Source organism: Cupressus sempervirens, chromosome 6 (assembly GCF_028749045.1).
Source record: "Cupressus sempervirens isolate cs-2001-9-10 chromosome 6, ASM2874904v1, whole genome shotgun sequence".
Classification (NCBI taxonomy): domain Eukaryota; kingdom Viridiplantae; phylum Streptophyta; class Pinopsida; order Cupressales; family Cupressaceae; genus Cupressus; species Cupressus sempervirens.
Genome location: NC_143123.1, coordinates 513,528,089 through 513,600,177, shown reverse-complemented (window position 1 = coordinate 513,600,177; position 72,089 = coordinate 513,528,089).

Genomic DNA, 72,089 nt, shown 5'->3' with positions numbered 1-72,089 from the left:
TTCCTTCGTATACTTAATATATTTTGAAAAAAATTACTAGAATTTGACAACCCACTAACTTTAGAAATTAGATCGATGTTGACAATAAATCTACAGTTATATAGAATTAACTTACCATTCTCCCACCTCTCCACAAATTGTTGAGTAATCTCTTTGTTTGTTTCATGGAACTTCTCCAAAAACTTCACAACACCACCTTTCTTTAAAATTCTCTAGGCATTTTTATGCTCCTTCCACTAACAATCCTATGGCTCAAGAAAATTTAGATCAATCCCCATGGTTTGTTTTGTTATGTGGATATTAAAATCTTGCAATGCCAAACTTTGTATACATCCCACTTTACTTATACAATCCTCTTTACAATCTGAGTGAGTCTTGAACCCCGCACAATACCAAAGCACTATGTTATTCCTTGTGAACAAAGTACTAGTGTTAATAAAATAATTACCTGTTTCCTTCATTCTGATTAATAATGACCCCTGCTCAGGAGTTTAATCTGTCATGATTAATAATATTAATGAGCTCATCCTCTATATTTTCCATGTCTTTCTACTTTATAATATCATTGCTCCTCATGGCCAAACTATCTAGCCTATCTGCAGCTTTATTTGCTTCTCTAAATTCATGAGAAACATAGATTTCTTCAAAAGTTTGGATTTCAATTTTAATTTTGTGTATAATATGACTAATCATAATACTAGGATTCTACTTCCCTTTTATAGATTTAACTATATTTTTAGAATCTCTGACAAGAAAAACATGATTACAACTGATTTCCCTTGCCATACTGATAATAGTAAGATTTTCCATTGCTTCTACACAATGACTGGTTTGAGTACCCAAAGGCATAGCAATTGCACAAAGACAACTCCCATACTCATTTCTTAAAATTTTACCACAGTCAACAATTCATGGGTTCTCTTTGGCAACACCATCAAAGTTAGCTTTGACTTAGCCATGGGGGGGAGAAGTCCAAACCACATCTTCCCTATTTTTATTGGAGTCTTTCTTAAACTCAAAAATATCCCAGCTCTCAAGGCTTTCCTTATCTCTCACCTTACAATTGTTGTTTTCATCATTAGAGATATGAATATTTTCATTAATGAAAAAAAATTTCTTTCCACATTATCTTTATCCTTCCTATGCTTATCCCTAAAAATATAGTTATTTCTCTCTTTCCAGGTGTGCCAAATGATATGGGGGGCTATGAAGTTCCAAAGCTTTTGAAAAGTAGAGTGTTCATAGGGCTTCACCATTGCTCAAAGAAATCTTGAATGGAGTTAGGAAAGATCCAAGATAGGTCCATTTTAGAAAGGATCGAATTCCAAATTTCCTTTGTGCATTGACATTTCAACCTAATATGATTAGCACTTTCCACCTCCTGTTGACACATGTAACATCTATTAGGGATATTCATTCGCTTCCTTACCAGATTATTAGTAGTCAAGATTTTATTCTGAAGAAAAAGCCAATAAAAGGTATTATTATTTGGAGTAAGGTCTTTAACCCAAGCCTTAGCCCAAAAGGGTTTTCTCTTAGTTTTAAAACTTTCCTTATAGGAAAAATGCACACTATAGTTTCCATATAGGTTAAGTTTCTAGATAAACCTATCCTCCACATTCTTTGTTAAGAACCAAATTGATTAAGATTATTTGATATTAGATTCAGATCCTGATTGATGAAAATCAGGTTCACCCAAGTATCATTCCTCCAGTAGTTGGCCACTTTCCTCCCAAAACTGATAACATAAGTCTTTTGATGAATAGAAAGGTTAGGATAATCCTTCATTGGTTTCTCCATCAGCCATTGATCATCCCAAAAATCAATCTTTAGACCATTACCAAAAACCCAACCACTACCAATTTTTCTTGATTTCTACTCTTCTAAATACTATTCCAAATGACTGAACCATTAATTATCTCTTTAGAATATAAGAAATAATATAAAATATTAAAATTTGAAAGATATTTGTCTTTAAGAGTACTACTCCATTATTTTTTTGATTCAAACACTCTCCATATTTGTTTAGCAAGAAGAGCTTTATTACTTAGCCGTATAGATCTTAGCCCAAGCCCACCATAATTCTTTGGTTTATAAAAATCTTCTCATTTGACCAAGTGAAATATATTCTTCTTCTCAACCCCTGTCTAAAGAAAGTTTCTTTCAATCTTTTTGATAGCATCATTAATTTTTTCCTGTATAGAGAAAATACTCAAGGCATAGATATGAAGATTTTTCAAAGTCGCTTTAAGGACTTGGATCTTACTAGCTTGGCTTAGAAGAGCCCCTTTCCATCCTACAAAGTAAGATTTGAATCTATGAATTATTTTGTTCTAGAAGGAGTCATCTAACTTTATACCCAAGGGAAGATCAATGTAAATATTAGGGAAAGCTCCAATATTGCAATAAAGAATCACACCAATCTCATCTTTCCTATAAATAAGAGTATTCATGAAAAAAATAGAGCTCTTAGACCAATTAATAAGTTGACCAGAGGCTTTAGTATAACTAGTAAGCACTTCCTTAAATATTCTTGCTTCTTTTATTGATGATCTACCCATTAGGATAGTGTCATCAACAAATTTCTCACAAGAGCAAGCTTTAGGCCTAGAGGAGGGATTAAGACCCTTTATCCTATTAGTTTCAATATAATAACTTATAAGTCTCCCCAAATATTCAACCATAATAGCAAAAAGGATAGGTGAAATTGGGTCACCTTGTCTAATTCCTCTAGAAGGTTTAAATTTTTTTGAAGATGAATCATTCACTAGAATGGCCATTGAAGAAGTTGTGATTAGTTGTCTAATCAGGTTGACCACTTTATTACTAAAACCCATAGAGCTGAGAACCCCAAAAAGAAAATTCTAATAAACCCTATCATAAGCTTTAGATAGATCTAATTTCCTTAGGAAACCTTCTTTATGCGACATTTGGAGGGAATGAATATTTTCATGCACACTAATAATATAATCCAATATTTTCCTTCCTAGGACAAACCCATTTTGTTGCTTTGAAATAATGGATGGAAGAATAGCTAACAATATTGAAGTGAGCACCTTTCAGGTAATTTTGTATAAAGAGTTGCGTAGACTTATTGATCTAAAACCATCCACTTTGTCAGCTTAGGGAATTTTAGGAATTAAAGCAATGGAAGTTACATTGAGTTTAGTTAGAAGAGTTTAGGACCCAAAAAAATATTTGAAAAAATAAGTCACATCACCTTCCACAATGTACCAAAACTTTTGAAAAAAGAACATCGGAAAGCCATCCAAACCTGGAGACCTTTCCCCTTCAAAAGAAAACACCACCGCTTGAATTTCCTTAACTGAGGGAATGACTGTAAGATTATTTTTGTGATAATCATTTATACCTTTTAGAATTACTTCAAGAACACTCTCCTACATTTGAAGATCCATTTTTTCATGTTGAAGAAGTTCTAGAAAATAATCAATCATAAATTTTTTGATTTTATCATCCTTATTCTAGGTACCATCCTCAATTTTTATGGTGTTGATTTTTGAGGCCACTCTGTGCTTGGAAGAAGTCATGTGGAATAATTTGGCATTTCTATCACCAACTTGAAGATGTAAAACCCTTGACCTTTTTCTCCAATAGGTTTCCTCTTTAGAAATAAAATTATGGACTTTAGTAAGATATTTGTCTTCTTCTATATTTAGCTACTTCATAAATCTATTTTTTTGGATAGCTTCTTGAATCATAGACAACCTTGAGAAAATCTCTTCCTTTGCTTTAAAAATGTCTCCAAAAACCTTTTTTATTCCAAATCTTGACTTTGGTTTTGACATTACTAAGTTTTTTAGCAGCTTTGAACATAGCAGTTCCTTCAACCTATTTATTCCACCATTCCCTTATTCTATTATCAAGGTCTTTATGAAAGAGCCACCTTATTTCAAACCTAAAAGGATGGTTGACTTTACCCAAGATAGCCTCAACATAGAAGCAGAAAGGTGAATGATCTGATCCCATGTTGGGAAGCGATGATAACTTACAAGAGTAGCTCGACAACTAGTCCAAAGAGATTAAATCTCTACAAAGTCTAACTTGAATTTGATCTTTTCCAACCCTTATAAGTTACACCAGGTAAACTAAGAACCAATTAGATCCATGTCCAACAGAGCATTACTATTTATAAAGTCTATCAAGTCAAGTCCACTATCTAGATCCAGAGTCATCCCCCTTATTTTTTCATTATCTTTGATAGGGGTGTTAAAATCCCCTATAACCATCCATCTATCTATTAAATGGTAAGCTCTAAAGTTTTCAATTTTGTTGCAAAAATATTTCCTACTCGATCTAGAATTGGGGGCATAAATATTAGTCGCAATCCATTCAAATCTATCTATGATGAAAGTGAGCCTAATAGAAATCATTTTATTATTATTAAAAAGAGGGTTTCCTACCACATTATTTTGATTCCAAATGATAGTAGTACCACCAATAGCTCCTTCAGAATCACTACCTTCCACTCCACCATTCTTAAATTTTTTAATTCTCTCTACCTTTTCGTTTGATATTTTTGTTTCTTGAATCATGAAAATATCAAGTTTGTGGTCTCGAACCATGTTTCTTATTATTTCTTGTTTGTGAGGAATATTTAATCCTCTAATATTCCAAGAGATGATTTTCATAACTTCAATGATTGGTAGACCTCCTGGATGGTTTTTTGTCTTCCATTCGCAATTTCTTATTGGCATTCCTGGTCTCACTATTTTTTTCCTGATGGTCTTCCATGACCTGGTTTATTTAGATGAACATAAGATTTTCCAACATCTTCTTTCACCTTTTGTCTTGTGTTGGCCCCACCTTTTGATGTACCAAATATTTCTTCATTGTTGGTCCCTTTATTTCTCTCTCCATTCTTCTTAGAGAATAAATGAGTCCATTCATTTAGTGTTTCTTCATCAGGATTTGGAATCTCCTCCAACCAAGCCATAACATGTGATTCATTCATTTCTACCATAGCTTGGGATTTCCTCCCATTCTCATTAGATGAGTTATGGGTTTCATGGCTTTGAAGTTTACTCTTCTTCTAGTTAACGTTACTATTAGGTCCATTAAGATCATCTATATCTTTTGAATTAATATTGACCTCACTTTCCTCAATTATTATTTTTATGGGGCTATTTTCCTTGACTTCCCCTTCCTCATGATATTCTTCATTCTCTTGATTCACTTATTCTAATGTCAAATTTCTCCCTTGTGTTAATTCTTCTTCTGTCATTTTTTCCATTGCTTTGAAATCTTCCTTAGATTATTTTTTCTGCCATATTTTGTCCTGTTCCTTTCCCTTTTATTAAAAGTTTTTCCTCAGCCAATCTTTGAGGACACTATTTTTTCCAAATACTTTCTTTTTCGCAATATAGGAAAATGTGATGGTTTCATAATCTACTTCTTTCGCCCATTTTCTAAGCTTCAAATGAAAGAAAATAACTTGAGGCAATTCTGAGTCTTCTTCTATATTGACACATATTCTAGCATAAACTCTTCTCGATCTAGAGGCCATCATAAGGTCAATAGATAAAAGTTCCCCAAATGAGCTAGCCACCCCTTTAAAAGTGTCCCCAACCCAATATTCTAATGGGAGGCCTGGGAGTCTAACCCATATAAGGACAAAATGAAAGATGGATTCATTCATATCCATGTTAGTAGACCATTTAACTAAAGAAAGAGAAACTTTTCTCATCATCCAAGGTCTCCCACATAGAAAATTTGATAAATCTTCCTCATTTGTAAACTCAAAGGAGAAGAATCCCTTAGTCATAACCGCTATCTCAACTTGACCCTTAAGAGACCACTTTCTCTTAGTAAAGCTTCTAACAACATCAATATTTGGTCTAGATCCAACAAAAGTACCCACTAGGGTTAGTTTCATGACTTTAATCGAAGGATCTATCAATGAATTAGGAATTTTAATGGCATAGTAAGAGCAATCTTGCATCTCCCAAAAATATTTATATTTTCAATCTTTTCTATTTTGATAAGGACTAGTAGATAAGGAGGTTATTATTCCTAGGTACTTGTTATTTTGAGTAAGTTTGTCATACAAGCTCAAAATGTTTTGATTTTCTACATGAAGGTTTATTTTAGAATTATAAGCCAACCAAAAAAATATTATTACTCCAAATTTACTATCAGAGAAGTTATTGAGGATTTTCGGCAGAAAAAGTTGGAGAAAAATATTTGAACTCAATTTTGAAGGCCTTAGAGGCCTCAGATGAGGTCCAAAAACTTAGCAAAAGGATGCTTGTCTAGTTTCAAGCCTGTAGATCAGGAACTAGCGTTTCTAAGAAGTGGTTATAATAGCCAATTGGAGCAACGGTTTGAGAATTATGACCTTCCAAAGTTGGGCTACCGATAATTTCTAAAATAAATGTCAAAGATGTATTTGACCAACTCTATATTTATTGTTAGGGTCTCTTTGCCCTAGGTGTTAAGTTTGAATGTCTAGAACCTTCCTAGGTGGCACAAAATTGCCTATTTAAGAAAGGCCCAAACATTTTCTAGGAAAGCTTTGGGTGGTAGTTCATAGCTTAGTCTTGAAAATTACTATAATGAAGGCATTCATGTGGGTTAAGATATTGTACTTGTGAATTCTATAATTCTGCATTTGTGGTGATAATAAGAAGGCCATATTTTGTTCTTGTATTTGCTGTTGCTTATTTGTTCTTGTTATAGGTTTATGGTATTAAGGGGAGCACCCTTTAACAAGTGGTATTAGATCTAGAGTTCTTGAGTGTGTGGATAGATCGCCAACTGTAAGGTAGTTCACACTAGGTTTGGGCTAAGCATGTAGACATATCACTGATTGTGAGGCAATTTACCCCAGGGTTTCAAAGAAAATGTCTCCACAAAGAGAGCATGGCAGAAGACCTATAGATGTTACACTTGAAGGTTTTAGAGACCTCCAAAGACAAATGCAAGCATTAGAAGAATACATGCACAGAGGAATAAATCTTGCTATAAAAGATGAAAGCGAGGATGGGGACAAAGAAGAAGAAAATGTCGAAGCAGAGGCAATTGTAAACCTAGAGGAAGAGAGGCTTTTTAAGGCCATCTCCAAGATTGGAAAAAGACCTAAGTTTGAGGTTCCTACATTTTTGGGAAATCTTAACCCAAAGGAGTTGATTGATTGGATCAATGAATTGGAGGAGTACTTTGAGTATGAAGATATTGAGGATTTTGATAGGGTCAAGTTTGTAAAAGAAAAATTGAAGGGACATGCAAAGATCTAGTGGCAATAGGCTCAGTTGGAGTGAAATAGAAAGGGAAAGGAAAAAATTACTAGATGGGATTGGATGATAGCTAAAATGAAGTGACAATTCATTCTTGTGGATTATAAGCTTGATCTATTGAAGAAAATGCAAGGGTTCAAGCAAGTGGGAAAATCTATTCAAGAGTACACTGTAGAGTTCTACTGAGTTCTCATTAGAAATGACCATGAAGAAGCTGATAAGGAGAATGTGGCCTATTATCTTAATGGGTTAAGGCCAAGTATTTAGAATGAGCTAAGTCTAGTTTGAATAAAAAATATTGAGGAGGCATACCAGTTTTCCCTAAGAGTTGAGGAGAAACTGAGCAAGATGTTTGAAAATAAGAATAGTGGAAGATCTAGAAGATGATCTTATGGTGCTATAATGATGATTAGAAGAACAAGGATGAGGCTAGAACTAGTAGTCAAAATAAAAAGGGAAACAATTCCAATTATTTCCATGATCAGAATAATAAAGATCAGAGAGGAAGAGGCAAAGGACAAGGATTTGGAAGAGGAGGCTTCTGTGGGAAATGTTTTCACTATGGAGAAGAAGATCATAGAGCATTTGAATGCTCCCAGCTCCAAGGACAGACATATTGAAGAACAAAATGCCAGGACAAAGTTGCACATATTGATGAAGATGCTAGATCATCAAATTATGAAGATGATGAAAGAGGAGAAGTCCTAGTGAATAAAAGAGTCATGCTAAGTGGTGAGAATGAATCTAATCAATGAAGGAGCTTGTTTCACACAAGGTGTAGATGTGAAGATAAGTGTTGTGATGTGATCATTGATGGTGGAAGTATTGAAAATATGGTGTTAGATATAATGGTCACAAAGCTGTAGCTAAAGAGGCAAAAACACCCATGTCCATACTGTATTTCCTGGGTGCAAGATGACCATAAGGTCATGGTCAATGATTAGTGCTTAGTAAAGTTCAAGATTGGAAGCTACTAGGATGAGGTACTATGTGATATCATACCTATGGACATATGTTATATATTGTTGGGTAGGCCATGGTAGTTTGATAGACATGTTGTACATGATGGGCAAGAAAATACCTACACTTTGACCAAGGATGGAGTGAAGCATAATTTGAAGCCATTGAAGGAGAGAGAAGAAAAGGTATGTAGTGCTACCAGGATATGTTTTTTTGATGGAAAAGAGTTTATTAAAGGTATGAAGTGTGAGCATATGTGTTTTGTTATAATTCCAAAAGATAGTAAAGAAGAAGTAGAGGAGGTGCCTATAGAAGTTGCATATATGTTGGGAGAGTTTTTAAGTATTGTACCAGATAATGTACCTAATGGATTGCCCCTAATGAGGAAGATAAATCACTAGATGGATTCAGTTCCAAGAGCCAATTTTCTAAAGAAGGCAGTGCACAGAATGACACCAACATAAAGTGAAGAGTTAAACAAACAAGTTCATGAGTTGTTGTAGAATGGGTTGATTCGAAAGGGTATAAGTCCATGTGTTGTACCAACCATATTAACACCAAAGAAGAGTGAAGAATGAAGGATGTGCACAAATTCTCATGCTATCAACAAGATCACAATCAAGTACATATTTCTATTACCAAGGATGGATGATATTATGGACTGTTTGAGAGGGGCTAAGTATTTCACAAAGATAGATCTAAAGAGTTTGTACCATCAAATCCATACTAGAGAAGGTGATGAGTGGAAGACTACTTTCAAGATAAGGGAAGGACTGTACAAGTGGTTAGTCATGCCTTTTGGGCTAACCAATGCACCGATCACTTTCACGAGACTCATGAATGAGGTATTGAAGAAGTTTCTGGGTAAGTTTATCATTGTTTATCTAGATGATATTTTGATCTTTAGTAAGACATTGGAGGAGCATTTGATTCATATTCAGAAGTTGTTTGATAAGTTGAGGGAAGAAAAGTTGCTGATAAACTTGAAGAAGTGCAGTTTTGTAAAGAAGTTGGTGTACCTGGGATTTGTAGTCTTAGCAAAAGGTCTGAAAATGGACCAAGAGAAAGTGAAGGCTATCCTTGAATGGCCTACTCCAAAGAATGAGACAAAGGTAATATCTTTTCATGGATCCCTTGACTGAGATAATGAGAGGGGATAGGAAAGAAGTTAATGGACTGTAGGAGTAGATAAGAGTTTTAATATGTTGAAACAAAAAGTTACTAAGCAACTTGTTTTAGCACTTCCTAGTTTTAACAAGGTGTTTCAAATAGACTGTGATGCTAGTGGTACTACAATAGGAGTTGTTTTGAGCTAAGAAGGTAGATTTGTTGCTTATTTTAGTGAGAAGTTGAATGATGCAATTTTTTAAATTTTTATTTTGTTTATAATCAAGAATTTTATGCTATAGTTCAAGCATTGAAGAAGTGGAGACACTATCTTCTTCCTAAGGAGTTTGTTTTGTATATTGATCATCAAGCTTTGCAATATTTAAATAGTTAGGGAAAATTGAACCAAAGACATTTGAAGTAGGTTGAGTTTTTGTAGAGTTATAGAATTTTTTTAAAACATAGGAGTGGGAAGTCTAATAGAGTTGCAGAAGCTCTTAGTAGAAGACAACTTTTGCTGAACAAAATGCAAAAAAAGGTGGTTGGGTTTAAGGAACTTAGCATTTTGTATTCAGATGATCCCAATTTTGGTGAAGTGTGGAAAACTTGTACAAAACTTGTTACACTTGATAGGACAAATTGGTTGGATTTCATGATCCAGGTTAGTATGTTGTTCAAAGAAAGCCAGTTGTGCATTCCCAAAAGTTCAATAAGAATCTCATCAAGGAGAAGCATAGTGGATGTTTGGTTGGACATTTTGGCAAAGATAAAACCATAGCTTTGGTTGATAAGAATTATTACTTGCCACACTTGTAGCAAGATGTGAAGAAGTTTGTATAGAGTTGTAGAGTATGCTAGATGGTGAAAAGAGTGAAGAAGAATATGGGGTTGTATCAGCCATTACCTGTACTAGATAAGCTATGGGAGGATGTCAGCATGGATTTTGTTCTTAGATTACCAAGGAATTAGTAAGGGAATGATTCTATTTTTGTGGTGATTGATAGGTTTTCAAAGATGGCACATTTTATTCTTTGCAAGAAGACTAGTGATGTTGTTCATGTGGCAGAGTTGTTTTTCAGAGAAGTGGTGAGACTACATGGTTTGCCAAAGAGTATAGTTTCAGATCAAGATACCAAAATTTTTGGGTATTTTTGGTATATATTGTGGAAGAAATTAAAGATGGAGTTGAAGTTTAGTTCATCACATCATCAACAAATGGATGGACAGATAAAAGTTATGAATCATAGTTTGGGAAATTTACTGAGATGTTTGGTTAGAGACAAGCCAAAGGGCTGGGATATAATTTTACTAGATGCATAATTGTCATATAATAATTCTATCAATAGGATTACTAGTAAATCACCATTCTAGATTATATATGAGAGTAGTCCCATAAATGCTTCTAAATTGAGGCAATTGGATAAAGGAGAGATAATCAGTGCTGAAGTAGAAGAATTTGCTAAACATTTGAAGAACATCCATGAGGAGGTGAGGAAGCACATCGTAAAGATGAATACACAGTACAAGGCTAAGGAAGATGTGAAAAGGAAGCATAAGGAATTTTAGATTGGAAATGAAGTCATGGTTCATTTGTAAAAGGAGCATTTTTAAGTGGGGGCATATATTAAGCTGAAGATGAAGATGTTTGGATAGTGGAAGATAATGAAAAGGCATGATTCTAAAAATGCTTATGAAGTAGAGTTGCCTGTTGAATTGAATATTTCACCAGTATTTAATATTTTAGATTTGATAGATTATTATGAAGGAGGTGATGGAGATGACGTTGCAGAAGCGCAGTGGAGTATTCTAACAACTAGTTCAGATACAAAGGCGATTAAGGAGATACTAGACAATTGTGTTGGAAAAAGTACAAGGAACAAAACTTATGAGGAATACCTAGTCAAATGGAAAGGGATGGGAATAGAGGATTCATCATGGCTAGAAAGGGAGGAGATTAACTATCTTGGTTTTTCTTTTAACACATGAGACGTGATGGAGTCACTTCTCAAATTACCCCAGATGTTTGATGTAGGAGCATCTTGGGTGTAAGAGAAATCTTGCATCACCCAAAAATATTTTTATTTTTATTCTTCTCTATTTTAATAAGAACTAGTAGACATGGAAGTTATTATTTCTAGGAACTTGCTATTTTCATTAAAATTTTTCATACAAGCTCAGAAAGTTCTAGTTTTCTACATGAAGGTTCATTTTAGGATTATATGCCTACTATAGAAATCTGATTACTCTAGCTTATATCAAAGAAGTTATTGCAGATTTTGGGTGGAAAATATTGGAGAAAAATCTTTGAACTTAGTTTTGAAGGCCTTAGAGGCCCTGGATGAGGTCCAAAAACTTGATGGAAGGGCACGTGTGCAATAGTGAGCTTGTAGATTAGAAGTTGACATTTCTAAAAAGTGGTTATAATAGCCAATTGGAGCAACGGTTTGAGAGTTATGGCCTACCAAAGTTGGGCTTCCCAAAATTTCTAAAATAAATGTCAAAGATGTATTTGGCTGACTCTATATGTGTTGTTATGGTCTGTTGACCCTAGGTATTAAGTTTGAATGTCTAGAAACTTCCCGAGGGGCATAAAATTGCTTATATAAGAAAGGCCCAAGCATTGTCTAGGACATCTCTGGGTGGTAGTTCGCAACTTAGTCTTGTAGATTACTGTAATGAAGGGACCCATGTGGGTTAGCATATTGTACTTGTGAATTTTGTAATTCCACATTTGTAGTGATAATAAGAAGTCCATATTTTGTTCTTGCATTTGCTATTGTTTCTTTGATTTTGTTATGAGTTTATGGTATTAAGGGGAGCGCCCTTTATCAAGAAGAGTTAGAGATATTGTTAACTATAGGAAAGGATGATTTACCTGAAGGTTTGACCCCAAAAAATGACTCCACTTGGTACCACCTAGGTTAATCTTTGGATTCTCTAACAACAGGTTCTTCACAGGATTTTTCAGCCCCAAGGAGTTAATCAAAATATTCCTTGTCAAAACCCCTAGTTTTCCCTACTAGTTTGAGTTGATGCTAATTACATGCTCCATGGACCCTAGGAGGTTGCCAGGATCCCCATGGCCATAGGACTAGGATCAAAGCCAACCCTGTGCCCACAAAAACTAGACTCACCAAAATCGCCTCTTCCTCACCCCACTCCTCTTCTGCTCCTACCTATTTCCTTTGATTTTTGTGAATGTTAAATGAAATTTTCTATTTTCTATTTTTATTTTAAATTTTAAATTTTAGAATGTCATTTATAAATTTAGTTTTTATTTCTATTTGTTAATTGTTGTGAATGCCAAATTACATTTTGTATTTTTATTTAGCTTTTATAAATTTTGTGAATTCCAAATGACAATTTCTATTTTAAATTAGCTTTTACAAATATAATTTATTTCTAACTTATATCTTTTCTTTTTTACTGATAGTGAAACTATTTTAGCATATTCTCATGCTTGCATTCTTATTTGTCCTCTCATTATATAGAATGCCTCTTAGTGTAAATACATATTTTTAATAAATAATATGTCACAACATATTTGGTTCACTTAATTTAATATCAATTATATTAATGGTTTAATAATAGATAGCTATTGGAAATTTCCAATAATTTGATCTTATTGTGTATATTTTATTGATTCAGCCAAGAATAGGCCATTGGAAAAATAATTTCTCATTAGCTCTGTATGAAAGTAATTATAATGCTTTATATTTTAGACTTAATTATCAATCCTATTGACTTTTAGAATGACTATAAATAGTGTTATAATAGATGTGACATGGTTGTAAAATAGATTAAGATAGAGTGTGCAAGTAGAGGAAGAGAAAAGGAAGGAATCTGCTCGATCAGGTTGTTCCAATCATAGGATAGTTAGGTCTTTGATAATTAATATTTTGGGGTTGTCAAACAAATGTGGGACCCCTAATTTTTGAAACATCAACACCCAAAGGTAACCTAATTATTTACTCTTACTAGTATAATGTAATATCCCTAATTAGATATTTTCCCAAAGTCCTTAACATAATCTCAAAAAAGTATTCATGCAATGATTTTTTAGATTTCGCCACCAAAACTACAATAGATAGATAAAATAAATCTCAAAATATTATTGCAATAAATATTTTTAAACTTTATTAAATTTAATAAATAGTAAATTATAATTTACATAATAATATATTTTCTAAATAAAATTATTATAATTAGATTTAATATGTTTAATATTCAACAAATTTTATTTTATTTTTGCTCGGTAAAAGGCCGAGGCCCTATAGATTATATTATTGAATTAATTAAGTTACAAAGTCTTTTTTTAAATGGGCATTGGTAGGAAATAACGGAGGAAGAAAATCTCTAGTCTTTTTGGGGACCATCGTCCTTAATATATTACAAATTGAAAGGGGCATACCCTAGTAAGATTTTAGTTACATATTTGAAATTACAAGAGCCCCTTATATAATTGGGATTTTTAATAAGGCATTCCTTCCTTTACAATATTGAACAAATGAAGAAGGATAAGATATCCTCTCTACTAGTCTAGTGTGCCCTCTTTAAACTTCCTTCAATGTGACCTTGTACTTTAGCTATAATCTGCTACTTAAAACTTGAAGGAAACATTAGATAATAAAGATTAATCATTTCTTACATGCCTACAATTTGAAAAGTTAGGTTAGAATGTGACACTGATAGAGAGAAAAATAGCTAAAAAATAGGTTGAATAGTGTTAAACAAAGGGGTATAGAACTAGGAGAGAAGTCAAACCAAAACAAATGATAGAGGTAAAGTGAGTCATTAAGGTATTACAAAACATGCAAAGGGAAAAAGAGCCAACTCTAAAGAACTTAGTAAAGCATTACAACTTATATTTGCCATTAAGATTTTATAGTGAAGGAATACCAATCCCTCATCCTATTTTTTATTTAGATTGCTATGTTTGAAATTCAACTTAGATTTTAAAAAAATATTGCATTTCTAGGGCCAACATTAGAAAGCTATTAAAGTTTAAGTTTCCAAATCCCTGTTAGGGTTACTCTCAATACGTTTTGATTAAAAACCTACAAATTTATTGAATTTAGGTCATCATCAATCAATAAAATGCCTAAACCATATAGCCAAAAACTATTGTTTCATTGTGATTGCCCCTAGAGAATTGATGGATATAGAACTGCCAAAAAACTATACACCCTGCTCTATATCCTTCTAGTTTAAATTTCCAGGGACTGTTAACAAAATGATTTATGATTATGAGGAATGAGATGTCAACAGATTTTGGATATGAGATACAATTTTTTTAGAGTAAAGTATTATAGAATTGATTGCCCCTAAATTACTTTATTAATGTACTAGAAAGATTAGCTCTCCTCAGTTGGGATGCTCACCACCAAATACTAAATAGTGATCCTCAAAATCACCATAAAATTTAGATTTTTTTTGAAAAAGAGCCATAACTGAGAATAAAAGGCTACTTTCATCACTAAGTGATAAACATATCATATATGAGATAGATACCAACACTACCAAGAGCCAAAACAACAAAAGAGAGGACACAAGAGAAAGCACCCATGCTGACAACCCAATCTAAATACAAAACCCTCAATGTAAAGCTAAAGGATCCCAAAGCAACCCTATTAACATATATAGACTAGCCAAAAGCTCAAACCAAATAGACAAAAGGATAATACCATTGATATACAAGTTAAAAACATCAAGAGAGGCCTAAAGAGGACACAAAATTAAGCAATTTCCTCAGGTTTCCAAAATACCATAAAGTCATCTACTTCATCTCAATTTGCTACCATGCCCCCTGGAGCTAGAACCCATGCTGTATTTTCTCTGTTGGACTTGAATAGGTTCAAAAAGGAGAAGTCCAGCTTGCTAGGATCCTCGAAGAATACTTTGGGCTCTATGTAGGAGTCAAAATGTGAAGGTAATGGAGCAACCATCCTTTGTTCTATGCCTCTATTATTCCCCTCCGATGTAACATAAAGTGGATACTAGCCTCCATCTTAGGCCAATTGCAGTTAAAAATATTGACATCTTTGAGGTGCAGATTAGGACGCCTAACCACATCTAAGTTTTCTAGGCTCCCAGTGGGATAAGCCATATAAGTTTCTACCCAGGTAATTTCTAGACACTCATTGACACCCAAAAAAATTTCTTATGTTCCTCCTAACCAGGTAGGGTCAAAGATGTTATAGCAAAGACACATAATTTCCTAGTGACCAATGTGTGCCCTAAATAAACATGCAATGAAGGACCCTATAACATCACTATTAATATGACACAAAAAACAATAACAAAAAGCCCTTCCCCAAGAGCTCTGCTAATGGCTACCCTTGTCATGTCATCAATAGGATTGAGAATCTTGTTCCAATGTTTAGGCTTAACTAAACCCATGAATAGTATGTTTGTTGCCTTAGTCACATGAAAAAATGTGATGGTCGACTCCATAGAACTAATAGTGAAAAAAAGAGCTAAATTACTGTTGAGATGAGTGAACAAGGTACCAAAAAAGGCCTACTTAAAGCAATCCACAACAAAAAGGGATGACGCTTCTAGATGGAGATCATGAAAATCACCTCAACATTGCAAATCTTGCTAAATCATGATGGCGTGGAAGAAAGGACAATAGAAAAATGCTAAAAGGGATTCCCTTACTTATTCCATTTATTTTAACTAATCATATTTTACTAAATGAGATGACAATAGAGATATTAGCAAACTAGTTGCATACTTATGATGATTGAAGAAGGAAAACTAAGATTAGGACCCCATTATAGTGATATCTTCACCATCTGCCTCCCTTGTTGGCCAAATAGTTTGCTATTTTATTTCCCTCTCTATATTTGTGTACAAATATTTTTTTCTTCAAATTTTTTAATGCTATTAAGAAATGTCTCTAATTTTGAATTAACGATTGAATTTGGTGTTTGCCTCTTTCTAATAGCTTTGATTATGATTTGAGAGTCCCCTTCAATAAGTTTCTTAATTCCTAATTTTAAGCTTTGAAAAAGCTCTTCTTGAAGTGCTTCTAATTCTACCATATTAGTTGTTTCTATCCCAATGGGTTTTTCTCTCTTGAGTATCCATTTCATTTCTAAACTAATGACACATCCTATCCTAGCTACTCCTAGGTTTCCTCTTGATGCTTCATCGAAGTTTAGTTTATTCCATCCATTTGGAGGCAAAACCCATGTACATTCCTTATGAGCTTGATAGTTTTTCTTAGGATAAATTAAAGGTTGATAAATTAAATTGTCTAATTCTCTTTCATATTAGTATCCCAATCTGAAAAGGATCCCTCTACTTTAACAACTTTTCTTAGGTGACTATTCATAACTTCTGTTATGCATTTTCTACTTTGTTAAGTAGGAAGTAGATACTAAGATTAAGATTATAAAAATATGCCTATTCCTTTCTTTCCAGATTTCCCAATGAAGGATTGATGGGGAAATATGCCATAATTTATCATAAATTGAACTGCAAATTTTAGTAGGCCAATTCATTAAGTGTTGATCTAGATTCTGATGTTGTGCTGAAGACCAATTTAACATCTTACTGAGCCATCTCCAACATGCTTGAGCAAAAGGAAAAAGATATAGGATGTGTTTTGAAGTTTTTGAGTTTTCTTTACATAATGAGCATCTAGATGGTCCCTCAAAACCCATCTTCCTAAATTTGTCTGCCATCTAGAATTGCTAACCATAGAAATAATCTAGCTTTTGGTAAACATGATGAATCCCAACATAGCTTTAAAGGGATACATGCCCTTTCCCAACTTTGTCATGAGGTTATAATTTCATATCCACTCTTTAACTTATACTTCCCATATTTACAGGCCCCCATATTAGCCTACTAATCTAAATTTAGATTACAATACCCAGTGTAGAACCTGTGATATTGTGACTAAATTGAAAGCAGTTAAAATGCAACAATAGATGTTTTTGCAAGCCAAAAAAGTGATCCATTCATTTCAAAAAATAAAGTTTATACAAGTTTGATGGATCACAAGGGTCACCATTATCCCTTGGATATGAAAATAAAAAAGTCCATAAGCTAATTAATTACAAAATAAACTCTAATAACTATAAAAACTACAAAAATCTATATTAAAAATTACATCTACTTGTAGAAGTCATAACTTTCTACTCGTAGCTCAAAATCACAAATTGTTATAATTTATGGAAAGATCTTCTAGAGTTCTACATTTATAGTTTCAGGGCTTGAGTGCAATGCTATGACCTCTTGGCCCTGCCAAAGCCTAGAAATGCCCCAGAGGCCTCAAAAAATGCAAAATACTAGAACATAGAAAATACCAAAAAATGGATTTCAAATTTTTTCCATTTTTTCTTGTGCCAACATCCTCTGCATCTTCTTGGACTATGTTTTGATCATTCCTTCCTTGAGAGGAAATGGACCCCATTTCATCCACACTCTCCATCAGATGTGGAAAATGAAGCTAAATTTGTTCACATGTAAGCCATCTTCCCTATTGAACATATTGTCCTAATTTTACCACATGGTACAAATATTTTTTATGGTTCCTCAAATTCTTCATGACAACTTCCACAATTTGATCACTTTGAAGTGGATTGATAGCTTTTGGATTCACTCTATATGTCTGATTTCTTTAGCAACATTTGTAATATCTAGTAAAGGAGGGAAATATGGTTATACACTAAATACTAGATGAACACCCAAAAATGGAGGCAAGTTGAGTTCAAATGCATTTTCACTAACTTTCTTTATAATCTTATAGGGGCTATAACGAAGAGGATGAAGCTTCCTAGCAGGGCCTTGTAAGCATTCCTTTTGGAAATGCAACCATATCTTATCCCCAACCTAAAAATAATGAGGAGTTCGAAGCTCATCATGACTCTATTTATACTTCTTAGTGGTCCACTCCAAAATTTCATGAACTTGCTACTGTAAATGATGAATTCTATCAATGGACTTAATTACTTTGTCCTTCTCCTTATCCAAGCATGGTACTCGGTCAGGTTGCATAATAGGAATAGAAACATTTATTAGTGCTAAGGGTTGACATTCAAGGCAAACTTCAAATGGGCTATGGCTAGTTGAACTATGAATTTCCCTATTGTAGTTATGTTGTACATAAAGAAGGCTCTCATCCCATATACGGGGATGTTTGGAGTGATACATGCACAAGATTCAAATAATCATTTGATTAATAACCTTTGTTTAACCATCTATTTGAGGGTGGAAAGAAGTAGTCTTTGTTAGATTTGTGTCCATCAGTTCCCATAATGAGGACCAAAATTTACTAAAAAACTGACTATCCCTATCTAAAACAATGCTTTTTGGTAGCCCAAAATGAACCCAAACATGCTCAAAAAAGAGTTTTGTAGTTTCATATGTAGAGATTTCCTTTCTACAAGCCACCAAGATTACCATGTTTGAAAATCTATCAACTACAATATATACACAATCATGCCCATGTTTAGTGGTAGGAAAACGAGATATAAAATCTATTGAAATTGAATGCAAAGGTTTGTCTTGTTAGAGTGGGGTTTTCATTGCACCAAAAGACTAATCTATCAATGCTTGATACAATCACTCAACTTATAATACGCAGGAGGCGATTAAGCCCTTGTCATGAATTTAAAGGGGAGCACTGAACAAATTTCCAACAATCTCCCCCTCAATGTTACCTGATGGTCTAAGGATTATAACCTATGACCAAGCTCTAATACCACTTGTTAGAGTGGGATTGTTGTCTCACCAAAAGATTGACCTATCAATGCCTGATACAACCACTCAACTTATAGTACACAAGAGGTGGTTAAGCCCTTGCCATAGATCTTGAGGGGAGAGATAAATAAATTTGCAACATATTTAGGATAGGAAGTGGTAAATGTAAACCTAACTTATGATTTGCAGGCTATGCAATGACACATGCTGTACATGCTTGAATGTATTTCATCACATCATTTTTCATTTTTGGCTAGTAAAAATATCTTTGTAGTATAGTAGTAGTCTTACCTATTCCAAAATGACCAACAACCTTATTGTAGTGAGCTTCCCATATTAAATTCTTATATTCTTCCTCAGGAACATAGATTTGGCCAAAGTGATAGAGCATTCCATCTTGCAAGGAAAAGTCATTCACATGTTTACCTTCCACTAGATGAATATAAACATTAGAAAATTCATTATCATGTCCATAGAAGTGGGCCCAATCTTCCATTTGGTGACCACATGATTCTAATACCATACTTATTCCTCCAATTGGAGGCCTAATTAGACAATTTGATACCTTATTGGTGCTTCCTTTCTTATGAAGAATGTTGAGATGAAGTTGTTGAAGATAAGTTGACCATCCTTGATGCCTATCATTCTATAATTTACCTTGTGTTTGCAAAAATTGAAGGGGTTTGTGATTTGTGTGGATGATAGTCTCCTTTCCCAATATATAATGTTTCCATTGCTTGCAAGCTTGAACAATAACATATAATTCTTTGTCATAGGTGGGATATCTACACATAGTATCAAAAAAAATCTCACTATGGTAGGCAACAGGATGTCCATGTTGTATGAGTACTGCTCCCAAGGTATATTCTGATGCAATAGTTTGTATTTCAAAAGATTCTTGTAAATTAGGATGAGATAAAACTAGTGCAGAATATAACCTTTGTTTTAACGCCTCAAATTCTTGTTGTTGACCACCTATCCACTTGAATTTCACTTTCATACCTCCTCATAATGAATGATTCAAAGGCCAATACAAATGTGAAAATCCAAACAAAAATATGTGATAAAAGTTAGCTAACTCCAAGAAGCTACGCAACTTTGTGAGATTCCTTGGAGCAAGCTAATCTTTAATTACCTAGATCTTTTTTGGATCAACATGATCACTCTTACTATCAATAACATATCCCAAGTACTAAAAACTTGAACATATAACATTCATATTTAGAGGGGAGCGAAATGGGGAGTGGAGTGTGCAGAGCGAGCGAGAATGGGATTTTGAATTAGCAGCTAGGCAGGAATGGGATTTTGAATCAGCAGTTAGGCGAGAATCGGGAGAACACGGGCGGTGGGGGGCAATCTGTAGTTGTAGGGCAGGAATCAAAGGTGAATGATGCAGATGCCTCAAAGGATGAGGACCCATGAAAGTTTTTGCCTCACCCAGGTGAGAAGATTCCTCCCCTTCACTCGGGTGGTGGGCCGCTTGGGGCTTGGGGGCACTGGTCGAACCTATTTGGAGTCAAACCATCAGGTAAGTTGACATTCCTGAAAGTTATTGATAAATCAGACAAGGAGAAGGGTATCTTTGCTCTGGAAGTTCCTTGGGAAATTATAGACCACAATATCCTCAGTATGGTGAATACTCTGGTGGGAAAATATATAGGGCCAAGGCCCAACATTGATGTTGTGAGGGTTTTTACCAGAAACAAATGGGATTTAAAGGGGCATGTAGAGGTGATAGCAATGGCTAAAGGTTTCATGACTTTTGAGTTTTCTTGCTTGAAAGACTTTTCCAGAATCCTGTGCACAAGGAACTGGTCTCTAGGGAGATCTACTTTAATCTTGCAGAAATGGTCTTCCAATATGGACTTGAATAATGATTTCCTATCCTAGGCTCCAGTTTGGATTAGACTCTCGAAATTGCCCATGGAATACTGGCATGAGGATGTCTTTGATGGCATTGCTAGGTCTTTTGGAGAGCTTCTTTCCATTGATCCTCTAACGGCAGCTAAGAAGAGACTTACCTATGCAAGGATATGTGTAGGAGTGACCGAAGGACAGGATATGCCTCAAGTTATAGAATTTCAATCTCGATTGGGAAGTAGAATCCAAAAGATTGACTATGAAAGTGTGTCTTTTGCATGCTTCCATTGTAAGAAGGCAGACCATAAGGCTGGATTCTGCCCACTATTCAAAAAAAAGGGAACGGGGGGAAAGGCCTGCCCTCAAGGTGGGAAGAAAGCTGCTCATGTTCCCCAAAAGATTTGGAAGAAGAAAGAAATGCAAGTCAAGAAAAATGGAGAGGCTAAAGGAAAAGCTAATGTTTCTATTCTTGATCTCCAAGCAGAACCCCAGGACCTCCAAGTTGTAGTGGAAGCTTTAGAAGGAGATGGGAAAGAGACAACTAAGGACAAAACCAACCCTTCCCATATGAAGGAAACCAAGGATAATCTCAAAGAGGCAAGTATTATGGAGTCTCAAATCCCTGAGAGTTTTGAGGAGGTTGATCTGAACCTTTCCTTTGTCCTAGAATCTATGGAGGAACAAAAGGAAGGGGAACCAATGTCTCAAAACTCCACAAACCCGGTTAGTAGGGAACCCCCTATAATAGTGAATAGAATCTTAGAACGATTGTCTGCTTCAACATTGGAACAACTGGCCAGGCTAGATGCTTTGTTTGATTTATGTAAAGAAGAAGAAGAGGCACCTTGGACAAAAGTTAGAAGAAGAAAGAAGAAGAATAGCTGGGACCCCTCTCCTACCTCTCCTGCTTCAACTAGAAGCAAGGCCAAGGTAGATCTTGGTCATAAAACCAACCCGGTGGGAAGGAAAAACAAGAATGAAATCAGGAAGGAGGAAGCAAGAAAAAACATCATGGATGGAACACAACGCACCATCCAAGAAGCCTACTCATCAATTAAAGCATGAAGATCCTCTCATGGAATATTCGTGGACTCAATGGAATCCACAAGCAATAAGTTGTAAGGAATATGATAAGGGATCAAAGGCCTGATATATTTCTTATTCAAGAAATGAAAATGAAGAAAGAAAATATGGAAAATATTAGATTCAATAGCAACATGAATGGAATTGCCTCAAACTCAGAAGGAGCATCTAGAGGGTTGCTGCTATTATTCAATAACAGACATTTCAATATTGTGCTCGAGTATGATGAGGATAACATCTTCTTCTGTAGAGCTCAACATTTGCAAACTAATGATTGCTGGTTTTTAGTGAACATTTATGCTCCCAACAACAAGAGAGATAGAAAAAATTACTGGGTCAAAGTTGGAAAGTTGGTACAAGCCAGTGACATTAAGAAAGGCATAATCTTGGGAGATTTCAACTCTCCATTGGAGGACAAGGAGAGGATCGGAGGATTGCCCCTGAATTGGGAAAGTAAGCACGATCTTTCCAATTTCATCAATGACCTGGCCCTAATGGATTTGGAGCTCTCGGGGGGTACCTTTACCTGATCTAACAAGAGAGCTGGTCAGGACTGCATTCAGGTCAGATTGGACAGAGCTTTAATCTCCCTGGATTGGTTGCACTCTTTTAGCTATAGATTATCTCTACTTCCTAGAGTTGGTTCTGACCACTCCCCCATTTCTCTTTCGGTGTCCCCTCTTGAGCCCAGGAGAAATTGCCCTTTTAGGTTTGAGAACATGTGGACTACTCACCCCGACCTATTGGATAATGTCAAAAGATGGTGGGGGATTGGTGTTGATGGCTTAGCCATGTTCAGAGTCACCAGAAAGCTCAGCAATGTGAAGAGGATGGTAAAAATTTGGAACAAGTATGATTTTGGCCATATTTTCCATGACAAGGAGGAGTTGTCAGACAATCTATCTGTTATCCAAGATAGTATTCAGAAGGAAGGATATAATGAGAGTAACAGGGAGGCTGAGCTGTTGATCCTGTCAGATCTTCATAACATCATCAACCGGGAGGAAAAGTTCTAGAGGCAAAAATCTTGAATCACATGGCTTAAGGATGGAGATTGAAACATGAAGTTCTTTCATCTCTCCACCCTAAAACATAGGGCTAACAACAAGATCTATGGAATCAGGAAGGGGCAGGTGTTGTTGTCTGAAGATCCAATTATCTCGGCTGAAGCGGTCTCCTTCTTCTCTTCTCTTCTCTCTGAGGACCCCCTACTTTCCAAGGTGGACCAAGAGGATATCATCTCTTGTATTCCTCAGATTATTCAACCCCACCAAAATAAAATTCTCTATGCTATTCCTAATGCTTTGGAAGTTAGAGAGGCCCTTTTCTCCCTATCTGGTGACAAATCTCCTGGTCTGGACGGGTTTTCCACCTTTTTCTTCCAAATGTACTGGCCGGTGTTCATGGGGGATGTGGTTAAGGTAGTTCAAGAGTTCTTTGAAGCTAGAAGTATTCTTAAGGAGATAAATTCTACCTTCTTGGTTCTCATCCCTAAATCCCCAGGGGTTGACTCTCTCAACAAGTTCAGGCCTATCAGTTTGTGTAACTTTTTCTACAAGATAATCTCTAAAGTTCTCACTTCCAGAATGCTTAAAATCCTGCATCTGATCATATCACAACAACAATCTAGCTTTGTTCTTGGGAGACAAATCTTGAACTTGGTGCTGATGGTTCATGAGGTTATTCATTCTTTAGAAGCTTCCAAGCGAGAAGGTATGTTGCTCAAACTAGATCTTTCAAAAGCCTATGATCGGGTGGACTGGTCCTTTCTTGGGAAGGTCCTTCAGGCCTTTGGTTTTGACAATAAAGTGTGTAAACTCATTTCTCAATTGGTGTCTAGCTCCTCTCTTTTTGTTCTGATTAATGTAGCCCCCTCTGATTTCTTTAAACCTTTTAGAGGTCTCAGGCAGGGAGACCCTCTCTCTCCTATCCTCTTCATTGTTTTAGCTGAATGCATTGGAAGGCTTATTGAACGTAAAAAGTCTAAAGGAAGTCTTAAAGGGATTAAGCCTTCTTCGAGAAATGTCCCATTCACTCACCAAAATTTTTTGGATGACACTATAATTGGGGGGGAAGCTTTTGTGAAAGAAGCTAAGAATTTGAAAGAGGTTCTTGATACTTACTCCAGAGGAACTAGATAGCTGATTAACTGGAACAAAAGCTCGACCTTCTTTAATTAACACCCCTGAAGTCAGTCAAAGGAAAATTGCCAGAATCCTTGGTTGTGGGGTGGGCTCTCTCCCTTCATCCTATCTAGGGCTCCCCTTGGGCTCCTCTCCCCCTGATTCTTTTTGGAATGGTATTCTGGATAGATCCAACAAGAAGATGGTTAGATGGAAAGGTGCCTCTCTTAGCCAAGTTGGGAAATGTTTACTAGTCAAATCCACTCTTCAGAACCTTCCCATTTATGCTCTGAGCCTTTTTGGAATTCTTATGAAATTTGCAAAGAAAATGGAGAAAATCCAAAGAGACTTTCTATGGACTGGACTTGAAGGAAAGAAAAGGTATGCTCTTGTTGCCTGGGAGAAGGTCTACCTCCCCAAGAGGTATGGTGGTCTGGGCATCAGAAAGATTACCCATCTCAATAAGGCGCTTAGTGCAAAACAAATTTGGTGAATCTTCAATAACACTGGTGAATGGAGAGACATTCTGGAAAATAAATACCTCAGAAGACCCTCTCTTCATTTTACTTTATTCAATGAGGACATCCCTAAAGGGTCACTATTTGGAATGGTATCCTGAAGGCTAGGAACCTGGCTAAGGCGAGGGTCTCTTGGAAACTAGGCAATGGGGAGGATATTTAGTTTTGGTCTGATAGGTGGTTATGTCAAGGCCCACTTTCTAACAACCCAGTATTTGAGAGATGGGTGCAAGAATGCACAGAGCTATATGGGTTTAAAGTAAGCAATTATAGGGTTGGTTAGGAATGGAGAGATCTTTCCCTCATTTTTGAGGATTTGAAACCAATAATGACTATGGTTAACTCTTCAATCCCTAGTAATAATAAGGATGCGCTAGTCTGGAGGGATAATCCCAATGGAAGTTATTCTGTTGCTTCTGGTTACAACTCTTTCTGGGGTTTAAAGGAGAAACCCCCTTGGGCAGATGCCTGGCTCACAGGCCTCACTCCAAAGATCAACATATTTTATTGGCTGGCCCTTTAGAACAAAATCCTAACACAAGATAATCTCATGAAGAGAGGCCATGTTATGCCCAACAGATGCCCACTCTGTAAAAACCAGTCTAAGTCGAGAAATCATATCTTCATTCAATGTGACTTTGCTAGGAAGGTGTGGAGTTCTCTTAATCAAGAAATGGAGATTCTCTAGTGCTGGCTGGATAACCTTATCAACTTTTTCAGTCATTGAAAAAGCCTTTGTAAAATTACAGGCTGATAGGATAATTATGCCTAGTTTTTGCCTCACTTCTGCTGGAGCATCTGGAAGGAATGAAACAACTGAATTTTCAGGGATAGAGAGGAGCTAACAATAATTCTGGGAAGGAAGATTTTGAAAAACATAAAAGGAAACCTTCAAGTGATGAAGGAGGGGGGAGTTGATATAGGGGATAGGAAGACAGTTAAAGAAAAAGATAGGAATCCCAAAAGACAGGATGCCAGATGGATTCTACCCCCAAAAGGATGGTCAAAAGCCAACTTCAATGGCACTTCTAAAGGCAACCCTGGCCCCTCTAGAAGCAGTGGAATTATAAGAAACAGTTTTAGGGAGGGGATTGTGGCCTTTTCTCTCCCACTCAAAACCCAGACCAACCAGTTGGCTGAAGCCAGAGCCGCGTGCAGTGTGGTAAAGCTAGCTTTTGAAGCTAGCATTTCCAAACTTTGGCTTGAAGGGGACTCCAAAAACATAATTAACAATATTAATGGAATCTCCCCCACCTTGTGGTAGATTGAAAATATAATTGATGAGACACATGCCGCCCTCACAAAATTTGAGAAGGTCCACGTCACTCATGTGTTTAGAGAGGCAAACCCAGTTGATGACTGGTTCACTAAAAAAGGGGTTGGAGTAGAAAAAGAGATGACCTGGCATTCCGAAAAAGATTTTTTGATGGAGGCTAAGTCACTAATCGAGCTGGAGAAAATCCATGGAAGTATGGGTGAATCTAACTATTATCATGTTTAACAAAGAAAGATTGGATGTTGGCACGAGCCATAATAAATTTCTTGGTTTTCGTAATCTCAAGGGATTTTTTCCATCATTCAACACGTTTGGAGGATCGTTATCATTTTCACTTGCTATTGTATTAGAGAGGCGAATGATCACGAACCCAATAATAGAATCAGAGCCAAAATCTTGGCTGGAAAATTTTTGCAGAGATTGGGGCTCATGAGAATAGTTGAAGAAAAAATGGATGTCATGATTGGAGAATGGAGCAGAAAGGAGCCGGTGGGTGAAGTGGAGAAGTGGAAGAATATGGGCAAAGTCTGAAAAAATTTGGAAAAGGGCAGAGTTGCAAATTTTTTTGAGAAACTCCATGGTTTTGACCCTGAGGTCACCAACATCATGGTGAACTCGTGGAATAATGGCAAGGTCAAGGTGAATGGGGTTTCTTTCCAAATCATAGAGGAGGTGGTTGCGGAGGTCACTGGTATCCCTATGGAGGGTTTCAAATTCTACAAGGACAAGAAACTTTCATCCAATGCAGTCAAGGAGTTCATGAAAAATTCTACAGAGATGAACAAGCTGGTAAAGAAAGAGTCTTTCTATGTGACATAGACTATAAAGAAGTTCTAGAGGTATGTTTTATATGCCCTCATTGATTATGTTACCTTGGACCCTAGGTTTGATCGGGTCAAAACTCACCATTTTGTGATTTTAAATCATTTTCACCATAAGAGTAGAATTTCCATTCCCTTTTACCTTCTCACTTCTATGAACAAGGCAATCTCTAGTTTCAAGAAGAAAGCCATTGTTAACCTTGCTTTGCATGAGGGATTATTGCTCCTCATCCATGAGCATTTCAAAGCTCAGTCTATATGCAATAACCCTCCTCAAGTTGAGGATGTTGACAAAGGCAACTCCAGCTTTTCTTCAAACTCTGATGCAATTGAGAGCATTAGCTCGGAGGAGGAGAATGTTACCTCAGGAAAGAAGAAAAAAGGTCAAGATAGGAAATAGTCCACATCTACAACTCCCAGCTGGAAAAGCCCTAGGGATCACGACCAAGCTCAAGAAAAAGAGAGTTATGCTAAGGAGGAGGAGGAAATGGATACGAAAGATTCTGAAAAAGAGTCAGAGGAGGAGTTGGAAGAGGAGAAACCTAGGAAAAAATGGAAGAGGGAGGTAGTGAGAGTTGAGGAGACTAGAAATCAGAGGACGGATGCTATTCCTCTTCCCCTTTCCCCTCCTCCGAAGGAAAAAGTGAATGTCATCATTGGTGAGAATGAGGGGGAAGTGCAGGTCAATAACAGAAGAAAGGCCTGGAAAAATTTCAATGTGAGGACTGCTACTATGGGGATTTTTAGGGAAGTTATGAACCCTCAGATCCTGGTGGACAACCTGGAGCAGCCTAAGCTCAATGAGCTCATAGACCCAGCTATCCTGGCCATTTCAGACAATGCAAGGGAGACTGGAATGAACCTTCTAAATAATGCCCGCAGTAGTATGATTGACAACTTCAGATCAATCAAATGGCTCTTCCATGAGTTGGAGGAAGTTAGAGAAAGGGTATCCCAGATGGAAAGTACTAAGAATAAGATAGGTATTGACAGCCATGAGGACCAGGATAATAGAGAAAGATTAAATGAAAGGAGATTTAGAAATCTTGAAAAATACAACTACAACCTAACAAGTCAGATGATTTCTCTCCTGAGTTTGATGAATGACAACATCCAATCCCTTGCTGGTAAACTTAAGGACAGGGGCTTGCTAGTGGAGGAGGGAGGACAAAAGCGAGATAAGGCCAGGCCAGAAGATGACAAGGCCACAATCAGTACGTTCACTAGTATGGATCAGGGCATGGAGAAGGTCTAGGATCAAATGGCAAAGGAGCAACAAAAGATAGTTGAGGCAGCTCAGACTATGCAAGAAATGGAGAAGATAACTGAAGACTAGTTTTCTTGTCTTTTGCATTTTCGTCTTTCTGGCTTTTGGCTTTTGGATAGGCTTTCTGTAGTCTATTTTAGTTTGCTTGTTTTCTGGCCTTTCTGTGGGCCTTTGTTTTGGGCTGAGCCTTCTGGCTTTTTTTAGTTGTTGGACCTCTATTTTGGCTGGGCTTCTTTTGCTTATATCAGCCTTTTTTTTTGTAAAACTTATGGGTTTTAGGATCCCTTAAAACTTGTTTATCTTATCAAAAACATATCCCAAGTACTTAATAGTTTTCATAACAAACTAACCTTTTTCTTTATTTGTATAGAGTTTATGGTCTTGAAATGTAGAAAGTATTTGTTCCATATGTTGCAGATGTTCTTCCCAAATTTTACTCAAAATTAGAATATCATCTAGATATAAAACTACAAATGAGTCAATGAATGGCCTAAGAGAATCATTCATCATCTCAAAAATGTGGTTTGGGCATTTATGAGACCACAAGGCATCAATAACCATTCAAATAATCCCTCTTTAGGTTTAAAAATAATCTTCCATACATCTATTGGATCAAGTGGTACTTGATGGTACCCAAATTTCAAGTCAATTTTAGTGAAGAAATTTGCCCTTCTAAGCTAGTCTAAGAGATCATCTATCCAAGGAATTGAGTATCTATTTTTTATAGTGATTTTATTGAATGATCTATAATCAATACAAAGCTTCCATGTACCATCCTTTTTCTTTGCAAGAACAATTGGGCTACTGTAGTGAGATGCACTTGGGTGGATATGTCCTTTCTAAATTAATTCTTGTATCTACCTTTTTATCTCATCATTTTATAGATCTGATCTCCTATATACTAGCTCATTAGGCAATGAGATTCCTGGTATCAAATCAATAGAGTGTCTAACTTGGCAATGTGAGGGTACCCCCATTAGCAACTCAACACATTTTTATATTTTGCTAAAATTTGATCCATTGATCTTTTGTGATGGACACCATGAAATGGGAATTACACATTATTCTTTTGTTCCTCTAGATGAATCATTAATAACACAAATGTACCAGTTTGGGCTATTAACCTTCTACACTATTTTGCACTAATCAAAGATGTAGAGTGTATAGGACTTACCTTTGGAATTTGATACCTTTGTCCACCTAATTTGATTGTCATGCTTTGTGGCCTTGACTCATACACTCCATGACATTGATACATGTATGGCTGCCCCAATGTAATATCACACACATCAAGAGGTGCTATATCATAGATCACATCATCTTTAAATGGTTTAATAGAACATGAAAGGTGACATTGCTTGTTTACTTGAATGTATCACCCTTGGCTCACTCCACCCCATAGAATATGGTTGTGGGTGTGATGCTATCTTCAGATGTACTTTCTTTATAGTCTTAGAAGATATCAAATTATTTTGACTACCACCATCAAAAATAAAATGCAAAGCTTTTCCTCCTACCCACATTTGTGAATAGAATAATCTCTCTTCATCATCATGAGCAAATACCTTTTTAGTGGCCATAGTGGCATATGGGTCAACCTCAATGATTTGTTCATCCTCTTGGTTTCCAAATTTTGTCATCTCAAGTTCAATAACTTCTTCATGGGTTTTCATCATTAAATTCTTTATAGTTCTAAAATATTTAGTGTTATGAGAGGGACTTTTATGGACTTCACACCACATAATTGATTCTTTCCCTATTTTCCTTACCCCTCATGTCTTCTTTGCTGGTGAATTTGGGGATGGTTCCTCGGATATTTGTTTTCCCATTGTTTTATTACCTTCACCTTTCCATTTGTTGTTCATTGAATTTTCCCTCTTCACTTTTTGTTTGAACTTCTCCTCAATTTTTGATACATATCTGAAAGCACTGAAAAATGTTTCTACATTCAAGAAATTCATTTCAATTTGAATGTATCTATGAAGAACACTCTTATACTTCAAAACTTGATGTTTTTTTGAGTCTTTGATGCCAAGCTTTGCAGAGAGAGCATGAAAAATGTTGGTGTACTCCTAAATTGGTTGGTCTCTCTTCTGTTGGAGTAATTTCCATTGCACATATTTTTGTTCATAGGTATCCTCAGGGTAATATTCTTGTTTTATATGCTCTACAAATTCTTCTCATGTGGGTTTTCCATCAAATAACATAGAGAATTCATGTCCATCCTAAGATTCTTGGGTTTCTTTAGTTGTTAAGTGTACCTCCCATGTCAACTTCACATGATTCTTAACTTTGAGGAGGGTGAAGGTTATCTTTTCAATATTTGAGAAATTATTAACACAAAAGTACCTCTCCAATTTGGATAACTAGTCATCAACAACGTCTACAATAATTTTTCCTTGAAAATTTGGAATGTCAAAATTTACCTGCACTTTGAATAGGGTTTGCCTCCCAAATTTTTAATTTCTTGGACTGGCATGCAACTCTTATTTTTCAAGCATCCATGAAAATTGCTATATCATTTCTTCATTTTGTTTATTTAATGCCTCTTCTACCATTATTTTGAAGGATTCATCCATCCCTTCTGATGATTGTTTTGCCATTGTAACCATGTGTGTCTCAAAGGAAGATAATCAGAGAGATCTCTCATGGCCAGTCCCAACCTTTGATAAGATGACCACGTACAATGGGACATACATGAGTGAACAAAATTTGATACCATTGATCTAAATTCATATTACAATATCTGGTGTAGAACCTGTAGTATTGTGATTAAACTAAAAGCAATTAAAATGCAACAATAGATGTTTCTACAAGCCAAAAAAGTGATCCATTCATTTTAAAAAATAGAGTTTATACAAGTTTGATGGATCCCAAGGGTTACCATTATCCCTTGGCTATGAAAATGAAAAGTCCACAAGCTAATTAATTACATAATAAAATCTAACAACTATAAAAACTACAAAAATCTATATTAAACATTACGTCTACTTGTAGCTCAAAATTACAAATCATCATAATTTCTAGAAAGATTTTCTAGAGTTCTACATTTACTGTCCAAAGTCTTAAGTAGACCACTTTGATCTCTTGGCCCTGCCAAAGCCCAAAAATGCCCTAGAGGCCTCTGAAAATGCAAAAGACTAGAACATGGAAAATATTGAAAAAATGGATTTCAATATTTTACAATTTTTTCTTGTGCCAACATCCTTTGCATCTTCCTAGACTATGTTTTGATCATTCCTTCCTCCTTGAGAGGAAATGGGCCCCAATTAATCAATGCTATAGATAATCACAACATAGCTTTAAAGGGATACATGCCTTTTCCCAAATTTGTGATGAGATTATAATTTCATATCCACTCTTTACCTTATACTTCCCATTAGAGGCCCCCATATTAGCCTATCTTTCTATTTTTATGATTGATCTATCTCTGATTAAGGACTTGTTCCAGCATTGCTTTTTCTTCATTTGATCCATCTATTCCTACCATAGTTCTCCATTTCCATATAAAATCTCCATTTAATATTTCTTGAGATTTATAGTTGACTAACTATTTCTCCCATTGATTAATAAGATATTTTTTCAAATTGATGGGGATGTTGAGAGAGTCCAAGGGTGGATGCCCATTCTAGGAGTCTTACCAAAATAAGGCTTCATTTCCCATTCCTATATCCCATGTTAAGAAATTACTAATAAGCTTTCTACATTTCATCATAAAGTTCCATAGCTCTGATCCTTTGGGTGGATTAAAAACTTTGAATAATGATATAGGGTCAACATAGTTGTTGGAACTATAGGAGGAGTAGTTGAGAGGGGAGGGGTGAATTAGTTACCACTAAAATAAATCCCAGATCCCTTAGATGTCAATACAAATCAAAACTCTGATTAAACTATATTCTCTTGTAACTCAAAAAACACACATGCACTCGACTTACACTAGCAAATGCTGTAACTCGGTAAATACTAAAATAACTCAATAATTGCTTAACATGAAAATATTTAAGATATTATCTGTGATTAACCTCACTTAACCTAGTTGCATACACAGAAGAGAAATATCATGAACTCAATTTACACTAAGATTTAATGTGGAAAACCAATTTGGGAAAAACCACCAATTGCAACTGGTTACTGATTTTCACTCTTTTGAAGTGAGCCCTATTAGGAACCAACCTTGTTAAAGGTTACAAAACACATTTTTAGGTGTGACCCTTTTAGAAGATTTAATCATCCTATTAGAAGTGGCCTTGATAGAGGTCTTAAGACAATTCAAATAGAAATTCCACCTTGTTAGATGATTTAAAAATAACTATTAAGATAACTCGGTTAAGAGATTTAAATCACTACTACAATGGTTAGAAAGTAACAATGAGATGACCTGATTTCTAATGCAATTGAATTTCTGATTATAGATCTTAATGCTAGCATGTATACTTGATCCTTCCTGATCGAATGTATCTTTGTAGCTCAACAAGGATATTTTGCTTATCCTTCCAATTTGCTTCCTTTAAGCATCATCAAATATTTTATTATGTTCCACACATTCAATCCTCAACTTGACCTTATATTCATATCTTACACATTGTCAAGTCGACTTGAATACAACTTAGAATTTAATATTCATCTCCTCAATCAACTAGAACCAACAAATAATACACTTGAACTCAATATGCCAAAAAAAGAAAATCCTTTATTAGCTAACCCTGCTCGGTAGTCACTAACTTAGAAATAATTTTCCTTTGTTAACCAAGTGAACTCGATTAATACTACATATTCACAAAATTCCTTTGGTAACCAAAGTTAACACTAGTTCCATCCAACATTTCCTTCATTAACTAAGTGAGCTTGGTTAACACTCAACTTCTGTAAACTTTCATTTGTCATTTGAGTGAGCTTGACATACACTTGCTAACAATGATATGACATTTTGTGTAACATCAAAGACAATACACAATTAATCAAATTATTTCCAATAGTCTCCCTCTTTGGCATTGATGGCAACACAACATGTCATAGTACAATGAAATTTTAGAACAAGAATAAAGGAAGGAGCATATCCTTAAATTCATTCTGATTCTCATCCATGAGAACTCTCTCTATCAATTTGAACTCCCTCTACCTTCAGTTTCTCCCTCTATTAGCAAAAAATTGTCTTCAATATCTTCTTCTGATAGCAAACTTTCCTTTTTGATATTAGACCAAGTTCTCCTCCTTGACATCTCCCTCGTTGTCATCTATTGAAGTGATACAATTTCTTGTGAGATATGATAGTAATCTTCCCCCTCTTTGACATCTCATGCTAAAGACAATGTTTAGTGAATATTGATGTACCTCATGTACTGATTCATTTGCAATGTGCCTTTGCCAATACTACATCAACTAATTGATCTTCAACATGCTTTGGTTGATAAATCACTAAACTTCATGTAGTGAGCTTCAAATAGGGGAATGACCCCTTACTTACCTCTTAGATACAAAAATGCATCCTTAGGTAATGGCTTAGTGAATATATCTGCAATTTGCTCTTTACTATTCACATATTCCAATCTTACCCCTTTATCTTGTACCAATTCTCTCTAAAAATGATATTTTATAGCAATCTACTTAGTTTTGGTATGTATCACAAGATTCTTTGATATATTAATTACACTGGTGTTATCATAGAAAATAACCATTGGATCCTTGATCTCTATCTTCATACCTGCCAGCAATTGCTTGAACCAAACAATATTGGAACAATTAACTACTACTGCCACATATTTTGCCTCTGTCATGGACTAAGAAATGCAATTCTACTTCTTGCTTGTCCAAGACACTAGTTTTTTACCAAGAAAGAATGCTCCACCACTTGTTCTTTTTCTATCATCAACACTGCTTGCCCAATCAACATCTGTGAATGCTTTCAAATCCAAATTGCCTCCTTTTTTGTACCATAACCCATATTCTTTAGTACCTTTTAGATGTCTCATGATTTTCTTATTGCCATCATGTGATTTTCTTTGGGATTTTTTAAGAATCTTGCCACCATACCAAATGTTAATGCAATATCAGGCCTTGTGTGCACTACATATTGCAATTTTTGAATCATTGATCTATATGTGGTCTAATCTACCTCTTTGGAATCATCATTTTTGGAAAGCTTATGTCTAGTAGACATAGGTATTCCAATGGGTTTTGAATCTTCCATTCCAAACTTCTTTAGTATCTCCTTGATATATTTGATTGAGAAATGTAGATGTAAGAATTTGCCTTAGGAAAAAATCACCCAAGATCAAGGAACTCAAGCACAAGCACAAAATAGACTAAATTATGATCAAAATAATAATATGATATTCAATTGATGTACAAGTACACTAGGAGTGCCTAAATATAAAGGCCTCTAGACTGACTAGGAGTTAGCACACTGATAAGTCTTACAACAAGGCACATGTCCACTAGGAGTGGATTATCCTCCATTAAGTAGAAGAGTTAGTGTGATGATGAGAGGATAAGCCTACAAAGGTGTAGCATGTAAAATTATGTTGTAGAAACCATGTGCTAAAATAAGAGTGTGAATAATTGTGTTGTCAACATGACAACTCAATTAATTATGCAAACTCTAGTGTTGTAGACACCATGTTCTAAATTAGAGTTGCTTACTTCAGTGTTGTCAATATGACAACTCATATGTGTATGCAAAATCCTAAGTATAAAGCTAATAAATAATAAAATAATGCATTGACCTAAGTAAACTTAAGTAAAGTGTAATAAGTAAACTTAAGCATATAAAAGCTAGGATGAAAATGCATGATGGATCTTGGCTACTAGGCCATGTTAGGTACCCAAGTACAAAATGCAATGAAATCTCTCATAAAGTGAAGAAAGGGGGGAAACCTCATGGGAAAAACCTCCCCCAAAAAGAGAGATGAAAAAACAAGATGCATGAATGGATGGAGTAATCAAGACCCCCCCATTACGACATACATAAAGTATATACAATAGAGACGTATAAGAAGAACATAATCCTAGAAGAGGAAAAGGCCCCCCACATAAGAGAGAAGAAGAAAGGAGACAAGGTAGTGCCCCCCCAAATGTAGAATGTCGATTAGTGATAGCTGCTCCAAGATGAATGTAGAAGTTGATCTATGATTGCTGAATAATGTTCCTTTAGGAAGAAATGTCATAGATACTGAGATGCTTCCCCAATGTCTAGAAAGAATCCTCAAGATGAATGGTGTCTCTAAAAACTGCTCAACTATCCCTGTGTCAATACTGATAGTCACCCCTTCCAACATTGCTAAAAAGAAAAATTTTAGATCTAGCAAGGATGGATGTAGAACATATCAGAAAGAACCAACTATCTCCTCAAATGATAAAGATACCTCCTGGAATTGCTGTACATAAGGATCCACAATCATATCAACCTAGTAAGACTAATCATGTAGAGAATGGACAAGAGGGTTAGAGTATTCCCTCACAACAATTGAAGAAGGATCTTTTTCATCAAAGAGAAGATGTATATCATCTATAATGTCTCCCAAATCTGCTATGAAGGACTCCATAAACAAACCTAAAATATCTGTCATGTAGTCATCCCCTGATTTTGGAACTAGAAGACAAGGTGTACCCAACTATACTAAATTACATGGACCTATTACTGTAGCAATGTATGCATGTTGAATGTGCTAATGCTGTGACCTTGTTCTGATCTATTAATAGGATCCCCCACAAGTGAACCTATTGAATCACTATCACTATTGTCACTATCAATTTCCATAATGTATGAAGTATGGAGAGGATTAGAGGGTAAGCTAGGTGAAGTTTCCTCAAAGTGAACATTCCTCTCTATGAATATCTCATGAGTCGCAGGATCCATAAGTCTATATGCCTTAATATTGTATTCATATCCAATGAAAGTACAAGGCCTTGGTGGTGGTGCCTTGCATTCCCTTGAAGATTTGTATGCCCATGCTAGACAACCAAAAACTTTGAAGTGTTTCACAACTAGTTTGCTTCTACACCATGCCTCAAAAGGAGTCATTCTATCTAAGACATTATGAGGAGACCTATTAAGGATGTGATCGGCATTGCTTATAGCTTTGACTTCAAGTAATGGATCAAGAGACTTAGCTTGAATCATAAAACTTGCCATTTACTTAAGAGTTATAATCCTCATTGTTGCAACACTTGTCTTTTGTGGACTAAATGGTATAGGATTATGAAGATCAATACCGTCAAGTTCACAAAAGTCCCTAAGTCTTGAGTACACATATCTAATTTCATTCTCTATAAGAAGAACCTTGATGGCTTTTTTTGATTGCTTCTCAATATGACTCTTGAAGGCTAGAAACTTATCAAACACTTCATTCTTATGAATAAGAAAGTAGACCCATGTGTAGCATGAAAACTCATAAATGAAAGTGAGGACATAGTGACTTGTGCTAACTGATGTCACTAAAAAAGGGCCTACTAGAAAAGTGTGAACCAACTCAAGAACTGTAAGGAAACTAAGGTGTGGAAACATCTTCCTACACTAATCTCATAAGGAAAGTATGGTGCAAATCCTTTTAAAATCTTCTACACTTACAGATTCAATATCATGTAAACAACATTATTGCAGCCGACCATGCATACAAAAATTAGATAGAGAAAGAACACATAACACAAAGATTTTTTGGTGGGGGAAAACCTTTCAGTAAAACAACCCCACCCCTCCAGAACCTGCACAATGTATTATCTTCAACACAAGATTTCAATACACTTGCAATGCAAGTTCAACATCAATGATAGAAGATTCCAGCAACACCTCAGTACCTACAAACTTTCATCTATCACACTATTGAATTACAACATGCAATACTCATTTTATGAACATCTTAAGACCCAACAAAATGCCCAAAAAAGAGTTGGGCATTTTTCATGGCTCAACCACCAAGAAACATGCCCAATGCCACATGTACATGCAACACCAAGAAAAGGGCATCCATCCCTTGAATAGACAATGATAGCTTGTCATAGAATCTGCCAAAAATAGCGGTCACAAGAGAAGTGTAAGGGAATCCGTCATACCAACCTATTTTTGGCATATTCTCTTACACACACCAACCACTCTTTCTTGGGCACCCAAATAGGGCTCATGTCACAAGATGCTCTTACACCTGTCATAGATCATTCCTTAAATAGCTCTTACATGTCATACGAATCCGTCATAACCATTTCAGCCATGATCTCCTTCACACACTTCAAGATGCCGACACATGTAAGTGATCAACATGCCAACTAGACATGTACACTCACATTTACATATTATTTGCAAAAATACATTTTACAAAACAAATAATAATAAGAATAGGAATTATAAAAGGTTGAGACACCTTATTCCTAACATTCTCCCACTTGTCAAACACCTTGTAAGAGCAATAGGAACATAACAGGAACTAACCGCTAGAGGCCAAAAGGCCCATAGACTCCGAACACCATTTGAACTTCTCAGTGCCCACTGGTTTTGTTAATGCATCTGCAAAATTCTTCATAGTATCTACCTTCTCCAAATTTACCTTTCCATCTTCCACCATATCTCTCACAAAGTGAAACTGCACATCAATGTGCTTTGTTCTGGCATGGAAAGTTGGATTCTTCGCAAGGCAAATAACACTCTGACTGTCACACCAAATAGTAATCTATTCTGCATCAACACCAACATCAGAACACAATCTCTTAAGCCAAATGGCTTCCTTACAAGCATGAGTAGCAGCCATGTACTCAAATTTTGTAGTGGACAAAGCAACCATAGGTTGTCGCTTACTCATCCAATTGATGGCACCACCAAACATAGTGAACACATAACCACTGGTGGATCTCCTATGATCAATATCACCTGCCAAATCTAAATCCACAAACCCATGAATACAAACTGAATGCGAAGATCTAGAAGAGTTACCATTATAACATATGGAGTAATCTGATGTACCCCTTAAATATCTGAATACTCGCTTAACTGCATCCCAATGTATCCGTCCAAGATTAGCCATAAATTGACTTAGGACTCCCACTACTTGAGTAATGTTTGGTCTAGTACAGACCATAGCATACATAAGACTGCCAACTGCACTAGCATAAGGTACTCTACTCATGTCCTTCACCTCAATATGAGATTTTGGACAATCATCTATAGATAACTTTGTTCCCACTGAAATAGGAACACATAGTGGTCTACAATCTGCCATGCTAAACCTGTCCAACACAGACTTCACATACTTACTCTGACTCAACCAAAGTTTTTTGTTAGACCTATCTCTATTGATTTCCATACCCAAGATGTACCTAGCTACCCCAAGATATTTCATCTCAAACTATGCTGACCACTAAGATTTAAAATCAAAAATCATACCCTTACCCTTCCCAAACATCAACATATCATCAAAATGTAATGCAACAATAAGAAGGCGATCATTTTCAACTCTGAAATAAACACAATGATCTAATTTCGATCTTACAAATCCAATTGAAAACACAAAGGTATCAAACTTAAGGTACCACATCCTAGGAGATTGCTTCAAACCATATAGAGATTTCTTCAATCTGCAAACAAAGGATTCTTTACCTTTAACAATGTAGTGCTCAGGCTGTGACATATAAATCTCTTCCTCCAAATCACCATGAAGGAAAGCTGTCTTCACATCCATCTATTCTATCTCTAAATCATATGATGCAGTAAGAGATAACAGAAATCTAATGGATGTCAACTTTGCAACAGGAGAGAATATTTCACCATAATCTATTCCCTCTACCTGTGAATACCCCTTTGCAACCAATCTAGCTTTGTACCTTTCAACACTACCATCTGCACAAAATTTCTTCTTAAACACCCATTTACATTAAATAGATTTTCTCCCTTTAGGAAAAGGTACAAGGTCCCAAGTTTTGTTTTTCTCTAATGAAGTCATCTCATCATCCATAGCCTCAATCCAGGAACCTACATCTTCCATGCCCAAAGCCTCTTTCATAGATCTAGGCTCATCAATGTTAGTAATCAAAGCAAAAGCACAACTAGAATCTAACATAGAATAACCAAACCTTTCTGGTTGCTTTCTTTCTCTCGTGGATCTCCTCAAGGGCTGAGGTTGAGGTTGTTCTTTCTCTTCTTCTAAATTGTCAGAGCTGCTAGAGCTCTCCTCATCATTAGACCCAACATGGTCTCTTTGTTCAGTCTTCTTAGGGGTAGGAGGCAACTGAACAACATCTTTTTTTATTTTCTTTTTCATCAACAAGGGCTTATGTAGGAGATCTGTTAACCAGATAGCAAGTAGTGGCCACAGCTTCGGCCCAAAACCTTTGTTCTAAACTAGCTCCACTAAGCATATTGCTAGCCTTCTCCATCAGTGTCTTGTTCATTCTTTATGCAACTCCATTTTTCTCCCGGGTATAAGGAGTTGTCTTATGCCTCTCGATATCTTGTTCTTTATAGAACTGTTCAAACTTTGCTGAGCAAAACTCACCACCATTGTCAGTTCTCACACACTTAATCTTCTTACTAGTCTGATTCTCTACAAGGGCTTTAAATTCCTTGAATCAACTAAAGAATTGTGTCTTACTTTTAAGGAAATAAATCCATGTCCTTCTACTATAATCATCTATGAAAGATACAAAAAATACAGACTTGGAGATTGAAGGAACTTTTACAAGACCAAATACATCAGAATGAATAAGATCCAAAACATCAGAAGATTTGTGAGAACTAGAGTAAAATTGAACACGATTTTGTTTACCATATACACAATGTTCATAGAAGTCAAACTCGAGATTGCAATAATTTAACCCCTCAACGAGATTTTTGTTTTTCAAGGTTCTGAGACCCTTCTCACCAATGTGGCCAAATCTCATATGCCACAACATTGTCTTTTTTGCAGGAAGCTTTCCTTCCAAAGTGTTTGCATTGCCATCAGAACCAATAACCACAGAATTCTTCACTGCTCATTCAGATGGTGAGGATGAAGAACTATTACATAGAGGAATACATGCATCTAGCTGAAATAAAGTACCTCTCCTAGTACCCTTAAGAAGCACCATCGATCCTCTAATCATCTTACATCCTTCTTTCAAAAAAAAAAACTTGCACACCTACATTGTTCAACATACTTACAAATAATAGGTTTCGTGCTAGACTTGGAATGTGCATAACTCCATTGATTCCCTTTACTCGTCCATCATGAAATTTGATAGTGACCCTTCTGCGTCCAACTATCTTCAGGTGAGAATCATCACCCAAGTACACCTTTCCACCATTGAACTCTTCATATCTTGAGAACCAGTTTTGATGAGAGGTCATGTGAAAAGATGCACCTGAGTCAACCAAACACACATCATCAGATGCATGGGCTGCCAAAGCTATGATGAATGCATCGCCATCTTCTTGAGATTTTTCAAAACTAGAATTTGAGGCTTTCTTCTTCTTCTTAGGCTCTTTACAGTCTTTACGGAAGTGCCCAATCTTTTCACAGTTCCAACATTTTGCCTTGGACTTATTGGAAGTCTTTGACTTCCCATGGGATTTGGATCTACCCTTATTGTCAAACTTATTGTCATTTTTCTTTCCTCTTTTTGTGGATCTCCCACGAACAACAAGGGCTTCTTTTTCTAAAATAGAAGCCTTTCTCTGCATCTCCTCTGATAGCAGTGAAGACACCACATCATCCATTTTGAAGGTGACTAATGTTCTTTCGAGAGCCATCACAAGATGGTCCCATGAATCCGGTAAAGAACACAAAAGTGTGTAGCAACGATCCTCCTCCTCTAACTTGACACCAACTAATGTCAATTGTGCAGCCAATAGATTAAATGCATTTAAATGATCCGTTGAGGATCCACCTTCCTCCATTCACAGAGAATACAACTTCTTCCTCAGGAACAACTTGTTCACCAGAGATTTGGCCTGATACACGGCCCCAAGTCTCTCCCACAAACTATATGCAATTTTCTCATCTAGAACATTTAGAAGGACTGCATTGGTTAAATAGAGTCTTATGAGACCCTTAGCTTTATGATCTTTGATATCCCAATCTGCTTGAGTTATAGTTTCTGGTCTTGTAGCACTTGTAGTCACTTCCCATAGGTCACGATCTTCCAGCATGTCTTCCATCTTGAGTTTCCACAACTCAAAATTAGTGCCATTAAATTTCTCCACCTCCATTCTTCCATATGATGAACTCACCATCTCAATCTACAAATAAGATTCAGGATGCTCTGCACAAGACTCCCACTCAACTTGAGATTAGCTCAAAAAACCCTACCCAACAACTAGGATCAAAAGTTGATCAAGCTCTGATACCACTTGTAAGGAAACTAAGGTGCAAAAATAGCTTCCTACACTAATCTCATAAGGAAAGTATGGTGCAAATCCTTTTAAAATCTTCTACACTTACAGATTCAATATCATGTAAATAAAATTATTGTAGCCAACCATGCATACAAAAATTAGATAGAGAAAGAACACATAACACAAAGATTTTCCGGTGGGGAAACACCTTTCGATAAAACAACCCCACCCCTCCAGAACTTGCACAATGTATTATCTTCAACACAAGATTTCAATACACTTGCAATGCAAGTTCAACATCAATGATAGAAGATTCCAGTAGCACCTCAGTACCTGCAAACTTTCATCTATCACACTATTGCATTACAACATGCAATACTCATTTTATGAACATCTTAAGACCCAACAAAATGCCCACAAAAGAGTTGGGCATTTTTCATGGCTCAACCACCAAGAAACATGCACAATGCCACATGTACATGCAACACCAAGAAAAGGGCATCCATTCCTTGAATAGACAATGATAGCTTATCATAGAATCCGCCAAAAATAGCGATCACAAGAGAAGTGTAAGGGAATCCGTCATACCAACCTATTTTTGGCATATTCTCTTACACACACCAACCACTCTTTCTTGGGTGCTCAAATAGGCCTCATGTCATAAGATGCTCTTACACCTATCATAGCTCATTCCTTAAATAGCTCTTACACGTCATAGGAATCCGTTATAACCATTTCAACCATGATCTCCTTCACACACTTCAAGATGCCGACACATGTAAGTGATCAACATGCCAACTAGACATGTACACTCACATTTACATATTATTTGAAAAAATACATTTTACAAAACAAATAATAATAAGAATAGGAATTATACAAGGTTGAGACACCTTATTCCTAACAAGAACAACTGATGCTCTCCAAGACTTCCCTTTGTCAATCTTCTCTTCTAGATGCATATCCATTGAACAAGTTGAACATTCACTTGTAGAAAAGTTGATTGTAGGTAGACCTTTGACCATATTTTTTGAGCTAAGTTGATGAAGATAGTAGAAGGCAAGATGACCATACCACTCATGCCATAATTTATTTTGTGATTGTGATTATGTCAACAAGGTATGTGAAAGAGACTTAGACACAAAGTGGGAGAAAGAACAAAGCCATGTGTCATGATTGACTTTACCCACTGTAGCCAATGAATCATCCTTAAGAATTCACACCATTACTAAATGAAGAAGGAACTCAACTTTATTTCCACCTCCATGGTGAGTGATTTGGTAAATTGAAAGGAGATTAGTGCTAAGGTTAGGAACATAGAGAACATCTTTGATCTCTCCATTTTTGATCTCAACTTGTCCTATCTCTTCAACTTTCACTTGTGTATCATTCCCAACAAAGATGTGAGGTACCTTAGACTACTTCAATGAAGAAAAATGTCCTTTTGAAGAACCCATATGATGTGAGGCACCCGAGTCAAGAATCTATTCCCCTAAAAAACTTGAACTTGCCATAAATGCTTGCCCTTTTCCTTGTGAAGTGGATGGATTTGAATCCTTGGAAGCATTTGGCACATTGATTTTGTTCTTCCTAAGTATGTTTTCCAACTCATCTATTCTCTTAGTCTTGCAATGATGCTCATCATGATTTGGTTTCTTTCAATATGCACAAAATAGTTTATCTTTCTTGTTGTTGTTTCCCTTCTTGTTAGAAGAAGAATTGCGTTGTTGTGAGGAGGAAGATTGTTGTGTATCTGATTGTGATTTTGGCTTTCATTGCTTTTTCTTGTTTTTGGTGAAATTTTTTCTACCTTGATTTGATTAGTTCTCATTACTAGGAACCAATGCTATAGACTTGGATGACTTGAAAATTTCCATATCTATCAACTTGGATTGTTACAACATCAACATTTCTACAAATGCATCAAATGTAGGCTTAGTGAAGGCACTTCCCATGGTCAACCTATGAGTGTTGTAACTCAAAATAAAAGATGCATACTTTGAAGGTAGCCTCTTCAAGATGTGATGAATCAATCTATCATCCTTCATGGGATTACCATAATCTTTAAGTAGTGCTCTCAATTCATTGGCTTTGTTGAGATAGTCTTGAATTGTGTCAAAATTCTTAGGATCCAATAGAAGTAGATCATCCTCAATTTGGAATCCCTTTTCCTCATCCACTTTACCATACAACCCTTCAAGTTTCTCCCAAGCACCTGTGGCATCCTTGAAGTTGGAAATGTGGAAGAAGAGATCTCTATGAACACAACTTCTAATAATTCCTAAAGCCTAGTTGTCTTTAACTTGCTAATCAACTAGTGCAACAACATCAGTGGGTTTTAAAATTGTACCATCAACATATAGATTTAAACCTTTTTCCATTAGTCTACTCCATATAATATCTTTCCATGTAGGATAATTGTGTGAAGTTAAAAGAGAAGTTTTAGGTGAGCCCATGATGCTGAATTAAAAGAGCACAAGAGAGAAAGAGGGACACAAGAATACAAGACACACCCCCCTATTCACTCAATCAAAGAACCCCCCAAAAGTGATACCTTTGGCACTTTATATGTAGTGCATTTACAATAAGCCACTTGTCAAAATGGACAAAAGTGGGCTTCTAATTTTGCTATTTAGAACCTCCTTTTGGAGTTAAAATCTAGTGCTTAGCAATGTAGCTCAAATATTCAACAATTTTGAAGTTTGATCAAAGCAATACAATGCAAAAAAGAACCCATTTTTGAAAGTAGTATTTCTATCCACACAAGCCTATAATCTGACTATAAATCTGGAAAATAGACAAAAAATTATGCACTTTCAAAAGAAAATGGAACCTGAATATGTGTCCAGATGAGCTTGAACTAAGCCTTTGAAGTTGCAAAAATTGGGATTTGCAATTTGAAGAAAAAATTAGGAACAAAGATCTCAAACATCCTACACCAATGTGTAGATCATGAAATTCTATGCCAAAACAAAAAAAATTGCTTGGAAAAAAGAGTCTATATGAGGGAGATATCGTTGTTTGAAAATCACCTCTATAATTATTTTTCCTGAATCTCGTTTGTCGTGCCTCCAAAAATCAATTGACTCTAGATTTCACCTTAGATGTTTGATTTTGATGAAACAAAAGTCAATTTTGGAGTTTTTTGACATTTTGAATATGATGCCAACATCTAATTTGCACCAACAAGCTCCAATCTTGTCCTGCAAAAATCTCTCCTACTGACCAATTTCGCAAATTAGGCCTTTAGGTTCTAGTTTGCAAATTTTTTTTTGCCTCAAAGTTGACTATAGCTTAGGGTAGACAAATTTATAGTCAAAAATCACAAAATTGATCCTTTGGACTTAGTGGTGAGGTCCACTTTGGCTCTAGATACTCCTAATAGTTGCAAATACTTTGGATCTGAATTGGTGGCCCTCTATGAGGTGAAACAAAAATGGTCTCTAATGGCTATATGAAGAGAAGCTCTCTTAGCTCTAGTACCATGTAAGAGTTTTCCTTTGGAAAAAATCACCCAAGATCAAGGAACTCAAGCACAAGCACATAATAGACCAAAGTATGATTAGAATAACAATATGATATTCAATTGATGTACAAGTATACTAGGAGTGCCTAAATATAAAGGCCTCTAGATTGACTAGGAGTCAGCACACTGATAAGTCTTACAACAAGGCACATGCCCACTAGGAGTAGATTATCCTCCATTAAGCACAGGAGTTAGTGAGATAATGAGAGGCCATGTGCTAAAATAAAAGTGTGAATAATTGTGTTGTCAACATGACAACTCAATTAATTATGCAAACTCCAGTGTTGTAGACACCATGTGCTAAATTATAGTTGCTTACTTTAGTGTTGTCAACATGACAACTCATGTGAGTATGAAAAATCCTAAGTATAAAACTAATAAATAATAAAATAATGCATTGACCTAAGTAAACTTAAGTAAAGTGTAATAAGTAATTACTTATTTACACCAATAGTACATACTATCTTTCTTCTACAGGATTTGCAATCCAACAAAGAATTTTATCTCTCCAAACATAGAAGTCTCAAATTCTTTACTCATCTCTTGTGGAAATGTCTTGAATAAGTCATCATTTCCCATAAATAAAGTGTCATCCACAAATATTTTTGTCAACACAATCTTCTTGTCTTGTCCTTCTTTAATATACAAATTGCTGTTATCATTTGTTCTTTGAAAACCAATCTTTATCAAGTAGTTATGAAGTCTTTTATACCAAGCTCTAGGAGCTTGCTTGAGACCATACAATGCTTTGTGTAATTTTTAGACCATATCTCTTTTTCTAAGATCAACAAAACCTTTAGGTTGTTCTATGTAGACTTCCTCATCAAGAATTCCATTCAAGAATGCAAATTTTACATCCATTTGATAAACTTTAAATCCTTTGTGTGCTACATATGCTAGTAAAGTTCTAACACCTTCTAATCTTGAAACAAGAGAAATTTTTTCACTATAATCAATACCTTCTTCTTGAGAATAACCTTTACATACTAACCTTGTTTTTTTCCTTGAAACTTTTCCATCTTCATTTAGCTTATCGCTGAATACCCACTTTGTGCCAATAAATTTTTTATCCCTGGGTCGTGGAATAAGATTCCAAATCTTATTATTTTCTATTTTATCTATTTCTTCATTCATAGCTTCAGTACAAATTTCATTATCCAAAGAATCTTTAACAGTTCTAGGTTCAAATTAAGCAAGGAAACATGTATCTTTTAATTTGTTTCTTGTCATTGTTCCATCTGACTTGTCTCTAATGATCTGATCAGGTGTATGGTGCTTTCTGACATATCTTGCTAACATAGGTATTTTGGATTTGGAATTAATTCCACTAACCTCTTCATGATCTTCTATATTAAGCTAGGGTTCTAGTGTCTATGACTCGAGTCCATTAGACTTGTTTTGCACTGGCACTAGCTTCTTAGCTTTTGACTATGACTCGGGTCCTTTAGACTGTGACTCAGGTTGCATTGGTCTCTTAATTCCTTTTTCAATGTAGAATTCATTGAACTCATTGGAAATTAATTGACCACCTCTATCTAATATCAAACATTTCAGTTTCTTTCCAGTTTCTTTCTCTACTCTTGCTAGATACCACTTAAATTTTTTAAAAGCTTTAGATTTTTCTTTTAGATACATTATAGTCATCATTCTAGAATAATCATCAACACATAGAATAAAATACTTATCTCCATTGTAACTCTCTATTCTAGTAGGTCCACATTGGTCTATATGAACCAACTCCAAGACTTCTTTTGATTTATAGTTCTTGCTTTTGAAACTAGTCTTTCCTATCTTTCCAATTTGACAATTTTTGCATAGATCCATATCACGTTTCCTTAGACTAGGAATACCTCTTACTCTTTTTTTTTTCTTATCTTCACCATATTATTAGAGTTGACATGACAAAACCTATTATGCCATAACCAATTTTCTTCTACTTGAGCAATAATACATGAGCTTTCATTGAGATCTAGGTAGAATAGATTACCTTTTGTTTGGTTGCTAGACACAACCAAATTTCCTTTTCCATCTTGTAGTTTGGCCTTCCCATTCATGAATTATACCTTGAATCCAATGTTATTCAATTGTGCCATACTTGGTAGATTATGCTTTAGTCTTTCAGCCCAATAAGCATTATCACATCTAAGTTCATTGATTAGTGAGATTCAACCTTTTTCCTTTATGCAACAAGGTTCATTGTTTCCAAATCTCACACTAACACCATTATAATGTTCCATGTGTTCAAATTTTGATTTATCACCAGTCGTATGATGTGAGTAGCTACTATTAATAATTCATGTATCATTTTTGCTAACATGAGAGATAAGTGCCATTTTATCTCCATCATCAAATTTATCTTTTACAACAATATATACCATTTCATCATCTTCACTACTATCCGAATCTTTAGCTATGAAACAAGATTTCCCTATGTCCTTGTAGTCTTTGTAGTTTTTGAAATCCTTCTTGACTTTAATTTTCTTTGTTTCTTTTTATCTTTGTCTTCTCTATTTGGGCACCTAGCAAAAATGTGTCCAACTTCTTCACAGGAGAAACATATTAAAGGAATTTTACTTTTATACTTCCCTTTGCCTTTGGGATACCTTCTTGCAAGTAATTCTTCAATGGCTTCAATATCACTATCAGAACTATCTTCCTCCTCACTTTTAGATTGATTTATTTTAGACTTTTTGGCTTTCTACTTGAGTGATACGTTAGCTTCAAATGTAAACTCAAGATTGCTAGAACTAGGAATATAATTATCATAGTTATCTAGTTCAAATGTTGTCAACCTTCCAACAAGTGCATCCAAAGTTATCTTGTTATTTTGATCACATCTCATTTATTGAATAGTAGACACGCTAATTGCATAGATAGGAAGAAGAATTTTGAGTACCTTTCTTACCTTTTTTACATCATCAATTGTTCCTTCAGAGGATTTTATAGAACTGACACTGGCTTTGATTCTATCAACATATTTTGTAATATTTTCATCCTCTCTCATTTTCATCTGATCAAATTGACTTCTCAAGCTTTTTGTCTTGGCTCTTTTCAAATTATCATCATCTCCATAGATATCCTTTAGTGGCACATCCTTTGGCTTCATCAAATTCAACATAGTTAAGAGATGATGCTATGCCAATCATCATGATATTATTATTTTTCTCTTCAAAATTTCTTCTATAGACTTTGTACCAATGGGAGCCTTATAAGTAGTGTTTAAGTATTTCAAACTTGAGTCATTGATGGTTGCTAGATGTAACTTCATTTGTTCCTGCCATGCTGCAAAGTTGTCTTTGTTCAACTTTGGGATCTCTTATTTTTAAGACATCCTGATCTTTAGCTTAGGTCCTTGAAACCTTTTCTACAAGAACCAAAAATCCTTGATACCAATTATTGGAAATATAGGAGTAACTAAGAGGGGAGGGGTGAATTAGTTACCACTTAAATAAATCCCAGATTCCTTAGATGTCAATACAAATTGAAAATTTGATTAAATTATTCTACTGTAACTCAACAAACACACATACACTTGGCTTACACTAGCAAATCCTGTAACTTGGTTAATACTAAAATAACTTGGTAACTACTTAACATGAAAATCTTTAAGGTATTATTTGTGATAAAGCTTACTTAACTTAGTTGCATACACATAAGAGAAATAGTATGAACACAATTGACACCAAGATTTAATGTGGAAACCCAATTTGGGAAAAACCACCAATTGCAACTAGTTACTAAATTTCACTCTTTTAAAGTGAGCCCTTCTAGGAGCTTGCCCTATTAAAGGTTATGAAACACACTTTTAGGTGTGACCTTGTTAGAGGATTTAATCACCCTGTTATGAGTGGCATTGTTAGAGTTTTTAAGACACTTCAAATAGAAATGCCACCTTGTTAGAGGATTTACAAATATAACTATTAAGCTAACTCGGTTAAGAGATTGAAATCACTGCTACAATGGCTAGAAGGTAACAATGAGATGACTTGATTTCTGATGCAACTGAATTGTTGATTATAGATCTCAATTCTAGCTTGTATACTTGATCCTACCTGATCGAATGTATCATAGCAGCTCAATAGGGATATTCTACTTATCCTTCCAATTTTCTTCCTCTAAGCATCATCAAATCTTCTATTATGTTCCACACATTCAATCCTCAACTTGACCTTATATTTATATCTTGCAAATTTTCAAGTTGTCTTTAATACAACTTAGAATAATTAATATTCATCTCCTCAAATAGCTAGAACCAACAAATAATACACTTGAAATCAATATGCCAAACCAAGAAAATCCTTCATTATCTGACCCTGCTCAGTAGAGACTAACTCAGAAATGATTTTTGTGTGTTAACCAATTGAACTCGGTTAACACTGCATATTCACAAAGTTCCTTTAGTTACCAAGTGATCTCAGTTAACACTAGTTCCATCCAACATTTTCTTCATTAATTGAGTGAGCTCGATTAACACTCAACTTCTATAAAATTTTATTTATCACTTGAGTGGACTCGGTAGACACCATCTTCTAAACTTGAAAAACTTTGGAATGCTCAATAGACACAGGAAACTATCTTCAATACTTGAGTGAGCTTGACATACATTGATGGACAATGATATGACATTTTGTGTAACATCAAAGACAAAACATAATTAATCAATTGTTTCCAATAGTTTAAATATTTATGATACAAGATCTTAGCCCACTTACTATGTCTTTCTTGGTACATCCACCAAACTAATTTTGCACCTAATGTTTCATTCTACCAATTTAGGTTATTGATTCCTAGCTCTCCCATTTCTTTAGATTTACATATGTTATCCCACTTAATGAGTTCCATTTTCTTTTTCACTTCTAGTCTCACACTTTTGGGTAATGGTACACAATACAATTGGTATGTAGGGATAGCTGAAAGAACTGATTTAATTTTCAAAGTTCTTCCTGCCTTAGCCAACCATCTACCTTTCCAATTTTCCATTTTATTATCTATAGATTTGATTTTCAAAGTTCTTCCTGCCTTAGTCAACCATATGTTATCCCACTTAATGAGTTCCATTTTCTTTTTCACTTCTAGTCCTTTCCAAAAGAAGTTCCTAAATTTGCCTACCAATTTTTTGCTCACACTTTTGGGTAATGGTACACAATACAATTGGTATGTAGGGATAGCTGAAAGAACTGATTTAATTTTCAAAGTTCTTCCTGCCGTAGCCAACCATCTCCCTTTCCAATTTTCCATTTTATTATCTATAGATTTGATTTTCAAAGTTCTTCCTACCTTAGTCAACCATATGTTATCCCACTTAATGAGTTCCATTTTCTTTTTCACTTCTAGTCCTTTCCAAAAGAAGTTCCTAAATTTTCCTACCAATTTTTTGCTCACACTTTTGGGTAATGGTACACAATACAATTGGTATGTAGGGATAGCTGAAAGAACTGATTTGATTTTCAAAGTTCTTCCTGCCTTAGTCAACCATCTCCCTTTCCAATTTTCCATTTTCTTATCTATAGGTTTGATTTTCAAAGTTCTTCCTGCCTTAGTCAACCATATGTTATCCCACTTAATGAGTTCCATTTTCTTTTTCACTTCTAGTCCTTTCAAAAAGAAGTTCCTAAATTTTCCTACCAATTTTTTGCTCACACTTTTGGGTAATGGTACACAATACAATTGGTATGTAGGGATAGCTGAAAGAACTGATTTGATTTTCAAAGTTCTTCCTGCCTTAGTCAACCATCTCCCTTTCCAATTTTCCATTAGGGATAGCTGAAAGAACTAATTTTTTATTCCAATTTTTGGTACTTCTAGAACATTTTTTCAAATATATCCCTAGGTACTTTCATGAGAACACAAATTTTTTAAATCCTATTTCTTTGGTTATTTCTCCTTCCCATTCATGTCCTATATTGATGAAGAATATATCTAATTTTTCTACATTTACTTTTATCAAGACATAGTAAGCGGGTTAATTTATTGTATCATAAATCTATAAACTATGCTAACCCTACATTAGTATTCAAAGTTCGTAATCCACCCAAAGGATCAAAGCTATGGAAATTTGTGATGAAATTTTTTAAGCTTATTAGTAAGTTCTTAACATGGGATATAGGAATGGGAAATGAAGCCTTATTTTGGAAAGACTCCTAGAATGGGCATCCACCCTTGGACTCTCTCAACCTCCCCATCAATTTGAAAAATTCTCTTATTAATCAATGGGGGAACAATTAGTCAACTACAAATCTCAAGAAATGGTAAATGGAGAGGTTATATGGAAATTGAGAACTATGGAAGGAATAGATGGATTGAATGAAGAAAAAGCAATGCTAGAGCAAGTCCTTAATCAGAGATAGATCAATCATAAAAATAAAGAAGATAGGCTAATATGGGGGGCCTCTAAAGATGGGAAGTATAAGGTAAATAGTAGATATGAAATTATAACCTCATCAAAAAGTTGGGAAAGGGCATGTATCCCTTTAAAGCTATGTTGGGATTATCTGCAGCACTGACTAATTGGGGAATATTTTCCAACATAGTTTCTTGAGCTTTTAGATTAGAGTAATCAAAGTAATTTAGAATGGTCTTATAATATTCTACTAAATTTTTTTCTATCTTGGTAGGTTCCTCTATTGTTATTCCTTCATTGTTTTTGATTTTTTGAATTCTATTTATAGCTTAGTTATTAATGGTACTACTATGATTTTTTTTTGTATTTTTTTCCCCTTCTTGTAACCAATTTTCTTTGGACTTTTGTTTCTAGTATATTTCCTCTTTTTCTACTATTGATTCCTATTTTGTTAGTAATTCTTTTTCTTTATGATATTTGTCATTGTCCATACCTCTTCTGATGATTTCCTCATTTAGTTTTTTAATCTCCTCTTCATTTTCTAGTTTTTCTTTGAAGATGTTGTTAAAATAGGTCTTGTTCCATCTTAGGATAAATTCTTTTAATATTTTAAGTTTAGATATAAAATGAAACATTCTTGATCCTTTAAAATTACCTTCTTGCCACCAAATTCTTATATTATTCATGAAGTTGTCATACACAAACCACATATTTTTGTACTTAAATAGATTCCTTGTAGGTTAAATTAGTTCTGAGAGCTCAACTCTAACTGGAAAGTGGTCTGAGCCTAAATAGGATAGGATGTGTTGGAATTACAATAGGAAAGGTAAACTTCTTGTTGGGGGGGGGAGGGGTGAATTAGTAGTTTAAAATTTGACCCATGAAACATTCAACACACATCCATCTCATACATTCAATAAGTACACTAAAATACCATGTAAAGCATGTACATTTAAATCATGTAAACAAGTACACAATCACACATATATGATTACCTAGAAACCCTCCAATGAGAAGGTAAAAATGGGGTGGGGATGACACCCACAAATCTTCACTATTATAGTATTAAAGTGTATCCAATGAAGGTTACAATGATTGATCATGAGACATGATCTACCCTATGAAAGGTCTGCCCTATTAAAGGCTTACAGAGACTATTAGGTCTCACCCTATTAGAGGATTTCAACACCCTGTTAAAAGTGCACCTTGTTAAAGGACTTTAACTCATAATAAGAACTTTTTTAGAGGATTTCAATATAGCCTATTAGGACTACTCTGTTAAGAGATTTAACTGATTCACCTATTAGAATGAATCAACATTGATCATGTGGTTAGCACTTTGTTTCTTGATGATAGATCACCTCTAAATTGATGTATTCTTGACCCTTCTTGATCAAATGTCTCTTTGCTATATACTATTTCCTTCCTCTATTCTCCCTTAATTGGTTTTGCAATACAATTTCACCTTACAATTCCTTAACCACCTTGAATGCTTTGTTTTCACATGTAAACTTCTCACTTTTCTCCTTCCACACTCATATGAAGTTTAGGGTTTGTCCTCCATAAGAAGATCTCGGTGACTTAGGGTTAGGTATGAATCAAAAACTATGATTTATCCATTTTTCCACTTAAACCTTCCCTTTAACTGATTGGATGCATGCCCTTTATAGGGATTCCAACTTAAGATTCATCCTTATCATGAAAATATTGTAATTCAATTTGTAAGTCAAAAATGGTTTACATAGTAGTTTGTGCCATTACAATAAAAAATGACAAAACTATGTTACTTGATATTTGAAGTCTCTAATGCTCGACATATACTGATTTCTATACTACGACTTGGCATCTGAATGACTCAGCATACATTGCTTGCTTGAGTTCTATATCACTTGACATACACTGTCTGTTTGACACATGAGTGGCTTGGTACTCACTGTGATCTTGACATGCTCTATTTTATACATGTTGTGCTTGACATGTACTACTTGTTTGACATGAACTAAGTAAATGACTTAAGTGTGTAGACACTCACTTGTCAAAATCAATTTGAGATCAACAATCTCCCCCTTTGACATGAGTGTCAAAAAAACTTTCTCATGCATTAATACCGTCATCCTTACGAGCATAACAAAATTTGAAAATTTCAAACTTTTGTAACAACTTATACCTCTAAAATCTTATACTCCCCCTGAGTTGTTAAACCTAGTCCTATACTCAAAATATTCCTCCTACTGAGTAGATATTTTGTATTGTTCTTTGCTTGCTCCCCCATGCTCTTACTCTATTTTTCTTAAGCTAACTTTCTTCTCCCTTTTTGTCTTTGTCTACTCTTTCTCTCCTCTCTTACTTTCTCCACCTTTTCTTAGCTATCATTTATTTTCCCTTTTTGATATTGATATCAATGGGCTATACACTGATAGTGTGTTTGTCCAAAAAAGATTTATGGACCTCAAGAATAATTTTGAGAGTGAAATCCCAATTTTCACAAGCTACATCCAAAGACTTAATTTAGATGGCCAACTCAAAAAAAAGGTGAACTAGGCCATCTAATGTAGAAAGATTGAGATCTTTCTTCATAAGAGTTTATGCATAACCTAACTCCTGATGCAAAATCTCCATGTGAGGAGTCAATGTTGTTTGGATGCTGGTCAATTTGGCCCTTATATTGGCTTTATTTGTAGATAATTTTGCTAATTAACTCTGGGTTTGCAATAAAGTTTTGAAATGCTTTTCACTTTGAGCTGGAATCATAGGAAATTTTGCACTTGATGAAGTAATTTGGCTTTCCAAACTCAAAATGTGACTCCTTGTCTCTTTTGTGAAGAGTTTGGGATTACACAGTTTTTTGTACAGTGAGAAAATATTCTCAAGTACCTTCTTCACATTTTCTACCTTAGTTGCTAGTGCAACTTGTGTAAGTGCTATATCACCAAATATTTTCTCATTTACTTTGCTTTAAAATTTATTTTTAGACCATTCTAATAATCTTGCATTAGTATCAAGGTTTTTATTACTTACCTTTTCCTTTATATTTGTCAGTTATTTAATGAGTGGCTTGGTTTCATCTACAGTAGGCAGACTGAATGCATCTAGGAAGATGTCTTTAATATCAAGCAAATCTTGCTTCTACCTATGCTCTCTTCTGAGTAGTTCTTGATGTTTCTTTTTGGCCAGGGCTTCTTGTAGTATGCCCATTTTATCTATTGTCATTGTGTCATAATCATATTTTGGTAAAACAATCTCTTCATCAAGGCTTACATTTCCATATTGTATTACCTCTTTTACCTTGAAGAATTTGGACTCAGCATTGAAAATTGCAAAGGTGTTGCATCTGTGGTCGACTTTTAAAGAGTGTGGCTAGAAGGAGTGCTAGATTCTGGTAAAGTTACTAGGGCTTGGATGGCTACTTGCTTCTTTAGTTTTGGTGTCAACTTGATCTCTTTAGGGTTTTCCTTTTCTACCAAAATGCCTTGAATTTCACCTTGAGCTTATGCTAGAGGTGTAGATAAATCTGTCTGACTTGTTTGATTCTATATATCAGTAGTGGCTTTGAGTTTCCACTTTATTCATTTCAACTATATCAACCTTTTTAGGTGTATCTTTTGGTACTTTGTCTAAAGGTTGTACATTAGTGACTTGAGGGGTGATGGTATGTGGTTCTTGTGTATTCACCTCTTCCCTTGTAGTGTTAATCATTGAATTCTGAATTTCATCTACACTCACTAATATAGGATTGTCACACAATTTAGCTTGTAGTGTAGTTTGATCAAGTATCTTTTTCAGATCTTCCTCTATTAGGGGGTTGATGTTCTGAGTAGTGAGATTGGAAACATCATTTTACTATAACTATTTCAGTATTTACATTTGTTATTTCTTGAGGGATGACATTTGCAATTGTGTATCTTGTATACTCTATTCTTGTTACTGCTCTACCTCAACTGTTGCATGGTCATCTATATTCATTTCTATTCCTCCCTCAACTATGCCTTCATTTTTGTCATCTTCTTCATTATCCTTAACCTTAGTAGGCTCTTGTTCACCTACTTTCTCTATGGCTAGTGCATATGTGACTTTCCACATCTGTATGGTCTTATTTACAATATCTTCAATATTGTTTTGCAATATGCTAAAGGCTCTATATTTGGGTACAAATTTAACAACATATTTCTTCATGGCTTTAACAATTTGTGCCTTATTGAGTTCAAGCATAACTTGAGGAAGTGATGTCTCCCTAATTTTCTTTTCTATGCTTAAACAATAATGCCATTTTTGCTCAACTCTTTCATATAAACTTTTAGGCATTGAGTTAGCAATTTGAAGTGGGGATTTCTTAAAATTTGCCATCATGGCATAAATTGTCTCCTCTACTTGATTTTTTTCAACTTTTCCAAGATTGTCAAAATCAATGTGAGAAAATCTTGATAAATTTGCATTATTTTTAACATTCTCACATAGGTTGTCTAAATCTGAAGATGGGTTATGACTTACCACTTTGAATTGGCTATTGTCATCGGATTCTATCCTTTCTTCATTAGATTTGACTTGACCAATGTACTTTCTACTTGGTCTTTTCTTTGTTCCTTCTTCCTACTCTATAGATTTAGCTTTCTCTTTAGTCTTTTGTGTTGTGATACATGCACTAGCCCTTGTGGTAGGTGCTATAGGTTTGGGCTGGCACTGTTTGACAATCTTTTTGGGTCTTGTCATTGTTTTTTCTTTTGCCTTTCTCTTCTTCTGATCAATAGGAGTAGGTGCTTCCTTGAATTCTTCTCCCTTGGCACCTTTTTCAATTTATGTCTCTTCCTCTTGCTGATCTTCACCCAGTCCATGTGTTAATGCAAGTGGTGCTTGGATCTGAGTGTCTTCTTCCTCTTCATCTTCATCTTCTTTATCCTCTTCTTGCTTGGCACCTTCACCAAATTTAGCTTTTAGCTTCTTTACCAACTTCTCCTTCTTCTTGATGATAGAGGTAGTCTTTAATTCCATGGTAATCTTGGATTTAGGAATTTCATTATTACCAAAGGCTTTGGCATTTTTCATCTATCTCTTCTACAACTAATGTTGTTATTGCTACAAAGGCCTCATCTACATTAATTTCATAGCCTAATGGCCTTAGCCATCTTACTCTTGGAGTTGCTGCTTGAACAAATGTATAATAAAAAACAACTAGGAAACAAACATCATCATAATGCTTTTCCACTAATGATACTAGAATCCTCAATCTTTTCTTCATAGATTGCTTGAAGTCCTCAAAGTAATTTGCCATTATTGATTCAAAATTTTCACCTAGTTGCTCAATGAATTCTCCTATTTGAACTGCTATTGACCTGTTTATCTTCAATCCATAATACCAAATGTAGGAAATGTGTTTTGAACATAAAAGAAGATACATATCAAGATAGATCCAAATTTGCACCGAGAACTCTTTGTTTTCCTTATTGCTCCTAGGTTTTCAATCAATTATTGTAGCTATAGCTTAGGAAGATCATATGTATGATCCTTCTTCACAATCTTATAACCCACATCCACTGCAATACAAGGCACACTGTTCAATCTTCTTGATTGGTAAAACTTTTGTGCTTTTACCCTTATTGCAAAATCTATTAGAGGATTTGTAATGGTGTCAATTTTCATTCCCCTCTTACTCCACATTGTCCCTGTGTTCTTCTCAATAACCTCTTTTGATTCACTCCTCATAGTCTTAGGCTAATCTAGGGTTGGATACCCTATTGCCCTATGGATTATTGTTTTGGTGATCTTGATAGGCCCATTGTCTAACCATAGTGAACTATCATGAATCCTACTCAATACAATCCTGATCCATTCAGTTTTAAAAACATTAGGGAAATCTAGGGCACAATTTAACCCTTTCTTCTCTATAATTTTGTAATCTTCCCTTAGCACACCATTTTCACATAATTTACCATATGCTTCTTTGATTTCCATTTCTCCAATACTACCAATTTTACAATTGTAACACTTTTTGACATCTCTAATCATTAAAACTTTCGATTGTATCATGGATAACACACCAGAAGGATCTTGTTTGTATGTAATATCTAGTATGGCTTTAAAAATAGGTTGTTTAACTTCATTACTAACCAACTAAACATTCAAAACCTCCTTACCCTCTACACCTTTTCCTTTCAAGGAACTAGATGCCATTTTGTAAAACTAGGGTTTATAAAGTAAGAAACATCATAGCTTGACACATAATAAATGCCTTGTAAAATTTGATGAAATGGTGTCAAATTGCTTTTCAAATCTTCTACAAATGCTTTAGATGGATTTCTAGATCACCTCTAGCTCTTCTTTCTCTTTCTTGATTTCAAAGTGATGTAAAATGAGTTGAAATCAATCAAATACCATTTTGAGATACTACAATTAATGCTAAGTGCTTACATAGCTGTAAGCTTGGCATCAACTAATTTTATGATCACTTGGCATCCATTAGTATTTTCATTCATTTGGAAACCATTAAGAACTTGGTGACAACTAGCCAATTTGTTAGCTTGACATCCTCTAGCATTTCACTTAGCAGTCATAGGAAACTTTTCATGCTCAATAGTAACATGAAAAAATTAAATTTTTCTTTGATTCCTAATAACATCTTGCATCTTTTTCCATTCTTATGTAGACTTTTTAGTACTAAATTATTTAGAATGTATATATGATATAACTTTGGAATATCAGTCCCAAGTACCTCTTGATTGCTTAGTTTGATGAGGTGTGATCACTTGAACCATTGGGTGAAGTGAACCCTTCTCCACTTGATGTGCTACAATCCTCCTTTTTCTTCCATGTCTTGTTCATATGATTTTTGACATTTTTAACATCTACCTTGCCTTTGCTTTTATTGAACTCACATCTTGGTGCCTTTGATTTTGTTAGACAATATTGACTAATGTGACCAATCTTCAAATAGCTAAAATATGTGATTTGACTCAAACTCCTTTTGTAGTAATTTTTGAAGTGTGTTCTAATACAATTCTCAAGAAAATGTCCATACTCTTGACAATAGTGACAACTATATCTTGTATTATAATCCCAATTGTAAGATTTTCCATTTTTCTTTACTTTTGTTTTCTATTTTGATGACCACATGGGTTTGGATCTACACTCAAAAGCTCTACATCTATACTTTTGATAGTTATAATAGAATCCTTCAAATCTTTGTGTGTGCATGGTCTTAGTTCTATAGTCATGTGCTTGATGACCTTTTTTATTGCACTTATGGTAGTGAACCATACTCTTATGCTTGACATTCTGATTTACAATATTGCTCCTACACACATTAGCAGTATGTCCTTTATTACCACAATTATGACAAGTAGGTTTGGAATTCTTACCTTTGTTGTTCCTTTCTTTAGCACTTTTGAATGACTCTCCTTCTTCAATACCTGTGTATCCTAGTCTAGGTGTATTATTATTGGATCTAGGGGATCTCAATAATTGCCCAAAGTATTTGATGGCTTCGCTTGGTTTATTAAAATTTTTAAAAAATTCCTTTTCCCTTTTTAGGTCATTATATAATTTCTCATTCTGCAACTTCAATGTTGTTATCTCAATGTCCTTGACATTCAATTCATAGTTGGCATTCATTATTTGACTTAGAGTATACAATTGCATGTTGGAAATCTTAGTTAGCTTTGATGATTTCTCTTCCAGTCTGTTGGTCAAAACTCTTTTGTCTTCTTCAATCATGGCTTTGTCTTCCATAGCTTTCTTTTTTTTGTTTGGTCACCTCACATAGTAGTATGGCTTGTTATTCTTGCTCTAACTTGAGCTTTATGATTTCTTCAACTTGAGCTCTATTCTTTTCCATTAGATCTACAACTACTGTATCAAACTCATTGGAGTCTCCATTAGCAAATAGCTTACTAGTGTCCATCTCTTTGTATTGTGTATCATTCTCCTCAATAGCAATTTCCTTCCCTCTCTTTAAAGATTTCTTTAATTCTTCTCTCACTTCATTCAGTTGGTGTAGAATGAATTGTATTTCAATCCCCAATCCTCAATGATCTTTCCCAACTTGTAGACTTTCATTTTCAAGATCTTTCCTCAAAGCTACAAAGCTTCTCTTATAGAGAACTAGGCTCTAATACCAATTGTTGGAATTACAATAGGAAAGGTAAATTTTTGGAGGGGGGGCAAGGTAAATTAGTAATTAAAAATTTGACCCATAAAACATTCACCACACATCCATCTCATACATTCAATAAGTAAACTGAAATACCATGTAAAGCATGTACATCTAAATCATGTAAGCAAGTAAACATTCACACATATATGACACTAGATATGATTACCTAGAAACCCTCTAATGAGAAGGTAAAATTGAGGTGGGGATGACACCCACAAATATTCACTACTATAGTAATAAAGTGTATCCAATGAAGGTTACAATGTTTGATCATGAGACATGATCTACCTTGTGAAAGGTTTACCCTATTAAAGGCTGACAAAGACTATTAGGTCTCACACTATTAAAGGGTTTCAACACCTTGTTAAAGTATTTCAACACTATTAAAGGGTTTCAACACCTTGTTAAAGGATTTCAACTCACAATTAAGTAAGCACCTTGTTAGAGGATTTCAATACAACATGTTAGGACTACTCTATTAAGTGATTTAACTAATTTACGTATTAGAATGACTTAGCATTGATCCTATAGTTAGCACTTTTTTTCTTGATGACAAATCACCTCTAAACTGATGTATTCTTGATCCTTCTTGATCAGATGTCTCTCTATTGTACACTATTTTATTCCTCTATTCTCCCTTAACTAATTCTGCAATACAATTTTACTTCACAATTCCTTAGCCACCATGAATGCTCTATTTTTGCATGAAAACTTCTCACTTTGCTCCTTCCACACACATATGAAGTTTAGGGTTTGTCCTCCTTAAGAAGATCTTGGTGACTTAGGGTTAGGTATAAATCAATGACTATGATTCATCAATTTTTCCACTTAAACCTTTCCTTTACCTAATTGGATGCATGTCCTTCATAGTGATTCCAACTTGAGATTCATCCTTATCATCAAAATATTGTAATTCAATCTGTAAATCATCTCAAAATAGTTTACAAAGTAGTTTGTGCCATTACAAACAACTATGACAAAACTATGTTACTTGGCATTTGAAGTATTTGATGCTCGACATATACTAATTTCTATACTATGACTTGGCATCTGAATAGCTTAGCATGCATTGCTTGCTTGGCTTGTGTATCACTCAACATACACTGTTTATTTGGCACTTGAGTGAATCAGCACATGAGTGACTCAACACTCACTGTGGTCTCGACATGCTCTATTTTATAGATGTTGTACTAATTTTTCAACATGAACTAAGTAAATGACTTAAGTGTGTAGACACTCACATGTCAAAACCAATCTGAGATCAATAGGGTAGAAGCTTGAAGAGTAAAATCTAGGTCACTAAGGTCCCCTCTGAAATTTTTTTGTCTAATCTTTCTACTATATAACAAAAACCTTTCCTTCTATTATTCCACATATATACCCCATTATTGGCAAGTATATCCATTAAATTTTTGTTTTGTACCCAAACTTAAAAATATGTCATAACTTGATTAATTGTTTGTATTCCTCCAGATATCTCTTCCAGTTCTAATATAACATTGAAAACACCCTCGATGATAAAGATTTCATTTTTGATTCCTGCCATAAAGTAATTTATTTCATTCCATATCTCTTTCTTCTCTACTATTTGTGTTGGCCCATATACATTGATGAGTATAAACTTTATATTATGTCTGAAACTTTTGATTCTACTTCTCATCCAATTATTTTTCATGATTAGCTTGGTATAGGATATTTTCTATGGATTCTATATTATCCCTAGGCCTCGTGAATCTTAGTTAGATTCTATTAGATCCATACTCCAATTACCTATTTTATTTTCTAATTTATTACCTTCTTCTTTGTTAAGTTTAGTTTCTTGTATTAGAATTATGTCCAATTCAAATATGTTTAGATTCTATTTTAACAAATGTTTCTTACTAGAGGAATTTAGTCCTCTAGCATTCCATATTGTAATCGTCATTGTTCCAAGCCATTCCCCTTCCCTTATTTCATAATTTCACTAATCTTTTTATGGTCCTTAGCTTGTCAAATTGCTGATCTTAGCTCTTGGAGTGATTTCCTCCCCCTCCTCTTTTTTCCTTTACCACACTTCGGTTGTATTATACCTTCTTGAATTGTTGTCATTCCAAGGTTGTCCAAATAGTTTATGTTCTTTATTAAGCCTTCTATTCCATTAAATTCTTTTGAATCTTTTTCTTATTCTTCTATTTCTTTCCAAAACATTTCTTCTATCTTAGTTTCTGTCAAGTCACGATCATTTTTTCTTTCTTGTTCTTGCTTTTCTCTAATTTTTGGTTTTTCCAAACATTGTTCCTATGATAGAACACCAAATTCCTCCCAATCTTGAGGGTTTTATTTCTATCCATTCTCTACTTCTCCTTTTCTTTTTGATCATCTATACTTTCAACCTCTAGTTTATCTAGGAGGGTTTCTACTTCAACAAGCACTTGGATATCTTTGTTTATATAGTTTTTCCTTTGTTCTTATTGATTATTATAATCATTTCTTTCCTAGGGATCGTCACCATTATCTGGCATCTACCAAAATTTATGGGATTTATTATTATTATTTTTTTCTAATAGTAACATTATTATAGTGGTTTGAAGAAGCTAATAGAATTGTGGCTACTTTATCATTATGTTCTTCATTATGTATTGACTCAAGAGCCACTAGCTTACTAATGTTTGTAGTATCTATTTGTTTTGAGACTTCTTCCCATCCTTTCTATAAATAACTATTTGGTACCTTCTCATTCTCACCCTGTTCTACCTTATCCTACTTGTCAGTCATATTTAGTTCCTCTCTCTCTATTTTGATGAAGTATATCTTGTACCTCTGCTTTGTGAGTTGATATTCTGATTCTTTCTTGATCCTTCAATATTTCTTCTAGATTAGAAACCTTATGCTATAAATGTGTCTTCTCTCATACTTCTAATTGATCCTTTATATCAACTTCTATTAATAATAGATCACGAATCATTTTTTTAACTCTCTTAAACTCGTATCTATATTTGTTGTTTCTACTTGACAAATTTTACAATCTTGTAGGCTTTCCATTTTTTGATAATTATTTGCAATGTTTGAAGTTAGTATGCTTTCTATTTTTCTATTTGCATGCTACTTTGTAGCCCTTCTTGCTGTTCTATCTTTACTGGCTTCCTCTGCTCTTTCTCTTGTTATGGCCTCTCTACTATCTAACACTTCTTTGTAATCCCTACTTTCTTTTGTGATTTTTGATATTTTTTCCAGATTATAAGTGTATTTCAATATCTTCTGTTGTTTAGTAGTGTCTATATTTTAGATTTTCTTGATTTTACCTTCATATTTTGTAAAGGATAGATTATATATAGATTTATTTGTTATAATTTTTTTATTAATCTTTTTTTTTTTGCTCTAGATTTAGTAATATTTTAATATCACTTGAAGCATGATCTCCTACTTCTAAACCTATCATATTGCTCAAGTCTTTGCCTATTTTTCTATAATATAAGATTCATTCAATTTTGGGGCAATGAATTTGCAACAAAGCCATGTTGGAATCATGTTCATAGTTGCTTTGAGCTCACTAAAATTAGGTTCCCAAGGAAGAAATTTAATGCATGAACTTTAAAGAACCATTCAGAATTTGAAATCATCTTATTTCTAATAGTAGTATTGTTACAATGAAAATAAATCACTTTACTCAAAATGATAGATATACTTACCCAATCTTTGCATACTCCTTGTATCCAACATGTTAATTTGTAGTTTTTCCTGCAATGGCCATTCCAATATCCATATATCCCAACTTTCTAACACACAGTTCACCTTTTTTCTAGATCCTAGTTGCTAATGGCTTGCATATTTTGTTTTAGCAAAGAAGACATTTTGTTTCTCCATTGTTTCATTGATTATTCTATATCCTATTAGTTTCCTTGCCTTGAAGTTTCCTTCATCTAGATTTCTAACTGTTAATGATTTCCATGTTCTAATATTCCTAGAGTTTCTGACTATTTTCCATCCATCCACCATCTCTTCTTCATTTAGATCTATATTTCTTGAACGAACTAGTTTTGAGGTCCTTTGATGGGTAGATTTTGAATTCATTTGGTAGATCTCAATCTTTGCATTATGATTCTCATGGATTTTTATTAGGGCTTCAAAGTTTGTTCTAGTAGTCATAGGGAGGGCATCTTGTTGTTTGAAATCCAAAGATTTGACTGAATAAGATGTATTCTTGCTAATTATTATCCATTTAGGTTTTCTTGGTTGATCTCTCATGAATTCTACTTTTTTCATATAAGTAGAATAATTTGTAATGTTCGCCATTTTTTAGATTTTAAAGTTCACTTAAACTATAATAATATTTAACAACTTTTATTTTGCTAAATATTAATGTTATTTAATAAATAATAATATCATAAAAAAATCTTAAACAACTATTCAGTAATAAAGGTGAATGCTTTCAAGGTATTGTTTAAAGTTCTAATCAAACAAGGCTTTCAAATAAAAGTGTAGTTTGGGGTTGACTATTAATCAAATTTTAGTTGAGTATTAGTTTGTAATAGATAACACGTGAGTACTTTAGTTACACTGCTCTTCTTTTAAGTTTATAGTGGAGGTCAAATTCATATATCATGCATGATTTTGGAACCTTTTTGGACTTGAGTTAGAGTGTTTCATGCATATTTGTGTTGGAAATATGAGGTAGGAAAGGTTACTAAGAGGGGAGGGGTGAATCAGGAGCCAATAAAACTTAAACTTATTTCACCAATTAATCTTCCATATAATATTCTAATCTAATTACATGTATGAAAGAATGAAAGAAAATAAACATTCATAGCAATTGACATAAGATATGGTGACCCAAAAACCTTAAATGGAAAGTAAAATTGGGGCAAAGATGACACCTTCAAGCTTTAGTACTATAGTATAAAGTTGGCTTGTTAAGACTAATAATTGATCACTTTTGATGATCTGCCCTATTAGGAGTAATAAGGACTACGAGGTCCACCTTTTGAAAGGATTTACAAAACATACAATGAAGTATGCACTTAGTTAAGAGATTTACGTAAGACTTTTAAGTCTAGCTTGTTAAAGGATTTAACTGATACACCAATTAGGATGAACTAGTGGCCAATCTTTGATCTGCAACTCTAATTCACTGGTTAAGATTCCTTGAATTGTAATGATCACCTTGATGTGATAGATAAATCTTTGTTGTCCCTTATACTAATTGAAGTCTTCTTAATTCATACTTCTTCTCATCATATACTCTTTACATACATATTTGGATATTATACAATACATTACATATATACCAACCCGAATCATAACTTACTGAAGTTGGCTACAATACAAGTTTCTCCAAAATCCACAAAGTCAGCTCAACTATTGTAACTTGGGTTCTGAAGATTAATTTAGTGATGTTCTGATACTTGAAAACCACTATCAACACTCAACATCATCTGGAACTTGATTGATAAAGAGGCTCAGTTAATATTGATCACTTCTAAGTAGCTTGAACTTAGTCAAAACTATGTGACTCAATGAACACTGTGAAACTTGACATATACTAAATCACTCAGTTGACACTCCATGGCTTGATCAACACTAGATTCACAACACTAACACTATGAACTCGATAGACATTGGAGAACATGGTTAAGACTATGTAACTTGGTTGATACTATGGAGCTAGACACTAGAGAACATGGTTAAGACTATGTAACTTGGTTGATACTATGGAGCTTGGTTAACACTAGAGTTTCTATCACTTGCACTGAACAAATCAGTAGATACTGCTACACTTGGCATGAACTGTACATAGGTTCTGAAGCTCGATAGAACTGAGAAACTCTGTAGCAATTGTATAATGGCTAAGTGTAAGTCACTAATAAACAAACTGACCTTAATGTCAATAGTCTCTCCCTTTGGCATTAGTGACAAAAAAAACTAATCATCCCAAAAACTAAATACTCAAAATTACAAGTCAAAACATTCTTTTGTCACAATTCTATGTCTACAACTCGGTAACATTCTTCTACCTTTGATAATTTATATTTAATTTATTATGTAAAGATAGATGTATCACACAAATTAACAAATAATGAAGTGAAATTATTTATATATGTCTCCAATGAAATAAGAATAGTAGACAATTCTACTTGGTTTATTTCAATTTTTTGTGCCCTTTGTTCCAATACCTTGTTCTCAAACTTTCTTTTTGCTCTTTGAAGTAACTTATCATGTCCATTCAAGTCTTCACTAAATTAATGGACAAATTTTGCTAAATAGTACAAAATAGGTCATGTACTATCAACCTCAATACTTAGTGCATTTAAAAATATGTCCTTTATATCTTCAAGCACTTGGGTTTTCTTTATCTTCTATTATCTAAGCTTCTATTTCTTAGCTCTCTTTTGCAATAATTCACCCATGGTGTTCATTTGATCAGGATTAAGAGTAGAGATATCCCAATTTGGAAAAATTGTATCCTCATTTAGATCGATTTCTTCTTCTTTACTCTTACTCTTATCTAAAACTTTAGTACTTGATTGAGACTTGTTCTCAACTGTCATTGTACTAGCTATGGATACATGTGAAATATAAACAATAGTAGAAAATTAGGGGCTAGCAAAAAAAGTAGATATGGAACTAATAGTAGAAATACCTTATTTTTTCATGAATAAACCTAATCATGGAGGCTCTTACTACTTGATAGATGAAGTGTTGGTCACTTCAATCAGTAGAACACTCAGCTAAATAGGTCTTGAGCATGGTTGGGTGCTTGGTGTTGTAGTGGTAACCATAAACAACTCAGTAGAAGTTTTCTTGGATCCATATTACACTAAGGATTTGCTCAAAGAATGAGGAAATGAGGCCATTACTAGTACTGTAATCTTCTCTACATTAGTTCCTCAATGCTTTGAATATCTAGAAGACTTCCTCCAGTAGCTTCCTATTCTTCCTCCTCATCATCCAAATTTACATTATCAATCTCATCATCTTTTATTTCTATATTCTCTTCCTCATAATTATCATCTCTATCATTAACATGAACAATAAAATTACTAGGTTGATGTAGTTTGTAAATGTTTTTCCACGTAGTTATGGCTTCCTTCACTACATATTCAATATCTTTTTATCAATATCATACATTGGTTGAATTTACAAGTGAGATTTTCTTCATTATTCTTTAAAGATTCTTTCACCTCCTTTTCATTGAGACTTGACATGAGTTGCCTTAGAGTCTATTTGAAGATGTCTTTTACAGTCTTCTTTGCATGCTCCCATCTAGGCCTAAATACTTGCATAAGCTCATCAAGAATTTGTTGTACAAGCTAATCTGGTGAGTACTTCCATTTTCCCAATTTTGACATAAGCATACCTCAACCTACTTTTTCTCATCTAAATTCCTAGTCTCATATCTAAGAGATTTGAAATTTTCCATGCTAGCTCCTCCTTCCAATTCCTTTAACTTTTCTTGAAGTGTAGGTGGAGGCTTTTTGAAGATAATCTGCTTAGCATCCTCTTGACCTAACTTCAATTTCTTTCTAGAGTTTGGTTCCCTTCTTATGAATATAGTAGTGGATGACTTAGTTGGTTTGGTTATGATAACCTTACCTTTCTTCCTTATAGGCTCTTCTTCCTTAAATTTGGTTTCCTCATCTTCATCCTTTGCAACATCTTCTTCCACATCATCACCTTTTCTTTTATTCAGCAGGAGAGTAGAACTTGCTTGTCTTAGTTTTGCTATCCTCTTTCTTCCTTTGTCAACTTCTTGAGGAAGCTTAATTTTAATTTCTATTCTTGCCTTGGCTTCTTCATAAGTCCCAAAATAAGGTGCTTTAGGATCCATAGGCTCATTTAGCAGTGCCTCAATGATATCTTTTGTGTTATCAATTTTAACCTCATATTCCAGAGGCTTAACCCATGCCACCCTTGGTTGAACTACCTAAATATACACTTTGTCACAGTCCACCATGAAAAATATATCATCCTTGTAGTCTTCTACAAGCTTCTTAGGTATCCTATATCTATTTTGCATCTTCTCTTTGAATGATTCAAAGTAGTTGTCCATGATGCTTTCAAAGTTTTCACCCATTTCTACTATATACTCATTTATTTAATATAAAACATGGACATCTTTTCTCCAAACTAATGTACCTTTGGAAGGGAATTTTTTTTGCACAAAGAAGAATTTAAAATTCAAGAGTGAACAAAACTTATATGGATTATTCTTGGAACCTTTGATGCTCTCCATGTTCTTATTGAGCTGATTCAATAGAAACTCAACAAGGTAAAATGCTATGTTATTCTTCACTACTTTGAGAGCCAAATCAACTTGGAGTTGTAGATCTTATGAGCGATCATGTGAATTCAAAACTTTACTTCCATGTTTCTGATTTTTCTTATATTCATTCCTCTTCCATCCAACTCAAAAAGAGTTTTCTTTGCTAGTTCAAACCAACCTAGGGTTTTGGTTGTTTTGGCTTTGTTTAATATTGAAAGACCAATGATTTTGTGAATCATTTTCTTCATGATCTAAATAGGTTGCTCCAACCATAACTAAACATTATTCACACAACTCAAAATATATCTTATCCATTTGAATTGGAAGTCTCTTGGCATATGTAATATGTGTGTCAAGCCCTTGGCTTCCAAATGTTGATGCTTAGGTTTTAGAATGCCATTCACACATAACTTGTTCAATGCTTAACTCATCTCATGAGCACCTAGCTCTTGAATAGAATAGTGATAATATGAATGGATATCATGCACAAGCAATACCTTTGGTATAATTTGTGATTGTGAACTAGTTGGGTCAAGTGCTTCTTCAATTGCTAGACTCTACTTGAATTTTGGTGCCTTGCGATCAATTCCTTGAACCAACATTTCAAACATTTTATTGTTTTTGCTACTAGAAGATGGCATGCTCAATAGGGTTTCTAAAAAATTTAAAAATTTATTCAACAAAAAACACTCAAATCGCTTGGGGGCTTTGAAATCATTTTGCACTAATAGCTCTAGAAATTTGCAATGAAACAATGACTTCGATTTCTCTCTTTTAACAAATTTCCTCTTATCAATCACCATTAATGCTTGGTACGTTTACTTGCTTAGTGATAGGCTATCTTCCACTTAGTTTTAAACTTTAATGCTTGGTAAAAATTCATAGCTTGGCAAAATCATTATCACTCATAGAGTTTTTAGCAACTTAGTGTCCACATACAATACTTTAGTGTATCTTGACCTTGTTCGGTTGGGTCTTGCGACCTGACCTAGCTCAATAAGGTATTTAATTTTCACAACCACTTAGTGATCCTTGTGCATCTTGAATACTGATATGGATCACTTCTTCTTACTAGCTAGAATTGATGAGGGACGTCTGCTTTAGAATCTTAGTTCTAGTTATTCCCATTGGGATTTAAGTTGAAATGCTTGAGTCACCCAACTCTTGAGTGACATATACTTCATGAATTGGGCTTACATTCTCAAGAGAATTTGGTATTCATTATTGCTTCATATTCTTTCTGATATTGTTAGCCTTGGATTTCTTTTCATCTTCAATTCTTCTTGCATTCATATAGTTCTTGGCAAGATGTCCAAGTTCTGTACAAATGAGACATCTTTTAATTTCCTCATGTGATGTTTGACATAGTTTTCTCTAATGTGCCCAAATTCACCACAGTAGTAGCATCTATACAATGTGCTGTAGTCCCATCCAAATATTGCTTTCACAATCTATTCTATTGGATTAAATTCTTGGTTTTCCATTCAGAAGATTTATGTCCTTGTTTATTGCAACTATAGCATTTTCATATTCAAAATTAGATTTCTCCTTGCACTCACTTGCTCTATGTCCATGCTTATTTTAGTTGTAGAATTTTCCATTTAATCCTTCTTTACAATTACTCCAATATTTATTTGATGTATGAATTATCTTACCACAATGATTGCAAGTAGGCCTTTGATTCTTTTGAGCTCCTTGCTTGGATGATTCACCTTTTTTTGTGTATCCTATTCTGGCTTTGCCTTTGTGTCTGTATTGGCTTTGTTCATTCAATTGATTCAATCTTTCTTGAGGTTTCATCATCCTTTCATTGGTTTTCTTTTCAATGTTTAAATCATTCTATAGTGTTTCATTTTTTGACCTTAGATTCTTGAGTTCTTCATTTGCATTATTGAGCTGATCAATGAAGTTTGATTGCTGAAGGGATAGATGTTGAATTTCATTATTCTTTTCTTCTATCTCTTCTTTAGCTTTGTCCTTTTCTTCCATGACTTCACATAATCTCACTAACTAGATTTATTTTTCTCTTTTTAGCTATCTAACTTCTTCTTGAAGATTGAAATTCTTTTCTAATATGTCTTTGATTGTTTCATCAGCTTAATTTGAATTTCTTTTAGGATATATATCTTCAATTCTTTGTTTAGTATAGATATTGTCATTCATTTGTACTACAAGATCTTTCCTTCTTTTCAATGATTGAGAGAGTTGCTCCTTTGCTTTCTTTAGTTGTCCAATAACCAATTCAAGATCCAAATTTTCATTGTCAATAGTCTTATCTAGCCTGTATACCTCCATTGCTTCTGATCTTTACTCAAGCTGTTAAAAATTTTCTATGAAAACCACAAATCTCTGATATCAATTGGTTGAAATATGAGGTAGGCAAGGTTACTGAGTGGGGAGGGGTGAATTAGGAACCAATAAAACTTAATCTTATTTCACTAATTAATCCTTCATATAATATTCTAATCTAATTACATGTATGAAATAATGAAAGAAAATAAATATTCATAGAAATTTGACACAAGATATGGTGACCCATAAATCTTCCAAATAGAAAGTAAAAATGGGGTGGGGATGATACCAACAAGCTTTAGTACTACAATATATAGTTGGCCTATTAAGGTGTATAATTGATCACTTCAGATGATCTACCTTATTAGGAGCAATAAGGACTATGAGGTCCACCTTGTGAAAGGATTTACAAAACATACAATGAAGTATGCACTCAGTTAAGATGTTTACATAAGACTGTTAAGTGTACATTGTTAAAGGATTTAACTGATACACCAATTAGGATGAACTAGTGGCTGATCTTTGATCTGCAACTCTGATTTGCTGGTTGAGATTCCTTGAATTCTAATGATGATCTTTCTATGATAGATAAATCTTTGCTATCCCTCATACTACTTGTAGCCTTCTTAATTCACACTTCTACTCATCATATACTCTTCACATACATATTTGGATATGATATAATACATTACATATATACCAATCCAAATCATAACTTATTGAAGTCAGCTACAATACAAGTTTCACCAAAATCCACAAAGTTAGCTCAACTACTGTAACTCAGGTTCTAAAGACAACCTTAGTAATCTTTTGATACTTGGAAACCATTGTCAACACTTGACATTATGTGGTACTCAGTTGACAAAGAGGTTTGGTTCATACTGATCACTTACAAGTAGCTTGAACTCAGTCAACATTGTGTGACTTAGTGAACATTGTGAAACTCAACATATACTTAATCACTTAGTTGAAATTCCATGGCTCGATCAAAAATAGATTCACATCACTAAATCTATGAGCTCTGTAGACACTAGAGAACATGGTTAACACTGTGTAACTTAGTTGACACTATGGAGCTTAGTTAACACTAGATTTTCCATCACTTGCACTAAACAACTCGGTAGATACTACTACACTTGGCATGAACTGTACATAGGTTTTTAAGATTGGTAGCAACTGAGAAACTCTATAGAAACTATATAATGATGAAGTGTGAGTGGATAATATACAAATTGACCTTAATGTCAATATATTTTGATGGGATTTTGAGTTGTATACAACTTGGAGGCATTGTTGGTTCAATTTGCATCTAGTGTCTACCAATTTAGGCAATGATTTTTGGGAGATTTTAGTTCTATCCAATCCCTTGGAGTTTGGGAATCTATATGTTCATTTTTGATCTCATTTAAAGGGTCTTATTTCTTTTTTCTTTCTTTGCATATTGTAGTTTTCAACATTGTTGTATTGAAGCACATTTGTTTTTGTTGATTTCATGACAATAAATAGAAGTTGTAGAGTTCCTACCCATTTTTCTTGAATATTTGCATGTTTTGTGAATTATATTTTGAATATTCTAAAGTGATTATCCTCTTTTTGAAAATATTTAGTACATGTTTAATTTAAGAGATATATGTTATATTGCAGGTTATTAGGTGTGCTTAGTTCATCTACAATTCTTTGTTGTAAAATTTATTGTTTCCTTCAAAAGCTTTAGGTTTAAAGATCCTCCTATCTAAATAATTTTATATAACATGTTGTGGAGTTGTGATAGTTTCTTGTTTATTTAGCCATCTTGTGAATGTGCAAAATTCATAATCATCTCAATTTTAGGTGTATCACCTTTTTAGTGGTAATTTTAATTTAGCATATCCTTACCTCTTTCCTCCACCGAGATCAAGTTTTTAAGAGAATTGGCTCACATTTGAAGATTGATCCTTGAAGAAATCTTCACCCACAACTGAAGGATCTTTCCATGTATCACAAAATTGGAGATACTGCATTCACCTTAAGTGTGTAGTTCCTCATGATAACAATTTTTGGCATGCCTGACGGGATAGAAAAGTGATTATCAATGCTTATGTTACTTTCATTACTTTTTATGTAGGTGTAAACAACAAGGTTGTTAACCTTTTATAGGTTGTTCCATTAGATTTTAGAAACTCTAAGTTTTGGTTCTGAAAAATTCAAGGGTTTTCACATATAAAAGAAGCTCATACACTTCAAAATAAAGATCCTTATGTTTATCAAGAGCTTCCACTAGTAAGAATAGGAGG